Raw genomic sequence first — 72089 nt, 5'->3', positions numbered from 1 at the left:
CTTTAATTTGTTGATAATTATTTTGGCTATTATCTTGTATGCGGTAATACACAAACTGATGGGTCTGAATTCCTCAGCTTTCCCCGGGTTAAGTATCTTCAGGATCAATGTTATAAATATTTTCTTCCAATCTATGGGTAGCTTCATTATTTTAAAGCAAAATTAGATTACTTTGACAACATCCTTCTTAATAATATGCTAAAATTGTTGGTAGAACAATGTCAGAAACCATCAAGACTAGGGGCCTTATTTGGGTGTATACTATGAACGACCTCAATGATTTCACTTTCATCTACATCTTGAAGTAAAGCATCATTCTGCTCTAATGTGATTTGAGGATAAACCATAGAGGTATCAAATATCGGTAGTGCAGGAGCCGCCTCTCATCGTTACTGAAAATGATAAAGAAGAATTTAAGTAATTAAGATCGGATCATCCACTACCTGCCCTAGATTATCTTTTAGTTTTGTGATATGATTAATTCTTCTCCGAAAAATGGTAGATCTATGAAAATATCTAGTATTAGCATCTCCCTCCTTTAATCATGTGGTCCGAGACTTTTGTTTCCACAAAATCTCCTGCCTAAGGAGGTTTTGATGGAATTATCATAAAAGAGCTATAAGATGATTAAAAAAGTTATCCGGAAGTCCTTCAAGAGAGGTTTCTAAGATCTGTAATTGCTGGATTTTTTGATTAAGCTACTGCCCCATTTTGAACAAGTGCCTAATAGTCCTTTTCCATTGTTTAAGGGCAATTTTAGTATTTTGCAATAGTCTTGTGAGTCTGATAGCTAGAGAATGATGCTCCTGACACTACCAAGCTTGTTGAACTACTTATTGTATACCATGATAATGAAGCCTAAACTTTTTAAACCGAAATAGGAGAGGACCTCTGAACACCTAGGTGTCCATTGAGAGAAGAATAGGATAATGATCAGAGACATATCGGGCTTGGTGTTGGATAGTTGCTTCAGAAAATAGATCAAGCCAACTTTCAAAAGCAAAGACTCTATCAATTCTTTCCCATACCTTAGCAAGTCCACTCTGATTGTTACACCAAGTGAATTGGGACCCATGAAATCCCAAATCAATGAGTCCTCCTTAGGAATGTATGAAACTTACAAATCACACGATTTATGGTAAAAGGTCTACCACCTTTTTTATCCTTAGAGGAGAGAATACAATTAAAATCTTCTATTAGAAAAAAAGGTAACTTCAAATTGGATACTGTAGTAGCCGCATCCCAAAGTCTACGAGGATCTAATTCATTGGTACTTTCATATACAATACCCACTACCCATGAAGAGCCCATCAGTGGTGTTATGACACCAAAAATAATCTATCTATCTGTATGAAAGAAAGAGCATTTTATCATGTCCTTCCTCCAACATATAATTATTCCCCCTGAAAGTCCCACTGAAGGCACCATGTAGATGTCCCACCTGGAGCCCATGATTTTGATAATTCTAGATAAAGCAATTTTAGAAAGTCTAGTTTTCAAGAAACAGCAAATAGACGGATAATGTTTGTGAATAAGAGTCTTGGTTTAATTAATAAAGGAGGGTTTGGTTGCACCTCTACAATTCTAAAGTCAAAGTTTCATTGGTTTTGAGTTACAGAGATGTGTTCTTCCAAATCCCCTTTATTGAGTCCCTCAAACGGCCAAATTCCTTCCTGGTTGGATGATTTATTGGAAGACAATGGGTTGGAAGGAGACTTTTCCCACCCTGGGTGAGAAGCCTGATATAAAGCCGAATGCAACCTTTGAACACATACTTCATGGGTTAGAAAAATATTACCAGTATTTGGCAGTGCAGGTACAATCTCCAACCCTGCTAAAACTATTGATGACATCTTAATAGCATCTTCAACTGGTTGCTAGATAGCCTTTTGATTATGCAAAACTGATACCTTCTTTCTTTGAATGGAGGGAGATGGTACTATTGCTTTTGATACTGCCTCCTCCTGAGCCTGATCTTCCAAAATTAGCACCTTTGTTTGTGGGGGTGATTTTGAACTCGAAGAAGATGTTTGCTTAGTAGACTTAGTTGGAGACCTTTTTCTCTTTTCTTTGGGAGAAGGGTAAGCTCTATCTGGAGAAATAGCTTTTGTATCCATCTTCTATGTTTCACTATTAGCTTCCTCATCCAAGTTTAAGGGATTAAATCTAGAAGTAGAAGCACCTTGTGTGGGTACTTGGGTAGAGGCTAAGTTATTAGAGCTTTTCTTGAATATTTTCTTTGGCTGCTACCAATCACCTTGTGATTGCTATTTTGTTGGTTCTGATGATGATTTTAGATTAGCAATAGATATGATATTTGAAATTGAAACTTTGGTTGCCCTGATCTAGGATCCATATAAAGGTTTAGCTTCGCATCTTGCACCCTAGAACATGCCCCTTCAACCCCTCCACAACCAATTTTTCCACAAGTGTAGTATATTTCTGATAGTTCCTCATATATAAATTGTTGCCAGACTGTGTTGTCCTCAACACAAATGTTGGCCCTAGGGCAAATGGGTTTAGAAATATCTACCAAGATACACACTCTAGCAAAGCCTATCCTAACCAATGTCTCCGTCCACTCATCTAGATCCGGATGTAAATGGACTGGATTGGATTGGATTATATCCAAATCCAACTCGAATATGAAATATTTTGGACTTGAAATTTTGGCTCCAAAATCGAACTCAATACTCTACTAGTCAAATCCAATCCAGTCCGAAAAGTTCGAATTGAATATTCAACTAGTCCAATCTAATCCAGTCCGAAAAGTTCGAATTGGATTGGACTGGATTTTTGGACTTTTACATATATTAGACTGCAATTTGGATCGTAATTCAAAAACAAGTTATATGAATTCAAAACATATACGACTCATAGGTACTTTACAATATCACCCTATATCTAACAACTAATATTATAATAGCAATAGATAAAAAATAAAAAATATAAATTTCAATACCAAGGATCTCAACAAGTCATGCTATAATAGCATCATATCAAAAACATAAATTCTAGATTTTCAAGAAAAACTATATCGCCAAAATATAATAAATTCCATAACATTTAAAAGAAGCTTAACTTGAAACACACACATACATATATGTAAAATCCAAAAGTCCAAACTAGAAGAATGGATTGGATTTGGTTTGGACCCATAGTTTGAACTTTGGATTAGATTTGGATTTTATAACATTAAATCCAAATCCAAAGTCCAAAGTCCAAAATTTTTAAAAATTGACTCCAAATCCAAAATCAAAGTCCAAAAATCCAATCCAATCCTCTAGTTCCATTTAGATCGGTTTAGACTTTGAATTTTCTCCAATCCACTTACACCTCTACATCCAAGAATAAAGGAACTCCAACCCATGAAGCTATCTTCATAATTTTATCCTTTTCCCATAACTCTAGTGGTACATCTGGCAGCTAGATCCAAAATCTGGCTTTCGTTATAGAGTCTCTCCCCAGTCGGAAGTTGGGTCTCCAACTTTCCAGAGCCATCACTTGCCCTACAAGAGATCAAGGTTCCTTTGCAAGAACTGCCTGTTTAACCACCTCAGAGGGTAAATCAAACAAGACAAAATGGAAACCTTAGGATGGGCTTAAAACCCTTTTTTATCGTCACCAGTAATGGTAACCCAATCATGTTCTAGCAAAAACTAGTTCTAATATTTAAAGAATAATAACAAGTTACCGATATATGATTGAGATGGCATTGGAAGTTATGTTAGTCCCAAGAAAGAAATTTGTACTGATTGCTACAAAATTGAGAGGATGAGTTATTCTCTTAATGAAATCCAATCAATGTATCCGAAGTAGCAGGGACCTTTTAAGGGATTCAACCTATATGGATATACAAATCGTGCCACTTTTAACAAAAATTTAAGGATTTTAACTCTTTTAAATATTCATGAAACCAAAATAAGCACATGGCCATAATAGTGGTAAAGCAACTTAAAAATCTCTCATCAAAACTGGACATGATTGTGTGTGGGTTTTTCTGATTTTAACATCAAAGTTTTGTTTTAAGGGAATAGCCATCAAAACTGGACTTTGAAAGTTTTACACTAATTGGAAGTTTAAATCGAAAGATATCTTCATGTATGCATGATTGGGTTATTAGAAAGTAAAAAAAATTAATATTACAATCTAGTGGGGGAATGTTGGAGAGATTGTAATATTTAATTAAAGAAAGAAGAAAGAAAAGGAAAGGCTAACGGTGTCATATGGTCTTCTCTCAAAAATAAATAAATAAAAGTAGAGAAAAAAAAAAGAACTAATGGATGTTTATGATTATTTTTTGAAGAGTTTTATTGAAAAAAATATCTCTATCGGATAGACTTCTCTCAAAGAGGTTTCACCATAGTAAGATAATTTTTGGTATTAGACTCTAATTTAAACTGAAGAGTCACGTATTTACAACTGTTTCATCATTATAAAACAAGATGTGGCATTATAATTCAGTTTAAATTGAAGAAACACATTTCTATGATTGAAAGGTTATGTGTTTTTGGATTAAAAGTTGCATATTAAAAAAAAATAAATTATATATTCAGAAAAGATGTCTTTGCTTCTATTCGAACTCTATAAATTTAGAGCCCTATAACCAAAAACAGCAATCGATTAATCCTCTTCCTTCCATCTTAAAACCTTGATTCTTCCTTAGCTTCTAAATTAGATAGGTGTAGGAGATTCTTTATAATTGCTATCTGCAGAAGCCGAAAGATTTCTTTGTTTCCTGAGAGTATATTTGCTTTAAACCCGTTAATAAATTCTTTCAAGTGGGGATAAATAATAATTTAAAGATAGCGATTACGTGCCTAGGAGCCTTAGGATTTTCTCCAAAATTTTCTCTATACACCCACCTTTCCCAAGAAAAACTTAGAGAAAATAGTCTGTAGTATATTTGACATCAATTTCCCCATTTTTTGACATCAAGAAGCTGCACCCTAAAGTGTATTCGGTCAAATTATTCACAAGTTTCAATCAAGTTAAATTTTATCCGTAAACATCCTATTTAATTTTAATACATGGGTGAAATAATTTGCCTACATCTGATTCAAACAAGATATAAGGCAAGCGCTAGCATCCTCATGAGTACTAGGGTGATGATATCCAACATTTTGACTGGCGTGTCAACTGAACCATATTCGAGGGAAGATGGTTTGAAAGATAGCAACGAATATAACCTTCTACGCAAGTCATAACACTAACAATGAACTTCTTCTATGCTGAATATCAAACGTTATCAACAAGAGTCAAAACTACGACAATTTGGAGCAGTATGGTTTCCACAATTGCAATGGTTAACCCTGTTTTGATGTACAAGTTTTTGCAATTTCAGAATAAAAACATGACAAAGATCAATTAACAGCGGATTCACCTGTAGCTTGGTAGTACCAACGAATGTAAAATCAGACCAGACGTCGGAAATTCCAAAAATCAATATGTTGACATAAAACGAACTACGTTACCATGCAGCCTAAAGACACAACCTATAAACACTAAACAAGTATCACCTTGGAGAATGACCAGCTTGCTTTCTTCCTTTTTCTTTCAATGATGGCTATGCTTCATTAGATTCATCATGAAAATTAAAAAGGGAAAGAAAAAAATGTAATGGAGATCTGCACCTAGTTCTGATAATCAATATATCCCAATATCTACAGGATCCAAAATCCATATATATCTCAAAGAGAATGCTAAGTAGACTTAAATAAATTAATCCGGAGAGAAAAATACTTGAACTCAGGACATTCTTGAAGCAGACCACAAACGATAACAAGCAGGCGTGCTCATTGTGGAGGCGGCAGGTTCTAGGATAAAACACGAGATAAATCACTTTCAACTATTTACAATTTTAGATATGGGCTTGCTTTGCCTATACATTTTGTGACCTTTGAGAAAATCTTGAACTGGCTGCGTTTGTGTCTGAGCAAACTGGGACGTCAGATGGGAGACATGCTGCCATGCTGTCCCAGCTCTGGGATATTTTGTTTGCTGACTCTGTTGGATGCATCCATTCAAAAACAGTCTGATCCATCCGGAGAAACCGACAAAAAAAAAAAAAAAAGAGGAGGAGAAAATATGAAACCAAAGATTCGTTCAAATTTTCAAATCGCAACATTTGCAGAATAAACAAGCTTCAGAGTATGATGAATCTCTAGCACCAATATCCCAATAAAGCATACAGATATCGAGAATGCTACCCGAAAATTCGCCCTACTGGCGGAATTAGAAACTACTGACAAGTCAATGTCAAAAAATAGGTCTATGAAGTTTTCACAGGGCACCCAAGTTAACAATCCCTCACTTCATTACCAAAGTTATTGAAACAAAATACAGGAAAGTCCAGAAATGCAATAATATGTTAATTGGAGAAACAGCCACTGACATAAATGCTGACACAACATGTGAGTGCTATGGAGGCATACATGATTATATACCTTGAATCTTCAAAGATAAGCCTGATCCTTTAATTACAAGTTCTCCCATCAAAGACAGAGAACATAAATTAGTTATATAAATATATATTAATATATACCCATATAACATTCTCTATCATTCATATTATTCTTCAACCACAACATCAAATGAGAAGGGTCATTTTAATGCATGCATGTTCCTCCATTTTTCATGGAATCAACATAATCCCATCCAGAATATTCATGCATCGGTTCTATCAGAAAAATAATATCAACTATTCCTTAGACTAGTGGTTCATGTACCTAGCTTCTTATTCAAAATAAAACACAGTGGCACTGGAGATGGCATTTTGTAGACCTACATCCAAGATCTATCGTATTAACCCTTGTATTGGCCTTACGGTGACTTACTGGTAAAGTACCAAGATTTGGTTTGGTATATGATCCAAACTGGTCCGTACTGATCTGAATCGAGTAGCACCGCTCCATACTGCCAATTTCGAGCAGTAACATGGCAGTGAGTAAGAAAAAGTGTCGAGAGCCTGTATTGCTATGGATGCAAACAACCGATGTCGACCGTATCAACCAGACCTACCGAACCGGTAATGTACCGGTATAATTCTCGGTACTGGTTTTGCAGATCTCACCTACATCTCTTAAACCTACAAAAGGCAAATTATACCTTACTTTAGTTCAAATCAACCAAATAACTTCACTTGGAAGCAACTTAAAGTTACTGAAACCCGTGCACTATTTGGTCTGTCTTGCAAGATGAGTTAAAGACTTCCTCAACCCAATAATGGAGAATGAAGCAAGTTTTAAGGCCTATTTTCCTAATTACATGTAGATGATATATTTAACAGCACTAACATTTATACAACATAGAAGTTTTAGAGGCAAATCAACTACAGTAGAAAATGATACCCTTGGAGGGGGCAATGGACAAAACCTAATACTGAAAAAAGTGTTAGTAGGCTTTTCCACGCCAAACTCTAGAGGTCACCAATGCTCAAACATCAGGTGTTTCAAGTGATACCAGTCCAATTCGAACATTTAAAAGGGCTCAAGCTCAACTAAGCTGTTTAGATAAGATTGAACTCACATTGCATTTATATAGAGCAGATACATTCTGATTAAAGGTGCTCAGCCTTCAGAGTCATATATATGCTTGTAAATGTTATCAATTTAGTTTCTAGCAACAAGAATGCAACATTTAGGAACATATAATTGCCTCCCAAACTCTTCAGATTATACAACCAGTGGGACAAAGCTTCAGAACACCTTGAAAAACGCCTAGCTCACCCAATCTAATTCCTTTTCATGACAGAGCTTAAAATGAGCCTTGGCAGCTTTTGATCAACCACGGGCAAGGAAAGCAACTCATGGGACTATTTATGATGACATACAGGACTTAATGGAATGTCAACCTATTATCAAGCCTCCAACCATATTTTTACCCAGACTTGGGACAGAAAAAGTGTGGAACAATATCTAAAACAGAGAGTAAGATGTTCCTGATTCCATATTAGACTTAGAAAATGGAGGGAAACACATAAGCTCTCATGGATGGAAGTCGTGAGTATAGACTTAGAAAAGCTTGTAATGATACAGCTAGTAGCTCTTAGTAGGAATGGTGCCAAAAAAGGATTCTTAGAGCCACCCCCAACTAGTTAGGAGTTGGGACAAGGGTCGATGGTAATGGTTGTGTACAATGCTCAAACTTTAAATTTAGGGTTAATGGGGCAAATATTAGGATTTATAACCTAGGATTTGTACATATTAAGGTTTGTTGGAAGAATAAGGTTTTGTGGAAAACAAGGGATGGGTTTTAAACTGTGCAAACTTACTTGAGATTAGAGTTTCACTCCATGAGAAACAAGTTTGTTGGCCGAAACAGATCCATTTCAGCTGAAATGGATCTGTTTCATCTGAGACGGTCTACCAGACATTTTCAATTTTGTGTATGAAATTGTAATAATTAGAGAAAGTATAAGATAATTATAAAAATTAGAAAGTAATATAAGATATCTAATTCATCAAGTTTCAAAACAATTTAGTAACTTTAGTTTCAAGTTGAACTACCATAGTCACAAATAATAACCCTAAATAAATATATACAATCAATAAAGTGAAATAACCTTTCTTGATTTTATAATTGTTAATCTTTTAGGTTGACTATTTTGACCAAATGTAAAACTGCCAAAATTGTCGAAACCATAACTCTACCTAGGGGACCAAAACCAAAACCCTGTCTAGAGGACTGAAACTGAAACCAATCTGTAAATAATTGGTCACAAAAATGACTTCATTGATGTTTGTTACTGTTAACAAAAAAGTGAAAAAAAAAAAAAAAAGAATCTCTTGTGATCAAACAACTGCTTGACACCTCTCCCACAACCCCTCCCAATAAAAAAGAAAAGCCTAATTTCTAAATATTTATTTGTTTTATTAGCCAACAGCATGCCCACAATGTGAGCCTCCTTCACATTCCAAACAAGATCCAACAGAAGTCCTGATTTGAGCTTTACAACCCAATACTATCTGCTGCATCATCATGTCTTCTTGTCGAGAATGAACTAAGACACAGCATGTATGTCCAGATTGGTTTCGTTGAGGCCCATGATTATATCCATTCTCCACAGGTTCAAAACTACCAGATCATATTGGCAAATGCATACTATTTTATGAGTTCAAAGTTCTGTGATCAGGTCTTTTTTTAGTTTAGCAAAATTTCCTATGTTACGAAATAGACACATGAGTGACTTCTGTTGTATTATTAGCAGAGTCAGGTCAAGGCCTACAAGAAGGAGTCAATCCTTTCTGTTTTTTCACTTGTAGGGTATAGCCTTGGTCATGAGTTAGTGGAGATAGATAAGACAGGGCTAGATAAGGTCCTGACACACAGAATATTCACAACACATTCATGAAAAGGCTCTCATCAAAATCCTGCAACCATATTAGAGTGGAACATGTACATGCTTTTCTAGCAGCTGATGATTAACTTTCAAGATCTCTAACTAAGGAGTCATGTCATCTTCCAGATTTTAATGTCATATCCATGTTTTTGTACTGTATATTGGGATCAAAGGCCTGTCTTCTTATGTCCCAATTAACCATCCTTTTTGTTGTACCAAATATTAAGTTTCATCAATGAAATCATCTCTCTTTCCTCAAACAAATAAAAAGTCCACTTCTTTTGTGCTACAATTTTAATTTTCAATAATAAAGCCTAATGCCATTCATTAAAGAATAAAAATATAATAAATATTTTAATATTCTAATTTTCCAACTTTTTGCAAAGTGAAGGAAGGTAAAAACATTTATGATCCAGACCTTCCGCTGGAAACCTTCAACTCTTAGGAATATAGACCTCTAGAAGATTTGCACCAAAATAAACTGAATTGTCCAGACACACTCTCATGATTAAATTACTGATCACCTTAGCTTGTTGAATGTTACAGAATTCTTCACATAGTGCTTATTACTAGGAGAATCACTGAAAATTTCAAAGTGCTCTTGAATACACAGCACTAAGTCTTACTAATAAAATTACGAACATCAACTGAATAGTATGTTATATCTTCAATTAAATCTCAGGTGTTTTTTTTTTTTCCTTTTCCCTTTTCCCTCTGATTCCACATGATTTGGCCAAAATTTTTAATCTAACAGATTGTAAATTCTTGTGTGACTCACAAGGTGCATTGAACAAAGGCCATGAATAATAAAATTCATGAACAATATAACTCCAGAAAAATAGGAAATAATAAATTTTAGTTTATAAATTTTGTGTTATGCCATTCCGATTGGTTTTGTGCATTGAATGGATTTTTACGTGCATGCAGTGAGAGATCCATGATTATCCAAGAATCTCAACTTTGCTTGAGGAATTTCGAAGCATAGTTAAGCTTTTACCTTTTTCCGGGGTGCACAAGCATGCATTCATCATTACCCATAATAATTTAGCTTTTCATTGCCACCAGAATTTGACTACAAGATACACTAGGTTGGAAACCCATAAATATTCATAATCAATAACAAAGTATATGATTTAATGCAAGAAAATTACAGCCATATAGAAGCTTTGGCAAATAAGGACCCATTATGCAGGCATAATGAAAAAAAATACTTGACATGCATTAAAACATAGTGGAAATAAAATATGTATAACGACTTTTATAATCGACATTATGAAGAGAAACAACACCATTAAGAACAAAATACACACTGATAATAAGGTCATGGCATTTCCAAGTACCACTACCAACAAATGCACAGAGAAATGCAAAATGTCGCAAGATAGCTAAATTAGAACATCATATTATTTCTTCAGTATGTTACAAATCTAAGGGCAAGAGACCTTTTTTGAAAATGTTATCAGATTAGCAAGTCAAAGATATGACACTAGATGCATGTGGACAAGGCACAATATTTTTAAATGGAAAGATGAAATATTACAATTGGAGAGAAACTTTAACATGCCTAAGTGTGATGAATAAGAATAAGAGCATCCAGTCATTTAAGGACTGCAACAAAACCTCAACAACACATACAGGTTGTTGAATTGTGATAATTGTTCCCATACTTCGCTGATTCTCATAGATGCTTTGGCTTATGCACATTCTCCTTTATGATGCAAAATTGCATTGGTGGATGAACTCCATATCATAGTCCACATACTTTGTCCAGAGGTGTCGGAACTGGTTCATGGCAATATCTAGCCAGGGTTTCATATTGCCATTGAAATGGACGACAGCAGCATTCTTTATCTCTTCCATGCTTATGCTTGGATTATATCCAAGCCCAAGCACATGCCAAGATTTGTCCAAGGGTTTTGTTGTTGAGTAAAATGTGATCAAGCCTGGTGGCAGGGTTCCCAATTTCCACAAGGTTCGGTTCTCATTCTGCAATAATTTCAAAGCACCCCCAGATTATCCACATAGGAAATGCAATACAACAGTAAGGGACCACATGAAGAATAACATGATCAAGAAGATTTTTCATGAACAACATTATGGTTCAATCTCAATTGGCAGTGGAATACATAAAATGGAGCATGTCTTGATATGCATCAATTAAGAAAACACAATGTCTCACCTGGAAGAGAACCGATGTCTCAGGAAAATATAAGTTCCATACATCTGTGTCTTGGTGGACTAACTCAAACATTAATTTATGTGCTCTTTTTAATAAACATTGACTTTTTCTTGGTCTTATAATAAATCATTAATCAAGAATTATATCCAAATTCTTTAAGCTAGAAAATTTCTGTGGGCAATTTTTTTTATGTATAATCCCTGTTATATAAAAACATAAAGCATGTCGAAATTAACATAATCATATTCTTGCAACTCACTAAACTGTTGATTAAATCCCAAACAGGAGTCACTTATCAGTCTAACCCAATTTACCATCACACTGCAAGTAAGCTAGCAAAAATAACACATTCCAGATAGAAAAATACAAGCTTTGACATCAAGCTCATGCTTTAGTTTTTACCATCTCGGAAGAAAAATAAGCAAGATCTATAATAGAAAGCACATATATAGCCACAACTCAATCCTAAAATAAGAAAATTCACCAAAAGGCAACCAAAAAAGAAGATAGCAACTCACCAAATTCTGCCAGTAATGGTACTGCTCAGTACACTTCTCCCTCCTCCATGCATCAAGATCGAAGAAGTTCATCCCATACGCCCAACCGCAAGCCTTTGGATTGAACCTCGCCTTGATCAATGGGTGCGAGAAGTTCATGTACTGCGCATACCGGTGGAACGACCCAAAGCACGTCTCCACCGCCCCATTCACCTTCCCATCCATATCGATCTTCCACAGCCCTGTGAGGTCCCGCTGCACCACCACATCGTCGTCCAAGAACAGAATCCGGTGGAGCTTCGGGTACATCTCTGGCAAGTAGAACCTCAGATGATTGAGCATAGACAAGTATTTGGGGTTCCTGAACTTCATGTTGGTGGTGTCCTTGGTGGCGTTCTCGAGCTTGTTCTCAAAGTAGAACCTTTGAAGGTTGGCAGACTCGAGCTGGCGGAGGACAGGCACGTAGGAGGAGTTGAGGAACTTATAGTCCTCGACGGCCTTGACCTCGATGTGGGCGCCATTGTAGTCCTTGAGGCGGAACATGACCTGCATGGCACCAAGGTTCATGCGGTCGGTGACGACATGGAAGACATGCTTCCAGGGCTCCTTGGCATTGCGGACGGCAGAGTTGACAACGACGGAGGCGGCGAGGACGTTGTCGGAGAAGATAGCGTAGTGATAGAGGCGGGGGTCGTCGAGCTCGGGGGGAGGGGAGGGGGGATCGGCGTAGCGGTCAGGGTGGGCGATGCGCTCCTCCATGAGGCGCATTGCGAGGCAGTGGAGGCTCTTGGGGATGGATTTGGCGGCGATAAGGCTGGAGAAGGCGCCCTGCTTCTTGGCCTTGGAGAGCTGCTCGTTGACGGCAAAGATGGTGTCTTTGAGCTTCTGGATCTTGAGCTGGTTGTCGAAGGCGTCCTTGGCGTCGGTGATAAGTTGCCGGGCGGCGCGGATGCGGTCCTTAACCTCGTGCTCGAAGTGGCGGAGGGAGGAGTCATCGAGCGGGGTGGCGGGGTCGAGGAGGGGCCGGGCGGAGGCAAGGAGGGCGGAGAAGTTCCGGCTGACCTCCGCGAAGAGACGCACCTGCTTCGAGTTCTCCAGCTTGAGCTTGCGAGCATACGAGGCGTACGCCGCCGCGAGGGCCGCGTGGTCGCCGGCTTGCTTGCGGATCAGGTTCGCGCGCTCCCGGAGGGGGTCCGATCGGACAGCAAGGACCGATCGCCGGATGCGAGGAAGCCTGGCCAAGTACGGATCTGAGGAGGTAACCATGGTTCCCTCCGTCGCCCCCGCGGCGGAGGAGGTTCTGGTGGAGAGGAGGAAGAGGACGGCGGCGGCGGCAGGGAGGAGGAGGAGGCAGCGCCGAATCTGGCGATTGGGGTTTCTCTGCGGAATCAATAGAGGGTTTCGATCGGAGACCGACATTTTTCTTAGGGTTTTGAGGGCTTCGAATCGAAATGGGGGTTGCGAAGTAGTGAGAGGACGAGCGAGCGCCGCTCGATCTCGCTGGAGCTTCTCTCAGCTCCGCACTAAAAGCTTATAATTAAATTAATGAATTATTAAAGAATAACATGCAATTAGTACGCAGATTAGTGTTAATGGATGGTTAATTAATAGATCTACTAGGGAAAGTGCTTGTTATGGTAGAGTGGCGGATTAGTTCAGGTTAAGGTGAGCCGTGAGAATAAAGTGGGAATTTGCCGGCTTTCCGGCGTGCTGCCATTTGGGAAACGGAGCGTATGATTGGGTAGATGGAAATGAATGAGATGTCGCGCGGAGAAGTAGAACGGTGCGCCGCGAGATGCGGAAATGGAAGACAGCTGTCTCTTAAAAAGCCGAATTCCGGATATGCTTACGCGGCTATTGGCGGTTGTGATTAATATTTTAATTGGTAGTGTCGGTGGACCGTAGATCGGTTCGGAACCGGTCCAGCCTAGCGTGGATCCGGCTTCCGGACACCCCCATTATTAGAGGCGGCGGTTAACAGGCCTCTGGGCTCATGGTCGTCTGAAAGCCGAAAGGGTCACGGATAGAAATTATTGGTGAGAACAACCCTACCGTAGCCCGTACCATTTAGTAACAAATCAATACATCATTTATTATTAAAAAAATATATCATAATCTAAATTTGGTTGAAAATTTTAAATACAAAAATATTATTAACTATGGTTGGATAATTAATAGCTTTATTGTTTTAAATGAAAAAAAATTGTGCTGACTTACTATTGGGCCATGCAATATACACTGATAATATACTTCTTACTCATAATTTTTCGATAGGGAAGGATCAGATATAAATAACTATATCCATCCTATATTTATTTTGAGGTGGAGTGGGATGAAACAGGATATGTTAGTTAGGATGAGTGGGATAGATTGTATTAATAATTTTTTTATAAAAATTATTTTTATTTTTAAAAATTATAAAAAATTATATATTTTCGAAATGAGTATGAAACAGATTGTTTAATTACTCAGATAATATATATATATATATATATATATATATATATATATATATATAGGTAACTGCAAAGTGGGATAATTCATTGCAATTGAATGAAGGGGATGCCCCTGCATCCGCTCTAATATAATAAGGTAGGTTAGGAAGAAAATTTTTAAACTAAATTCTTCCGGCTTGTCCTAAGCTTGCAATGTTGGCCAGGCAATTTGCTATTTGATTAGCTTCCTAAATTATGTAAGTGTAGAAGAAGTTAGGCAAAATGGAACGGATATGCTTGGTACTTCCCAATGTCGAAGTTGCGAGGTTATCTTATAATTAATCATCCATAACACCACTATCATGGGATCTCCTTCCAATGTGATTTTATTATTCTTTAATATAGATGTAGTTATTTTAATCCATACCAAGTAGCCACTAATTCAATCATAGGAATAGACGCAGCATATAATATTTAGCCCATTTGATTTTGGGTAATAAAATCAACACCACCAGATTTAGGCCGAATAGAACCATCAAAAGTTACAAGAGGCTTCCGGCAAACAATAGTTTATAAAGAAGGATCAGCAAATTCCAAGTAAGCAATACTTGCCGCTCTTAAATTCGCCCAAGAAACCCGAATATTTCCGAGGTTAGGAGCCTGTTTGGTGCCATTACTCTTTTTGTATTTTTGTTTTTTATAAATTAGAAAGATATTATATGAAAATTAATGTTGGATATAGTATTAGCTATTCCTTACTTTTATTTTAATTATTTTTAAAAATAATAAAATTTTGCTGAAAAAGTCTAAAGAGAGTAAAAGAAAAGGATTGTTCGTATGCATCCTTCAGCCTAGTTTATTTAATGAAAATAGAAAATAAAAGTAATACTAAACAAGCCAATCGGATCAGTTTGAAATTTTTTTTTGCAAAATTTTTTGTGCACCATGGGCGGTGTTAAAAATCCGACATAGAGTGCACCATCTCATCCGATTGATCCATGTAGTCATCACTTTTCAATACGCATTTAATGTCTGCAGGTCGAATTTTTATTTAAAAAATTTATATGATGAAAATATTTTTATTTTTTGAAAAAATTATAACATTCTATGTCCATATTATGACATCCTACATTCATAATATGTATAGGATATCATAATTTTTTCTAAATAATAGGGATATTTTTATTATTCAAAATTTACAAATGAAAAAGTCGATCTGCATGCATTAAATGCGCGTTGGAAAGTGATTAGACAAAAATATCCCTCTTATGATATCCAAGGTCATATTATGACATTCTGGGATATATTACATCACAGGATGTCATAATTTTTTTCAAAAGATAGGAGTTTTTTCGTTATACAAAATTTTTAAACGAAAAAACTGACCTATAGGCATTAAATGCGTATTGGAAAGCAGTGACTATGTGGACCAATTAGATGAGACGGTGCACTTCACGTCAGATTTTCTATAACACTCGCAGTGCACAACAAATTTCTCATTCCCTTTTGACGATGATTCCCTTTTGGCTATGATCTATATTTGGGCCTAGGCCCGACCCAACAAATCCCACTCTTCGATGCCCCTTCTTTGAGGATAAATTCTTTGTGCACCATATGCGATGCAATAAAAATGACGTGCAATGCACCATCCAATCACATTAGAGCACGTGATCGTCACTTTTCAATACGCATTTAATAACACATTTAATGTCTGCAGTTTATTTTTTCATTTAAAATTTTGAATGACAAAAATGCTTATCTTCTTTTGTTATGATATTCTGTGTGGATATTATGACATCTTGCGTTGAAATCATGACTTCCTGTACAGGATATCATAATTTTTTTATAGAATGTCATATTTTTGGTAGAAATATTTTCATCACATAAAAATGTTATAAATTTTTCAATCATAAAAATGTCTTTCCCTCTTTATGACATCCTGTAAAAAAATTATGATAGTCTGTATTAGAGGTCATAATTTCAATACAGGATGTCATAATATCAACTCAGGATATCATAATATTTTCAGAAAAAAAATGATATTTTTGTTATTCAAAATTTCAAACAAAAAAAATGAAACTGCTTAGAAAGCGATCGCTAGGTGACCCAATCGAACAAAATGGTGCACTCTACGTTAGATTTTTTACACTGTGGGTAGTGTACAAAGAATTTTTCCTTTTTTGAGATAGCTGTTTTGGAATAGTCCAAGCTTGACCCATATTGGAATCTTATTCGAACTAAGCCGAACGCTAACCTGCTTCAACTTGATTCATGAAGTTTTGTGTTAAACTGTGCAAAATACCGAAAGAAATAGAAAGCATTAAAAAAAATGTGTCATTTTTGTTAACTTATAATGCGATAAATAGCTACTAAGCTAGTATATAGGTTTGGATGGCATGAAGTTAATCTTCATGAAGAAATAGGGACCATCACAATCTGAGCAGGTGCATCAGGTTGGGAGTGTATCTGTTGCATGAAATAAAGATTCGTTGGATCATGCAATTGTCACATCTAGATCGATGCAGATGGATAAACGGAGAGTTTGGAGTGCTTGGAGATTTATGCGGGGCACGATTCGATAGTCCATGTCGTGAAAGAAAATCAATCATTCTTTCGTGTGAAAGGTACAATCCAAACCGGGATGCATCATGATGGACAATGCTGAGTTTGCGATTAATTATGAATCTTTTTTAGGAGATAAAGATACTTGTAGCTAAAAGTGCCTTTGCAAAGTTGGTAGTCAATCTAATGGACAGAGAGCATGCTCTTAGGGCCTTTTGCAGTAGCCAGTAGGTGATCCTTCTGGAAGCGAAGTCATGGGAGAACCATCAGCATGATGAGGACAAGTGAGAGAAAAAGAAGGGACCCTTGATGGGCATCTTTTGGGTACCGTCATGCCAGTTTCAGTGACCTATCAGTCCAATGTAAAGGATATCAGTGTAGAGGCTAGAAAGCAACAATATCGAGGCCATTATGATCACAAAATACCAGAGTTTGTCCATATTCCTTAGGGATCAACAAATGCGGACCAAAAATTCACCTTTCTTCGCATCTGAGCTCCTATCATATGCAACAAAGTCCACAACCAGGCAAAAAGAAGCTAAAGGAGTCGCTTGGAATGTGATTAAATCAATAGTATGTAATTAAATGATATTCTTACCTTAATATGGTCCACTCAGTCAAGGAAAAAGATAATGCTCCAAGTACACTGTCTCACTATTAAATCAACATGCAGGCTTATTGTTTATAACCTTCTTGCTATGATCAAGACCTCTGTATCAACTCAAGCATGAGAAATGGACACTCACAGGGTAAATATATTAACAAAGAAAACTATAAAGATTGTCATTTATGAGATGACCACCTGGTCTGATGAGCTGAATCAATACAAACTTTATTATGGTGTACTCTTCTGAAGGGAAAAAAAAAACTCTGGCACGAGGACATGGAAATATATAATGACACAAAACCATAGTTATAGTTCCACTCAGAGTCACGGGATCAAAATGAGCCAATTGTTCTTTGCAAAAACGTATTTACAAAAAAAATGATCAGAGAGAAGCCAGTAGGCCATTTCAAAGATCAAAGTGAAAAAAGAGAAGAATTAGAAGCGAATAGTAGGAAATATATCCATCTAGATAACAAATTCTAGGATGCTATAAGCTATGGACATGGTCCCTTAATAACATTAAAAAAAAAAAATGGAGGTGCATCTAAAGATATGGCGATCATATATCAAGCTTATTATTTTCCTAATACCTGATCATGTAAGCTTCTGCACTCTAGGAAGCTCAACTTCATCCCTTGCTGCTACTATGCCTGCCAACGTGATGAAAAATTGATATCCTTTTCAAGACCTTGGATATCTTCACTAAATTAGGCCTCCCAACTCCCAAATTCATCTTTCCTGCTGATAGTCTCAATGCTCGTAAGCAACATAATTTCCCAACCGTCCCTTCATCTTCCTCTTCTTCATCTTCTTGCTCATCTTTCTTTCCTTCTTTTCCATTTCTCAACTTATCATCCTTGGTAGCATTAACCTCATAAGCCTCCCAAAGCAAATCCATCTCTTCACCTCCTTCAACGATCGTTCGCTCCTCGCATAGCTTATATGTCATACGCTCCTCGTAAAGCTTGCAAGCTAATGTCCTCTTCCACTCCTTTTCCTTTCTCATAGAATTATCTCTTTGAAGGCCATCTGAACCTCTATGTGTACTCTGATTTCTTCTTCTTGAAGTAGATCTCGTAAGTTCTCCTCCTACACTGTCAGCAGCCGGTTCAGGTATCCTGCATGAGTTTCCGAGCACAAAAGCCGTCGACGAATCTTCTGCAACTTTGTTAGTTAATTGTGCCCCATCAAAATGGGGTACCAAAAGGTCATTTTCTTTAGGATCCTCCAAAGCATCCATAAGATGGCTCTCTCCTAATTCACTATCAAAGGTGTCATCTCCAATTCCATAATTGGAAGCCAAAGGTTCACTCTTTTGAGAATTCTCTAGTCCAGGCTTACTTTGGCTCTCTTCTACCACACAGCTTACACTAGAATGATTGTAGAAGTCACCCATGGTTCCAAATTCCAGCTCAAACACCTCTTTACCAACCAATGCCGGCATGACAGGCTCTTGGAAGTATGGCCTTGCATCGTCAATTGGTGTGAGAACCATCGAGGCCAGTTGCTCCAGTAGCCCAACAGAGTCATAGCCTCCAAGCTTAGCCTTGAAAAGGTTGAGGACAACGGAGCACGTGTCTCCGAGTGATCCGGGCTGTGCGCGAGGAGGATCATCTAGCTGAGGGGATATGGTGAGGAAGACAAGGAGGAGGAGGGAGGTGGAAAGGAGGAGAGGAGAGAAGAATGAGAGAAGTTGAACAAGGTAAGGGAAGAAGAAGAGGAAGTAGGCCAAGTGGAGGGGGTGGGAGGCTAAGAAGGAGCACAAGGATAGCAAGTCATAGAAGAGGAGGCCCAGGAGGAGATGGGTGTCAGAGATGCACAGCTGGGTCATGTCTTCTTCCCCTCAGCTTTCTTTGTTGCAGGGTGGGGAAGGAGAAAGGATGGGAAAGAGGTGGAAGAAGAGAAGGTAATTGTGGAGCAGCTTTTCGAAGAGGAAAAGATAATCAAGCGTGAATTGGGCTGGCAAAGGTGGCGTGAATAAAGTGGGGATGGGAAAGACTACCAAGAGCACCTTTCAGACGGACATTGCTTTCCAATGTAGCATTCTTTTGATATGGTCAATAGGAGGAAGTCTGGATGGTAGAGAGACATTGAAGAAGCCAAACATGATGATTCCTTCCCACTGATCTATTGACTTGTTGTGGTAAGAGTCCACAAGAAAAAGAAAGAAGTTAAAATAAAGTTTGAGAGGGATGAAAAAATCCTATGGGAATAAGAGATGAGAAGGAAAAGGAAAGGTGAGATGGGAGGGGAGGAGTGTAGAAGGGAGGGCATGGAAGAGTTGTTAGTACATGCACATGGATATCATTGATGATGCCTCTCTCCCTATCTCTCTAATCAAGTGGGAATGCCCCTGAGCCCAAGCACAAGTTATCCAACCTCTAGTCCTTGGTTGTTGCTTTGGCTCTTCCTAGTGCCCCACATGTTCCCTTCTGATTAATTTGGACACCTGGGATCCTCCCCCCACCACTGCAACCACCACCAATTTCTCCTCACTCCCCCCTTCTATTTCTAATGAAATATACTCTGCCTGTATGGACATAGAATGGTTTTGTAGCACCTATTGTTTCATCTTGTGATTAGTGGTAGACTGGAAGGTAATCCCATTGCCATGGAAGCAAGTAGGATACCATTCCTGTCCTCTTCTTGTACATCCTTCTACATTTAAAAAGCTTTCCATTCCTTAGATGTGTCCCTCATAAAAGGCCTAGAGAAACCACAAGAACTTGAGTTGGTTTACCCGAGCAGTACCCATGATGCAGAGCACTATTGGGCTGCCATTTGTTCTCAAAGACAGCAGCATAAAATTCACCAAAAGAGTAAATGGTAACATAAATGGCGTTGGTAGTTAAATGGATAAGCGAATGTTTTTTTTTTTTTGATTTGGTACAAATGGGTGATCACACCATTTTAATATAAATACAATCTAAAAAGTCAGAAAATAAAATATTTTGTAAGACTCGTGGAAAACGTTGTCCAAGTTCAAGCTTCGCTGTGCTCAGCAACAAAGGATGCAATTCAATCAACCATTAAAGTATTCAACGGAAAATCATGTGAATGGAACTAGAGATCTGACTGGATCACACCTGTTAAGCTGATGAGACCTTGGATTCCACGCAACACGTTAAAGAACCCCAAAGGTAGGAGCCCTTTCATATCCTTTCGCTGTGACTCAACAAGAGAGTGGTCATCAGCAGTAAAGCCCATGTATCCCAGCTACCAATGAAAAGAAACAAGCAGGTAATAAGCCACCAGCAGTTTTTGCTATTATATGCCACTGACTTCACATTAATCTTTACCTTAAAGCATGAAAAGTCAAGATCAACCGCTTAATATACTACAATGAAAGTGTAACAGCTCTTGAAGTATCATAACTCTCTGATTACATACTCAATTACTATACGAAAATGATCAATCAACAACAAAATAGTCTATTATGAATCACAATTTGCCACTAATAAGCATCAGAAAGCAACAAAATAAGAGATTCATCATGAAATATTATTTAAGTAATATTTTTGACAATGAGATTATATTTCATTGCTAATTTTTGTCAACAAAATTGTGGTGGCAAATACTCCCATTTCGACCTTTTGGTGGGAATCCTTTTGAAACAAGTTATGATGTTTTTGCAACGAAAGATTATGGTCACGAATATTATGAATTTTAGTGACAATATATTTTTTTTATAAATTAATTATTAATTTTGACTATAAAGTTGGAATTGTCCCCAAATATTTATATATGAATATATGAAATTTAAAAAATAGTGGAAACTTTCTGTAATAATTTTTTTTCATAACTAATATTTTTTATATTTGACAACAAAATTATATTTCATTATAGATAGATCTTTATTTTTTGGCGTTCATCGCCGAATATTTATTTATTAGTGATGTATACTGTTTTGTCACATAATGCAAGTTATTTAATAATGAAAAGTATTTCATGATGTATTTTTAATATATAAATTTATAACATAAATTATTTTTATTGCATTTTATTCCAATCATCTAACTAACTTTTAGCAATGACAATATTTCATAGTTAGACATATCTTTATTTGCAATATTTATAGTTTTATCATAAAATATTAATTTTTTAATGTCGAAATAGATTTTATCATCTATATATCATTGTATAGCTTTTATGATGCAATAGTTTTTATCATAAATTATTTATATGATTTAACAATGATAATATTTCAACATTTAATATATATTTATTGACAACATATATAGTTTTGTTATAGAATATTAATTATTTAACGACAAAATAGATGTTGTCATTTATAAATTATTTTTATAACTAATATTTTTTTATGCTAATTATTTATGACTTATTTTTATCACTATAGATTAGAAACAAAATCAACTATCAAAACTATAGACAATATCTGGAAACCAAGTAATAGTCTAAGACATAATTATGAAACTTGTATGGAGACTGATTTAACCAAATATTTGTATTATTGATCCAACCTAATTTATATGAAAAATATATTAAAAACTAAAATTATTTGTATAAAATATGTAATATAAAGTATTAAATTTTTTATATATTAAATGCTATTATTTTTTAATTATAGCATTAATAAAAAGAATCGTGATTATCTATTTCTAAAGGATTTTAGATCAAGTATATATGATTATAGAAATATGTTGAAACTATTTTCAACCAAAGATTTTCAAAATATAATAAAGAATAAAATGAATTTATTTATGTTTTTATTTTTATTAAAAAGAAGAGAATTGAATTTTCTATAAAGATAATTAATTATTAAAATATAAAATATCATAATATATTTGAAATAAGTATATTTAATAATATAAATAAGTTTTAAATAAGCATAATAAACTATAACTTTATATTACAAACTAACGTCGCATAGTGGTTGAGCAATAGGTAATAAATTAAGAGGTTTTAAATTTGAACATTTGCATAGATGTATATATGAATAAAAAAATTTCTTCCCTATATTTAAAATTATAAGCATATGTCTAGAATTATATATGAATTTGATTGGACTTAGCAAAGGATTTCCATCTAAATTCAATAGCATACTGAATACGGAAATAAATTCGATCGTATAATATTTTATTTATTTTCACTCTTAATTTGCAATGAAAATATTTTATCTCCAATACTTGATTTTGAGTGACAAAATAATATTGCTACTAATAGCCATCACTTTATAATAAAAAAAAATTCATCATCAAAATATTTTATAATAAAAATATTTTCATCATGAAAAAATTATTTTCGTAACAAAAATTAATGCACGTAATCTTTCGAGCCGACTTTTTGCGACAAAATAAATGTTTAGATAATGTTTACTCACTTTTAGTGATAAATTATTCTACCATAAATTATGCATGTATTTGGGACAAAATTTATTTCATCACAAAATATTGAATATTTTGTGATGAATTACTATTTTCGTCGTTGATGACTTTTGGTGATAAGGCATTGGCTACGAACCTAGCGAGGATATTTTTTTCATCGCCATCTACTTTGGATGACAACATTTATTTTTGAGTAATAATTTTTTTATGGCTAAACATATAAATTCTTATAGTATAAAGTTTAAGCTAGAAAGAGATGGTTACACCTATCACAATCCCAACCTAGAATATAGAATAATTAAGAGGTCCACCATCAGCAAAGAGAAGTATATCCGTTGTCATTGGTTGGTCAGGCATACGCGCTCGCAACATTTTCATTCTGTCATCACAGGCTTGTTCTCGCTAGCCTTTGGCTTCTGCTCCTTCGGCTTTTGTTCTTCAGATCACCTGATTCCAGAAAAAATGACAAAAGAAACTATAAGCTAAGAAAATAACTATGATGTTAAGAATTTAGCACAGTTAGTAATTCTCCAAGAAAAATGGCAATATATCAACTCAGACAACTAGACAAGATCCAGTATCTCTACACTTCAGTCAACAATGTGTCCACTCCCCATTTCTAGTACACAATTTTTAGTCAGCACGCTTGTAAAGAGCTGGCTCATTCTATCAAATAGCGAGTCTACCAAATTTATTTGGTATGATCGACTAAACCAAAAGCAGCTCCGGCTGTCCCTTTTTACCAAAAAAGAATATCAGAAACCTAAAATAAACCTTGTTTTGAAAAGGTGACTGGCCAATGGCCATCAAACCTGAAATATGTCTTACAAGAACAGGTTTTCCACATATCAGAACAAAGTCACATATCATCAGTGTTAACTAAGTGATATGACCAAAAGTGCATAATACACTATAGCCAGAAAAGTTACACAGAAGTACCACATTGACCATGTTAATCGCCCGTTCCACACCCTCTCCCCACCACCCCACAACAAAAAAAAAAAAAAAAAAGGGAAAAGAAAGACACCACATTGACGAATGAAAATATGACAAGTAATGACCATAAAAATGGCAAAGATTACATCTAAACTTCTTGATTTTCTTTTAAGGTTCAAAGCACCAACTGGTTTGCTTTATTTTAGACAAAAATGCTTTTGTTCATTCAAAAGCAACCGGTTATATTCAAAAATACAGTTGTTTCATTTGGAAAATGCTTCATGAAACTGCAGCATCCACACTAGTTCCATCACTGAAACCTACCAGTTTTTGGTCAAGAAAAAAGCATGATTTGGTGGGATTATCACATTGCTCTTAGATTTAGATTCACTATGTTTTGCCTCAGTTTGCAAACTTCTTTGTTCACAGTAACTCTAGTAAGATCTTCAGATTTAGGAAAGAAAAGGCATGACAAACAAGAAGATATATCTTGCGCATACATAAGGGATCCACATATTTAAATCCACTTATCAAAGTCAATAGACGGATTATTATCTTCTAAAACTTGTCATGAAAATGTTTGCTAGCACACTTTTGACAACACCAACATTTACACCATTGATGTCTTGGGAGCACCAACCACATAAGGCTCAATCTTAATGAACAGGTGCAATCTTGGGTGCTGTGGAAGTGGATGTCGGGTATTTTTTTCCTGTTATTGGTATTATATTTTTCATACTCTCTATTTGTATAGTCCATTCACTATCAACATGTTTATTTAAGATTGAGAAAACTAAACATCCGAAATAAAGAACTCCAAGGTTTGCTATACCATACCGAACTAGATGGTATAGGGCGTATTGTACGATACTAGCTCGACATCAATATGCAGTACAAGAAGTGTACTACCACTCAGTATGCTAAACCGGCCCCATACCAATATAGTAATAGAGTGGGCGAATCTTGAAAAATTTAAACTAAACCTCCTGGACATTGCATATTAACTTCATTCAACTATTTTCCGAGGAAAGCCCTCAAGTAAGCATCCTATAATCGCTCACTACTCGATGGAAATTTTACTACATCTTAGTGCAAATTCCTACTTCTAGCCAATCAGAGCACAAAATCAAACATACATTTAGTTCATGGTACAAAGATAATATTGTTGCAGCCAGGGACGAGTAAAGTAAAAGGCTCAAGTTGCCTCCAATGCCATATGCAAAAGGGTACCATCATTGAGTTGTGCACCTTTCCCATGGAAGATTGTTTCTAAAGTATCACAGGCTAAATCTTTATTAAAACCACAGACTCTAATCCAGGACAGGGATGAAAAATGATCACAGATTTTCAAAATAGATGCCAGCCCTGCATGACTGGAGAACAATTGTACCTGCTTAGGTAAATAAAATATGTTTCTATATGCAGCCCAAGCGCAAGGGTTTCAAGATTGGAGCAAACAAGATTAGGTATTACTATCATAAATCTGTTCCAACTCAACAAGAAAAGCCAAAATTTAGAGGCAAGCAGGACTAAATTCCAAAGTTTAATGCTAGAACCAATGTTTCAAAAGCAGAGGGATAGGCCAAAATATGAGCTTTCATCAAGGAGAGGCATAAGGCTCAATGTTATTCCTTGATGTGTTAAAGAACAGCAAAAAAAATAATGCTAAAGAAGGCCAGGTGATGGATGCACATGTTGCAATAGGACTTGCCTGCAAACACAGTGAGCAGTTTAAATTGGAGAACACCAGAGGTACACAAACCATAGATATTTAGCATACAATGACACCTTACCATAAGTAGGTCTACAGTTGTAAATGTATGATGGCATCATGCAAAGCTTTTGGGAAAATGGTCAAGTATATGCCTCTACATGATGTATATGCCTAAAGATGTGTGCTCACTTGAGCCTCTACATGATGTATATGCCTCCTTTTATACAGCCGCACCTCTAAGCCTCCCAACAATTTTGAAAGATTCATCTAGAAGGATGAGGTGAGGCGAGCCTCAAATAAGCCAATTCAAACAAAGGCTCCGATTATAAGCTTCATGGGATACCAAGAAAGGCAAAAGAGGCAAAACAAATGGTACAATAGCAAGAAAGACAAATGGTAGCAAAAATTGAACCTCTTTTCACCTCAATCAACTTGACTAAGTTGCCTAAAACATCCCATTCTTATTTCTTACAGTGCTACTAAATTCCAAACAAAACAAACAATTAAACGCATATCTTCCAAGTCATAGCTTGTCAATGTGCCAGGTATGAGAATATAAGTTAGAAGCAAAAGAAGGAATGAAATAATGAGCCTTTAAAGCATGCTAATAATCATAGAGCTGATAATTTTGAATAATATGATCAAAATATTATTAGTACTGATAATATAAACTCATGCATAAACTTCCACATCCTATATCTTGTTTTTTAAAGATAAATTCCATAACAATTGTTGAACTCATATCTATTCCATGAGTATTGCTTCCTTACCACAAGAGGGTTTGACCATTGGATTTTTCCAGTTCAGCATAAATTTAGGATGTTTATATCTCAAGAAGGCAAAGAAAAGGGCAACTTAACTTTTGGTCCTTGCTTTTGCCCGCTGTTTAATCATCAGGGTCTCTCACCAAAAATTATTTAATACTCTCAGTTTTTGATTTGATAACCATTTAAATTTTAGTCCAAGGACCTTCCATAAAACACGCGCAAGTGTGTATAAAACAAGCACAGGAGTGTATAAAAACAAGGCACAAGTGCGTGTAGAATGCATACCTGAGACTAAAGTTAAATATGGACAGGCTGTAGTTGCCAAGTGGCAGTGAGACCACTGCCCAGGGATTAATTCCCCAAAAAAACCACTAATATTTGAAAGTTCATCCTTAGATTTCTAATACCAATTACTCTGTTGCACTCTTTAAGAAGTAAAGAAAGAGGAAAAATTTTATTTTCAGGGGTTTGGAGGGGGAGGGAGTGGTGTGGTGGATGCGAGGGCCTCATAGTGTGAAAGATAATCCAAGATTAAGAAATTACTTACAACAGTTAGTGTTTCCTGAACCGAACGGTTTAGGACATTTCAAGCCATATCGGTGACAAATCGAAACACTAGAGGAAGGAGAGGGAAAGAGAGAGAGAGAGAGAGAAGAGCAGAGGAAAAGAGAGAACGATGCTATCGAAGGCCAGCGGTGGCCCGCTAAAGCCATCAGAGAGCCACGAAAGCCTCCGTAGCTTGATATTGCCTGATAGGACATTTAATTGAGAGAGAAAGAGGGGAAGCGATGGTACCGGAGAGAGGCATAGTCAGTGGAGAGGTTGTTGGAGGGCATCAAGTAGCCGCCGTGGCCACCTAGCACTAGAAATACTTGGACGGACCCTTGCCGCGGAACAAGAGCAACCACCCCTGTTCGGTAATCATGCTTTTGCTTTTGTAAAAACGACGATGAATAGTAAAGCTGACAATAGGTTTGCCGGTTTCATTGTTTGAGAATTTTTTTTAAAAAAATCTTAAAACAATAAAATCGACAATAAGTGTACTGGCTTCACTCAAACCCATTACTAGTTTCACGATGGTCGATATTTTTTTAAAAAAATCTCATAAAACAAGGACAATCATCCCTATTTTACGCTCGTGGCACCGCAAGCCGCAATTGTGCCGTTTAATGACCACAATGGCCAGTTGGAGGCCCTCCGATGGTCTCTCTGACGGCTTCCCCTCCCTTCTTTTCTTTCCCTCCCCCCTTCTATCTATCTCTCTCTCTCTGTTGGCCGAGAATTGGAGGAAGCTAGCCAAGGGCTTGGCGGCCCTTCGAGTGTGCTTGCGGCATGCCTGTAGCCACCACTGGTGTCTCCTCTGGCCAACCTCTCCCTCCCTCCCCCTCTCCTCTTTCTCTCTTTTCCTCCTGCCCAGATCCCTTCTCTTCTGTGTCGATCAGTACCGATAAGACTTGGTACGTACTCATACCGACTCATACCGCCTGCTGGTCAGCATGGGTCTCAGTTCCGATTCCTCCTTCCTTGCTCACAAGTTTCTAGAGATAGATATAGTATATTACACCCCCATGCAACAACTTTTTAAACCTCAAACACAATAAAGATGAAGTTGACTTAGTTATTAGATCCATTATATCTATATTTTCCATTCCTTTGTCATTCAAGTCAAATGGTCTAGACATTTGGTAACCAAGAGCCTTATAAAATGGAGAAGCTGAACCTACAGGTGTTAGGTGATAGTTCACCTTTGTAACACAAACTTTTCTTGACATCTGCCTTTAAAGCCTCAAGCTTCACTCTTCTAAATAAAGAAGGATCTCTAATTTTGAAATCCATATTTGCATTAGGAAATTACTTCTTGCATACCAACATGATGAGAACTATTAGTTTATCCTTTTGACGGATATGGCTGCATTTGGATGCAGACAACTAGCCTTAGGGTATTTATTTCATCCTTTGGATAACTCTTATTTATTCATTTTTTCCTGGGCTAGTTACATCTCTTGTTTGGTTGAAGTTTGCGGGATGGTGGGATAGGGTATAGACAAAAGTGAAAACATATGAGAGAGAAGAGAGAGCTTTCTAGGTTTAACTTATTTCACCTGGAGAGGTGAAATAACTTTGCCCCATTTAAGCACCTTTCCAGGTACTGAAAGTGAGAAACTTTTGGAGATAGATGGAGAGGTTAAATTACGGGATATGGGTGCACTTAATACTGACAGCAGACATAATTATTTTCAGCATTTAATCAATTTTACAGCCAGTAGTAGGAAGGAAAAGAGGAGGACAATAATCCAATTGTAGAAGAAAAGTAATGTAGAAAAAATGTAACACTTGCAGCTTGTCTCTGGTTACCATCGAATCTCAAATTTGATTACAATTTTTGTGCCACAGGTCCTGCATAGACTGAGCAAAACCAGCCTCAGCCCACCCCTCCCCTCCTCCCTCCCCCCGCCAAAAAAAAAAAAAAAATCCCTAGCATTGGAACTTGGAACTACCACTCTCACTCTCTTTCCCATCAGTCCGATCCCTTCCTCTCCCTCACTATAGCCCCCTCCCGACGCTGAGGCCTCTCTCTCTCTCCCCCCCCCCAACCCAACCAATCCCTTCCTCTCCCACTCCTTCACATCCCTTCCCCTTGGCCATCGAAGCTGCTCGGTAGATCCCTTCTCACTGATCTCTTCTGATCTATCTTCTTTCTCCCCCCAATCTAGTTGTTGGAGCTACTAGGCTCACGTCAAACTTGGCTCATATTAAGCTAAGTTAGGTTTGTTTGTGCCGAGTTAGGTCAAGTCCGAGCACTCTCTTATCTCATGAGGATAGGCCCAAGCTATAGAACCCCAAGATAGGCTAGGCTAGGCTCTTTCTAGCCATTCTCTGTTGATTTAGAGCATCAGTCTAGCCCAGACCATCTTGGCCTCAGAAATGCGCAGATCTGGTCTTGGATGAATTAGACCCTACCATTCTATAAATAAGTAATACCCTCTAAAAATCTTTTAATAAATTACCTCGAAATCCAAGATGAAATGACAACCAGCTCAACATTGAAAAGTTAACATCTATTAAAATATTTCCCATCCTCCTTATAGAAAGCAAATGTCAACAAACCTGACATGATAACCATTTCCAGCTACTGTCCTATATTTACAGAAGGGTAGAGCATGCTCTGAGTCCCACTTCTTCAATTCTCCAAGATAAGGGGAAAATAATAGTCCTTATTCAATCAAGACATACATAACAAGCAGAGAAGGTAAAAGCAGCATTGATTATGGAAAAGTATGATATACAAGCTTCTGTACTTACATGCTGATCCCACATGATTATTTTCCTAGTTTCAGTATTCCTCTTTTCCATTATTTTTCCTGTTAGTGTGCATCTTTTTTTGAGTCAAGAAACCAAGGAAACTTAACCATAAAGATAATAGCAGTATTCATAGCTTATGCTGATTTAAGATGTGCCAGAATTGAGTTGACATCATAAGTAAACACATGGATTTGCAAGAAAAAATTGATTCTCTCTTCTCATGCTACATTAACATCCAGTAAGGTTTGTCAAAAACAAATATTACAGAGCAGATTGTCTCCATCCAAGTGAAACCATATCTGCAATACCTTGAGCATTAGGATGTGTAAAGGGTTCTCTGCCTCCTCCCTAACACACCTAGAAGTGAGAAATTTCATCCTTCTTTCCCAATTTGATATTACCCTGCCATAATCACCACTAAATACCTAGAATTGTTGATTTCTCATGATGGTGATCCAACCTTCTAATGCTACATGAGAAATATTCACTGAAGAATTTGGTACAACTCCCTTGATTTGTATCTTTTGATACTCTTTGTCTCTCTTTCTCTGCTTCATAAATCACAGGAGACATCTTGTGAATAGAATTTTTGCTCCAATAAGATAATGCATGATATCATTCGCTGGTGGCAACCCATCTCAAGTTGGTCATCTCTCCAAAGACAAAACCAATGCATACGAGTAGTAAAGTCTCAGCCATATACCAACACATCATATGTACAAATCCAACAAAACACAAAACCAATGCATACGTAATGCCCCCATCCCTACAAACTGTAAGCAAAAGTAAAGGGATATGTAAATGCTTTAACGTGCACTCTCCCAAGTGCTTTGGTTGTTCACTTTGTATCTCTAACATATTCAATATTTTAAATCTCATCATGTGATTTTCCATGGATCAACCTAAGCAATAACCATTTCTATTAGTAGCCTACAACTCTAGTTTTATTTGTGAATACTAAATATTTTGTCAGAGCATGATATAAAGACACACATCCCCCCATTGCCAGTTATAGAGATACTATTAGCACAAACATTATCAGTCAAATAATGTTTCGAAGTAGAAAGGTTAATCCAAAGAAAAAACACCTTTTGACCTAATAGATCACCACCCACCCTATACTTCCCTACAATTGTTTGATTCAATATATCGAATCTATCCTGACATATTTCTTTAACACCAAAACAGACACCAAAATCCTTAATTTATCATCAACTAAAGAAAATTTTCAGCTTCCAATCTGTCAGAAACGATCAGCCATCAGAAACTCAAGCGCTAAGCGTAGAAAACAATATCTTAGGTAATGAAATTCATATAAAAATAGCAAGAAATGGAATCCCACGAGCCCGTGGCACTGATTAAAGCCACAAAATTCCATGCATTACAAGCAATCATAGAGATAGATATTGAAAGGCCTGACCTTCAGATGGGAGCTCAAATCTACGCGATTTTAGAGCGTTACCAAACAACAATCAACAGAGAACAAACCACATACGAAATCTCATGATGAGAGGTGGAGGAGAATACCTCTTGTCAGAGACGCCGCCCTTCTGGCGGAGAAAGGAGCGGAAGAGAGGAGAGTTGACGTCATAGATCATGGTGGTTTTAGCTTGGCGCCAAGGGGCCTTCAGACAAGAGCCTATGGACTGAGAAATCCTTCAGTCCGACCCCGGAGTAGTTAATTTAGGGCTTTATCCATCGGGTCAGTTGGTTGTCGAACTGTTAGCCCCATCTGTTATCGATGGACTTACTAATTTATAAATTATTAGATATAATAATTTTAAAAAAATAATATTTGAGTATAAAATTAATTTAATTATAAATAATTTGACATAAAATAAAATATATATCTGAAATGGAGGGATACATTTTTTTTTTCATAAAAAAATACTTATTAAGAAATGCATTCTTACAAAAAAATATTCAATTTCATAAAAAAACACATCTCTAATTTAAAAGCTACAATCTTATAAAAAGATGTATCTCTAATCTAAAAGACATAAAGAGATATAACCTTTCAACAAAAAAAAATAAAAAAATAATAATAAATAAGCTTATAGTCTAATATTCCCTCTTAAGCTTGTTTATGCATAACTACCTTCATCTTTTCCAATTGGGTCTTCATAATCTTGGAGCTTCTCTTGTAAATTTATCTTTTTCATAATTAGAGTTTTAATCTTGCACACCTGCTCGTTGATTGCATTCTCCAAGAATTTGTTTGCTATATTTAGCACCATGTTTTCCTTTTCTAAAGAAATATTTATTTTTTTTCAGATTCTTCACCAAAGTATGTAAATAATTGATATTATTCTCAGGCCAATAAGGACCTATAATATACTTAAAAGTAAATTCTGTAGCACCTTGTTTGGCATTCTTCTTTGTCGACCTTATATTCCCCATATAACAATTTTCACATACTGAAATTTCAGAATGAAATTTTGGCATATGATCTAGTTCTTTCTTGAAAGTTAAATATTGCGGTAATAGTTTGCGATATTTTTGACAAAATTTTTGTTGTAAATTCTTATAGAAGATTTTTACTTCATCCAAAACTTTAGTCATACTTTTCACTTTGTAGACACTCTCTGTTAAGTGAAATGGATCTTTCTAATACTTTATATAGGCATGAAAAGATATCTATTAATAACTATCTTTGATCCAAAGATAACTATCCTTTACCGAGGGACACACAGATTAACTATTTTTTATCCAAGAGATACATGTAGTAACCTTTACAACTAACAAACATAATGCACTGATCTACTTTTCAAAAGTTGCATTTGCAACAGTCACCATGCCCTTTTTTTTAATCAGTAGCCAAACCTTTCTTCAAGAGTTGCACTAGTCAATTTGGTTCAAATGTTTCTTCTTTTTTTCTTTTAAATATCACATAGAGCATACTCCAAGTCCTTTTCTAAATTTCATGAAGACTTTAAATTGTAAGGGTTTGGTAAAAATATCTGCTATTTGTATCTCTGTGTTGTAATAAATTAATTTAATCTAATTTTTCTTGACTTGTTCATGAAGAAAATAGTACTTGGTATCTATGTATTTGCTTCTCCCATGATACATAGTATTTTTAGCTAATTCGATTGCTAATTTGTTATCGATAAATATCAGGATCGGAGAACTTTGAGTATGATTCAATTCTTCTAATACACATCTTAACCAAATTGCTTCGCATGTACCAGATGCCACTGCCACATATTCAACTTCACACGTCGATAAAGTTATAATTTTCTGTTTCTTTGAACTCCATGTAAATGCTGTAGATCCCAAAAAAAAAACATACCCTATAGTGCATTTTCTTTCATCTTGATCTCCGGCCCTATCGCTATTCGTATATCCAACTAATTTTAAATCTTTTGAATTTGTATAGTGTAACCTATGATCAATGGTACCATTTATATATCTCAAAATTTTTTTTGCAACTTGCCAATGAGATTCTTTTGGATCTTTCATATATCGACTAATTAATCTAACTCCATAAACTATATCCGATCTACTCATTGTCAAATAGTGGAGACTTCCAACAAGACTTTTAAAAAGAGTTGAATCAATTTTTTTTCTTTCATCATTTTTGTTAAGTTTTGTTCCATGAGCAACAGGGGTGCTAATTTCTTTACAATTTTTTATTTTAAATTTCTTTAGTATACTTTTAGCATACCTTTTTTGAGTGATAAAAGCTCCATTTTCATCTTGTTTAACTTCAATATCGAGAAAAAAAGATATAGGACCAGCATCTTTTATTTCAAATTCTCTTATCATGATAATCTTGAAGTCATCTATCATATCTTTGCTAGTTTTGGTGATCAGTAAGTCATCCATATACACACAAATAATTAAAATTCCTTCCTTTTTATTTCTATTGATGTACATTGCATATTCATAAGGGTATTTCTTGAAATCAATATTTTGAAGATAATTATCAAGATGAGTATTCCATGCTCGAAGAGCCTACTTGAAACTGTATAAAGCTTTATATAATTTATAAACTTTATCATCTGTATCTTTTATTTTATATCCTTTGGGTTGCTCAATATAAACATCTTCTTCTAGGTAACCATTTAGAAATGCTGACTTTACATCCATTTGGTATACTTTTCAGCGATGTTATGCTGCAAGAGATAGAATTAGTCGAATAGTATCGAATTAGTCTACAAGTGCAAATACTTCTTCATAATCAATTTTTTTTTATTGTTTGTATCCTTTTGTGATGAGTTGCATCTTATATCTTTTGATGTTTCCATCAGCAGTATGTTTAATTTTATATATCCATTTTACACCGATAGCTTTATATCCTTTAGGCAATGAAGTTAATTTCCAAGTCTTATTTTTTTCTATTACTCTTATTTCTTCATTCATAGCTGCTCACCAAACAGCCTTTTCTATGGCTTCTTCAACAGTTAATAGTTCTTGATTAAGATGTAGATAAAATAGATTATTACCATCTATTATTTCTGTCTCATTATATATCTCTTCAAGTCTTCTCATTATTTTAGATCTTTCACTTGAACTTTTTCTAGAGACACTTAAGGATGAAGAAATAGGAGTTGATAATATTTTGTGATGGAGTAGTTGACAATGGAGGATCATAAATATTTGATACTTTTTCAATTTCTTCAATTTTTTGATCCATTATTTTTTTTTTTTAGATTTTTTCTTCTATATTCCAATTCCATATAGTATCTTCATCAAAAATAACATCTCTACTTATTATCACTTTATTGATAATTGGGTTGTAGAGTTTATAGGCTTTTGAATGCTCACTATACCTAATAAAATTACATTTCTCACCTCGATCATCTAACTTCTTTCTTTTCTCCTTAGAAATTTGTGCATATGCAATGCATCCGAATATCTTGAGATGTTTAATACTTAGCTTATGTCCACTCTATGCTTCCTTTAGTGTTACGTTCTTCACACTCTTTGTTGGATTTTTATTAAATAGATATATTGCACATGCAACTGCTTCCGTCCAGAATGACTTTGGTAAATCTTTTTTTTTTTATCATGCTTCTTGTCATATCCAGAATGATTCTATTCTTTCACTCAGCTATGTTATTTTGTTGTGGATTGTATGCCATCATGAATTACTGTTAAATACCTTCTTCGCTACAGTAATTTTTAAATTCATTTGAAGTGTATTCTCCTCCTCTGTCAAACCTTAATATCTTTATTTTATTTTCACTTTCCTTTTCTATCATAGCTTTATATCTTTTAAATGTAGAGAATGCTGTAGATTTTTTTTTACTAAAATAAATCTATACTTTTCTAGTATAGTCATCAATAAAAGTAATGAAATATTTGTTACCTCCATGAGACTCAGGGAAAGAAAATATATATCCGTGTGCACTAAATTTAGAAGTACTGATGCATGCTTTACCTTGCTACTAAGAAAAAAAAAAATAGTTTGTTTTCCAACTACACAGCCTTCACATACTTCTTTTAAGTGTTTGATAATAGGAAGTCCATTCATCATTCTTTTAAAAGATAATAACTTTAAACTTTCATAATTTAAATATCCATACCTTAAATGCCATAATCTTGATTCTTTTTTCAAATAGACTTGATAGCACCTTTCAATCTCAATTTTAATATTCATGAAAAATATTTAGTTCTTTGACATGTGTACTTTTGTAATTACCCTTTTGTTCTTATCTTTCAAAGTTAGGATAGAGTCCTCCACATGAACAGTATAACTTTTCTCCAATAGTTGTCTAATATTTAGTATGTTATTTTTTAACTTGAGTGCATAGTACATATTTGAGATGTATTCTTCTTCACCACTCTTCGATTTAAATATGATTTTTTTTCTTTTCCTTTCATTGGTACTTTTGATGAATCATCAAATTTTATATTACCATGTGTATCCTCATCTATTTCAATAAATAGTTCACCTTTACCACATATATAATTTGAAGCCTCGGAATCAAGAAACTATATGTTTTGTAGATCTTCAACCTTTTCTTGGCATGTGAGTAGAAGCGTAGTTTCTCCTTCTTTCTTCTATTGTACCATCGACGTAGTTATTCATTCCTTCAATATTCTTATGCTAATAATTTTTGCTATAGTGTCCATACATTTTACAATTATAATATTGGATATTAAATTTTGTACCACCATACAAACCTGGGCATCCATAACTGTGTCTGCTTCTTTTGGGGGCAATCCTGCTTCGTGGATTGTGACCATTTTTGTTGCTATTTTTTCGATCATGATCATATCTCTTTTAATTCTAGTTTCTATTATTACTTTCTCCATGATTTTTGCCTTTTTGATGGTCAAGTTTTAATTTTGATTTGAGAGCTTATTCTGTTGACTCAGCTTCAGATTTCTTTTGCAATCTTTGCCTATGTACTTGGAGGAATCCAGTCAATTGGTCGATGGAGAGGGTAGTGATATCTTTTGACTCTTCTATGGCAATAATAATGTGCTTAAATTTTGGTGATAGGGAGTGAAGGATCTTTTCTATAATTTATACATCATTGAGTTATTCTCCATTTCGTTTCATTTAGTTTACAATAATCTAAATGCGAGAAATATAATTGATAATATTTTTGGACTCTTTCATACAGATAGCTTTGAATTCCACTCAAAGCTTTTATAGACGAATCTGCTTTACTCTTTTATTTCTTTTAAAGATAGTAGCAAGGACATCCCATGCCGCTTTGCTCGAAGTTGCTTCGGTAATTTTTTTGAATGTTGACTCCTCTACTGCTTGGTAAAGATAAAAGAGCTTTTTTGTCCTTCTTTCTTATATTCTTCAACTTATTTCATTGGTTTGCAGTTAATGCATCTTCTTCTTATTTTGTGTATTCTTGATACCCATTGTTAACTACTTCCTAAAGATCTTGAAAGCCAAATAGTACTTTCATTTAAATGCATCAATTCTCATAATTATCTTTTAATGGTTTTGAGATTTGGATTTGGTGGTTTGGAGAAATGGATTGGCCATTTCTTAACAGAATCTTTCCTTCTTAACAGCCGTAGGCTCTGATACCAAATGTTGGTAGGCCTACTAATTTATGAACTATTAAATGTAATGGTTGAGAAAAATGAGATTTATTTAAATAAATAATTAACTCAATTACAAATGACTTAATACAAAATAAAATACATGCTCTCTATTTATAGAAATGGAGGGATTTAATTTTTCCCAAAAAATTACTTATTAAGAGACACATGCTTATAAAGATGTGTCTTACTTCATAAAAAAATACATCATCTAAAAGACACAACCTTATAAAGAGACACATCCCTAATCCAAAAGATACAACTTTACGAAAAGTCATAACCTTTCAACAAAAGAAAATAACAATAAACAAACTTATAGTCTAACAGTTACGTGGGTTGTTGTGCCCATAATTTGTTTGATATAATTTTCATTTAGGGATGGCTAATAATTTGTTTGATATAATTTTCATGTAGGGAAGGCCATTTTATCTGACCTAGTAGGTATTTGATCCAATTTGACTTGAATGATATGGATTTTATCCGATTCAATTAAAACCCAAAGTGGATATGGATTTTAGAAAAATAATTCAGATCGAATATGGATAATGATATACATCTCAATCTAAATCTGATTCAATATAACCTTAATATATATATATATATTTTAAAATTATAATTAATTTATAACATTTACATGATAAGTTCCTTAACCGTTCGGATCCGATTTAACCCGACCTCTCTTATCTATTGGACCTGATTTGACTGCATCTCTATTCAATGCAATCCAACCTAACTCAAGATAGATACGAGATGGGAATAGATATGGCATTCTTAATTATAGGGTGAGTATGGGTATTGATCAATTTGATCCATATTCAATCTATTGCCATCCCTAGCTATATTCATTAGAGCCTTTTTTTTCCATGTCAAGCCTTGTGCTCGTCTTGCCATAATTTCACCATATTGCAAGGCATTCAGAGTTCATGTTGGGCTTATTTGTGATGTATTATTGTTTCCAAGTTAGGTGTAAAGGTCACTTTGCTCACGTGCGCTAGGCTCAAGTTGTGGTAGGCATGACCATAAATTTAGGCTCCATCTTTTTAACAAGTAGGTGTACAATATATCATCTTTTTTATGATTTTTTCTATTTATTTAATTTTATTGTGTTTTATCTCTCTTTCATGGAACAAAAATCATATGGAATGGGCATCGAAGAAAAAAAAGTGGGATATACTTTCGATTTGCCATGTTTCTCCTAATATCCATCTTTAAGAGGAATGTAAAAGTCAAAGACTTCTTTTTTACTAATAGAACTGTTAATCTCATAATTAAAAAAAAAACATAACATCCTTTTTCTTCTTTGTTTTCAAAATGTACTTTTTATCGATATATACTACATGACCAAGTAACATATATCAAACAAATCAATTATCTAACGAGTCATACATCTCTGGTTAAAATGATTCACAGTTTTCAGAGCATAATAATTACTAGTATGTAGTACACAACCAAGTGATATATACTAAATAAATTAATCATCAAGCAAGTCAATATATATTTTTACATAAATTGATGCATAGTTTTCAGAACATGAAATTCTTCATGTGATACAAATTTAGCATGAGTCATCTAGCAACCTAATACACATCTTTAAAAAAATGATACATAAATTTTGAAATAGTATATACACACTACAAGATTGGGTGATACACATTTGTTTACTTCCTCATACGTATTGCGAGCTTCATCAATACACATCTAACAATGATTTGATACATATAGTTAGGTAACAAGTATATTTTAAAAATTATGTATTGATTTACCTAAAAATATCTGTTAGATATGTATCACAGAAGCTTGCAGTATATATCAGCAAATCAATGAGTGTGTATCACCAAACCATATAGTATGTATCGGTGAACATAATGTTCTAGAACTATATATCAATTTACTTAAAAATATTTATTGGATTACTAAATGACTAATTTACTAAATGTATATCATGTAGTTGTACATTGTATATTAGTAAACTCCATATTTCAGATAGTATGTAAAGATTTATCTAGAACTTTGTATTGATTTACTTAATGATTAATTTACTTTATGTGTATCACTTAACTATGTAGTATGTATTGATAAAAAATATATTTTAAAAATGAGGATAAAAAAATTATATTTTTTTATTTTTAATCATGAGACTAACAGCTCCTTTAGAAGGAGCCTTTGACCTTTTTTTTTTGTAAGATTAGAGAAATATGGCAAAATAAAAAATTTACTCTATATTTTTTTTCTCTAGTGCTCGCCTCATATGATTTTTATTCCTCTTTCATTTCTTTTAAGTAATAAAGTAGTTTATGTCCGTGAGATGTCATTAATTTTGGTTGGTCTTTTCTACCTCATAAAATAAGTTCATATTTTTTTTTAGGAATCAATTAGAGGTTGTATGGCAATTATATTTGGACATAACTTGATGGTATGCTATGACATGGTTTAGGTTAGAAGGAATTGATGGACTCTTCACTTTCATGCATGCAGGAGACCTCAATCCACTTGCCATTGATGTAGTGCAAGGATGCTTGTTATGTATCAATTATTAAATTAACTTACTAAATAGTGAAATTACAATATATAGAATGCTACTATAAAACTTCGATCACTATCCACAAAGGTAATATTCCTTTGGTAGTATATAAAAATGTTCAAATGAGAAGGTATTGTTTTTGCAGCTACCAAAAGTGCTATCACCAACTCTATTTAAGGATGGAGAAAAATCTAAAGAAAATGGCCTAAAGGTTAAGATTCTTAACTCATTCCATCTTCATCACCATTGATTTTATTTCTAAGAGGTGAGAAATCAATGGCAAGAATCTATATTATTTATTTCTAATTTCAAAATTTCAGGAATTTATTGTAATTAATTTGGATATTGATTTGAAAAATTTGTTGTTTGATTGGTTTCAAAGTTTTTCTTTAAAATATTTTATTATATTTTTCGAAACATTGGCTACCTCTCCTATAAAAAGAATTGTTAATTTTTTTGACATAACTTTTATTGTGATCACATATGATTAGGTACTTTGTTTAGTTTTGGGTTTGTTATATTGTGCTTATGGATTTGTAAAATAGGCCATTTTTGTATTTTAGATTGGTGATCAGAAAAGAATTCAGAAGCTTATAGTAGGTTTATTTAGGAATTGGATGGTCATTTACTTTTGGACCGAAATGTGTGTAGAAATTATCATTTTATTGTTAGGAACCAATATTGTCATGCTTTGGTAGCTAAAAATTTTGGATCATTTGGATTGGATTTATGTATTATGTATGCTCCTAGATTATAACTTTAGTATTTGGTAAGCCTCTTATTGTTATTGGATAATAAAAGATAAAATGATTAGCTACAAAAATCATATATTTTTCTTGTAGCAATCCAATGATTAGGCTAACAATAATATATGTATTATTTTAATTACTATAAACATTAAGTTAATTCATTGATGCATGCTATAGATTTTATTTTTTGCTTTTTTTATTTGTAATATTACTAATTATTAACTATCTATTTATTTCTTTTAAGAGTCCAACCTCCAATTAGATATAATTTTGTATCATATAATAATATTAGTGCATTTATCCCATGTTTGCTAATTTTGCATCTCCAATATTGGTAGTTGGCCTAATCTTTTTTTTTTCTTTTTTCTTATTATAGCTGCTATTTCTATCATCACTTAATATCAACAAACTAGAGCATTTTATTCTAGATAGAAAGCTCATACTTCCGCCATGAAAAAATCAATTCTAAGTAAATATGCCCTGTTGTTTGTGTATGATTTAAACAAATTTAGTTCGACAAGCATAAATTAAAAGAAAATCAAAAATTATTTATTAGCAATCAATTGAGATCTTGAAGCAAATGAGTGCAAAGGTAAACAAATGATATCTAACAAATTTTTATTAATCTAACACTTACAATAAAATATTAATTGTTTGTGGCACTCACTACAAAAATTTTATATGTCTAGCTATAAAAGAAAATTTGTTACTAAAAAATAAATTTCATTGCTTGGTTCATAGCCAATGTCTCATCACTAAAAGTCATTAAGGATGAAATAGTAATTCATCATAAAATATTAAATATTTTATGATGAAATAAATTTTGTTTCGAATACATACATAATTTCTAACAAAATTATTCAACATTGAAAGTGAGCAAACAACGTTGCTTAAATATCTATTTTATTGCAGAAACTCAGTTCTAAAGATCACATACATTATTTTTTGCTATGAAAATATTTTTTATAATAAAAATATTTTTATCACAAAATATTTTGGTGATAAAATTTTTTATTATAAAATAATGGTTGTTAGCAATAATAGTATTTTGTCACTCAAAATCAGGTGTTGGAGATAAAAATATCTTCGTTGTTAATTAGACACTAAAAGTGAGAAAATAATGTTACCTAAATATCTATTTTATTGTAAAAACTCAGTTCTAAAGGTCACATACATTATTTTTTACTATAAAAATATTTTTTTCATGATGAAAGCATTTTCATCATAAAATATTTTGATGATAAATTTTTTTTATTATAAAATGATGGCTATTAACAACAGTAGTATTTTATCACTTAAAATCAGGTGTTAGAGATAAGAATATTTTTATTATAAATTAGGACTATAAATGAGTAAAATATTTAATTAAATTCAAATAAAAATTATTTTTTAATTTAATTAGATTCGTATATATCACGTATATATCACATATATGTGATAGACATGTATTTATAATTTTAAATTTAGAGATTATATATATACACACACATAACACACACCCACTCATACAAAGATTCGAACCTATGACCTCTTGATTTATAACTTACTACTTAACCATTATGACAATATTTGATTATGGTATAAAATAATATTTTATTATACTTATTTAAAATATGTTTACAATAAAATATACTTATTTCAAATATATTAAGATATTTTATATTTTAATAATTAATTATTTTTATAAATTATTCTCTGTGCAAGTTTCATAATTATATCTTAGAATATTACTTGGTTACATAGTTGATTCATTTCTAATCTATAGTGATGAAATAAATCATAAATAATGAGCATAAAAAGTTATTAGTTATAAAATAACATATGGATGACAACATCTATTTTATTATTAAATAGTTAATATTCTATAATAAAATATATATTATCAATAAATTTATATTTAATGATGAAAAACTATTATTGCTAAGTTATATAAGTAATTTATAATAAAAACTATTCCATCACAAAAGCTATATAATGATATATAAGTGATATAATTTATTTCATCATTAAATAGTTAGTATTTTACGACAAAACTATATATATTGTCAATAAAAATATATTTAACTATAAAATATTGTTATTAATAAAAGTTAATTAGATAATTAGTAGCAAAAAAAATTATGTTATAAATTTGTATATTAAAAAATGTATGAGAAATACTACTTCTTTACTAAATAATCTATATTATGTGATAAAATTGTATATGTCACTAATAAATAAATATTCAGTGATAAAATATCATCCTCGTCAAAAAATAATGATCTATTTATGACAAAATATAATTGTGATGTCAAATATAAGAAATATTAGTGATGAATTAAATTTATTAGAAAAAATTACTACTAATTAATATTATATATCCACAAGTATATATTTGGAAATGATTCTAACATTGTCGTCAAAATTAATAATTAATTCATAACAAAAATATATCATCACTTAAATTTATGATATTTGTGACCATAATTTTTCATTACGAAAATATCATAAATGGTTGCCAAAAGTTTTCCACCAAAAGTCTGAGTAGGAGGATTTGGCACCACAAATTTATTACAAAAATTAGCAATGAAATATAATTTTGTTGCCAAAATATTATTTAAATAATATTTCATGATGAATCTTTTATTTTATTGTCTTACGATGGTTATTAGCAACAAATTATGATTCTTAGCAAATTATTTTTCACTGATTAACTATTTTCTTATATATATTAGATCTTAAGGCTTGCATCACTATATATATACCTGCTTCTAGAAATGTTTGGCTGATAAAGAAGCAAAATCTTAGGTTCTGGGTATAATAGATGTATTGCTGGTGTAGTCATGAATATTTGAGATTGTGGCTTTGACATAAGATGGGAGGTCTAGTGCAAGCTTCAAAGCAACATAATAGGAGCTTAAACTACTCTAAGCAAAAATTAAGCAAATATTTTTTAGCATTAAAAAACTATAAATATAAAGATAACTAGGTAACTAAGGTTGCGTTTGGTAGCTGGCAATCTATCCAGATTGCTGGCAATTTAAAAGGACCCCATCGGATTACTGCATTTGGTATGTTCTTTGGATGGTAATTTGGATTATCTTGGCAATCCAGATTACCTCTCAGAAGATAATCTGGATTATCTAAAGGAAGAATGGTTATTCAGATTATCAAATAATAATAATAATAATAAGGATAAATTGCAAAAACTCCTTGAGATTTATCTTTATTACAGTTATACCTACTATTTTTTAAAATATACACTTATACCCCTAAAATTTAACGTCGTTAGTCAAACCGTTTTAGAAATCTAAAATAACTAAATCACCCTCCACTATAACTCAGTAAATGAAATTTATCAGAATCTTTTTCACCATCTTCTTCCCCTTCTCTCCACTCATCTTCTTCTTTTTTTCGAAGAATAGGGTTTCTTCTTAACAAATCCATCCATCCCGTGCGATTAATCTTGTAGAATCATCTTGCTGAAATGGGTTTGGATGGTGAAGATGTTGTCGTTCTTTTCAAAATTGGACACCCAAGCCACTTGGGCATAAGCAAGGGACCCCTGACGGTGACCTCCGTCACCTCGAAGTCGAGCACAATGTACTTGATGAGCTGGTGGCTGGAGAGCAAGGCCTTGAAGGGGGCCCACCAATACTGCCTGGCATCGAGAGAGGCAGATTGGAGGGTGAAGGGATCGAGGAGAGAAATAGAGTTGGAGATCTTGGTGCAGATGATGAGGTAGCTGAGGCTGGGGGCGACGTCGGGAGGGAGACAGATGAGGTCCTCATGGCAGATGGGGCAGATCTCGACGAATACGGTGTGCTTGTAGTTGTAGATATTGATCTTGGAATCTTGAGAGATGAGCTACTTGTCATAGCGGGAGCAGATGGAGACGATGTTGGAGATGAAATTGATGAACCTGACGGCGTGGGAGCGGTTGCCAAAGAAGAAGTCGAGGTCACAGTCATTCTCGGTGATATAGAGGGCACAGGCGGCGGCGCCATGGTGGATTATGAACTGCTGGAGGAAGAAAAAGGTATGATAGTGGGTGACATGCTGGCGGAGCTGGACGGTAGCAGGCCACTAGTCGGGGTCGGGGTGGGCGTGGGAGCAGGGGGGCAGAGCTGGTGGTGGGCGGTGATGTCGACGAGGTGAGACTGCTTGAGGATGGCACCGTAGAAGACCTTACGGCGGATGCAGAGCTTGACGTGGAGGTGCTTGGAGTGGGGGTCGGTCTAGATGAACTCGACGTGAATGAGATGGACGAGGCGGGTGAGGAGCTTGCTGCGGCGATGGAGGCAGAAGGCGAGGAGCTCTTTGGACTCGAGGTCGGTGGAGACCTAGATGTGGGGGGGTGGAGGTATTTGGAAATAATGCATCCACTTATCTTCCTCACTCAATACCACTAGAGCACGACAATAATGGAGCACCCAATGGCATCGAAGCAAGGGAACTATGGAGGTAGTGAAGACTAGAGGGGAGAAAGAAAGAAGGAAAGAAAGATTTTTATCCCACTAGATAGTCTAGACCTTTGGTGAAGGGCATTTCTGTCATTTCTAAAAATTTTAATTACATGACACTTTGGTCCTATTTTCGATTAACGGACTGCCTAACGGTCAGGACTAAACTGTAGGGTTAAAGTAAACGTCAAGGGCGTAAGTATAGGTTTTTCAAACTATTGAGCTTAACTGTAATTTCGACATAACCTTAGAAGAATTTTTATAATTTATCTTAATAATAATAATAATAATAATAATAATAATAATAATAATAATAATAATAGCCATCGAATCTTCTATTTTGATAATAAATAATAGAGGCAGTTGCGGAGGACGTGGGGTGCGGGTTCGTCGGGGGGGCCAGGGGACTGTGTAGGGGGTGGCACAGACGATAGGGGGCCAGGGGCGGTGTCAGAGATGCGACTCTCGGAGGGTCGGGGGCGGACGGCTGGGGGTGGAGCAGCTGGGGGTTGGGGGGGTTGGGGCATGCGGGGGAAGGAGAAGGAAGAAAAAAAAATAAAAAAATAATATATATTATATATAATATAATATATATTATATATTATAATATATAATATATTTTTATTCTTTTATTTTAAAAAGTTAATTTTTTTTACATGAGGTGTGATTTTTAATAAATTTGATTTAAGGATATTTTAAAAATTTGATGTTACATTATCAGTAATCTGATTGTCATACTAAACATGTCAATCAAAATTTTCAGTAATTTTACTACAACATTATCAGCATGTACTAAATACAGTAATCAACATTATTGGCAATATATCTAAATTACAGATAATCCAGATTACCACTATCTGACAATACACCAAATACAACCTAAAGGCTAATTAAGGATAACTAATGGGTCACCTTACTATTGAGAGCCCTTGCCATAACTTGTTTCTTGAAGACTTTGAAGTAGACCATAACTTGTTGAAGCCTACAAACACACTCCCACCAATTCTGACAATCCACCATGTTTATTCTGACATACACAAGATCCATGCAAAATCCACTGTGCAAAAAAATTATAAGCAGAATTATGAGCTAGTGTGTACTGAAAGGAAACAAACTTTCATAAATATATATAAATATATATAAAAAAAAGTAAATAGGGAGGTATTTATTGGCTTTAGGGCCCCTTCCCTTGACAAGATGAGTAGGTACCCTCAAAGCTCGACTAAAACTTGAGAACAAATCCTAAAATCCACTAGAACAATATATCTTTGCCTTAAGGTCCTTATCGCAGCAAATAGAGATCCAATGGCAAGGTTTATGCCATCCAAAGTGGATTAACAATGTGGCACTCACCAGTAGTGTTTTCCTTTTTAACTTGGACGCAAATTGATATGATCTAATGTACATCATGGTTCTTGGCATCAAAAATTGGCTGCATGGTTGTTCTTGTTCAATATCTAACTGCACAAACATTACTGTAGACTTTTGATCCTGGACTGCACTAACATAGTCGTAGTATTTCTATCATATCTTTTTTATCCGAGCTGATTTATGACAACAAATAATCATGGTTGCTATTTAGTGGCATATAAAATATATAAGATGGTTTGGAAATGCTTCCTCAGAATTAGATCCTTGTATTTGTCGAGCTTAAAGAGAAAAGACTTGGTCAATTACTTTCCTCAGCTCGACATCTACCCAGTCTCTGCTTATAATTGCAATAGGAGTTCTATGGGACCAGCGAACCTCCTCTTGTATCCTTATTCTCTAGCATGATAACCATCCACCTTGAAAAATTCTTTGCAACTTTTCCTGTTAAAAATTAAAGTCCTTTAACTAAGAGAAGTCAAACCTAAATCTTTTGATCAACCTAATTCAACTGATCGACTTGATCAATCTACCATATCAGCAAGCCAATCAATCATTACATTAGCTTCTCAGGAGACAGATCTAAACCTAATTCCGTGAAAGAAGGGGAGGAAAAGGAATTTATATGTAAAGAATGAATCGTTTATAGAGCACCTATATATTAAAAAGCCACTAAGAGGTTTTTGCATAATTATAATAGATATTTATCTTTCAAGCGTTCACCAAATCATTTTTGTCATTATTACGTAAGCAGGATCAACAATGGCAACAAGGACAACATACCCTTTAATTATGACAAGTAATCACATTCAGTATACATTGCTTGATAAGCATGGTGGAACTTTAATGCTCCCAAATAACCGACTCAAGGTATGCAACTAGGATGCATGTTGCAGTATTTGAAAATTCTTTTACACAATTGCATGATAACACCATAATACACATAGCAGGCAAGAAAAGTGATCTAAACCAAGAACTATTCTATGATCCAAATCTTTTGTCAAATTGACGTAAGGATAGAATAGTGGTTCTTAAATATTAGTAGCTAGTAATGTCGTCATAAAAAATAAAAATAAGAAAGCTGTAACGTTATGTTGTTATCCATGACTGGAACCACAAGAAAGTACTTGATCAGAAAGCCATTATACATGATATATCCTGGTACTAGAAAGTTTTCTTCTTTCATTGGCTGAGTTCTTTGCCTACAAGGGTAGTGACTTAGTTGTTTGGGTAGGTAAGCCGGAATGATCCACAACTAAAAGAAACCAATCCTTCTAAAAGTTAATCAGTAAGAAGGGATGAGGCGCTCCTCTCGCATCCGATCTACCCAATAGAGCAGGGATTCCAGGGCGGCGTAGCTGGTGGTGAAGCCGAGGCGGTGGGCCTTGCCGGAGCTGACCAGTATCTTCGCCGGGAAGCGGAACACCATGTCGAGGAAGGCCCAATTGGCGAGGTCGTCCATCTGGCTGGGGCGCAGACTATCTTTGGCCACGATCTCCTCCCACGCTGCTCCCTTGTCCTCCATCAGCCTACTGTAGCTCGTCTCCTCCGACACCAACTCATCGTCGTCGTCAGCCTGCAAGGAGAGCCCGAATTTGGCCGCTAGCGCCGGCCAGACCTCCTTCCATGTGAAGGCGGTGCCGTTCACAGCATTGAAAGCCTGACAGTATAACGATGATGATGGTGTTGACGGTAGTGACGAGGATGTCGAAGAAGATACCACCGATGCCCACCAAAGATTCTGGTTAGCGACGACTCGGGCATCGGAGGCATCCATGTAGGGCTCCACCCAGCAACGCCTGAGGCCATGAAAGCGGAAGGGCAGGCCAAGATGTTTGCAGATGCTGGCGTACACGCATAGACTCCCCATCAGGTTGAAGTGAGATCGCCGGGAGGAGCCCAGCAGCAGCCCCGGGCGATGGACCGACCAGCTGGCGATTCTCCTCCCGCCACCTCCCAATCGCTCCTTGACGAGATCCTCCAGCGCGTAGTAGAAGTTGTGGTCCTCCTCCCCCACCCGCGGGCTCTCCTCCTCATAATAAACATGGCAGCCGGCGGCGGCGGCCTGCTTGATGGACACGTAGTGCATGGTGCCAGTTTGCAGGGCGAGGTGGGCGAGGGCAGGGCTGGGGACAGGGAGGAGGAGGGCGTCGAGGGCGTTGGAGAGCATGGCACGGTTCTGGTCGCAGCACTCCCGGGTGTCCAGTGGGAACTGGCTCGCCCATGTCACCCAGAACACGTCCGTCACCTTCTCCGCCAGCGGCGACAGCTTCTCCATCGTCTCCCCACGGTCCAGCAGGTCGCACGTGAGGAACCGGTACCGTTCATGATCGTCGTCGTCGTCGGGGGGCCTTCGAGCAACGCCGTACACCAGCTTCCATGCAGAGCTTGGGAGGAGCAGAGCTCTCACTAGCTCCCGGCCCACCAGCCCCGTCGCGCCTGCAACCAGCGCCACCTTGCCTTCCACACTCCTCGCCACCGCCGCCGTCGTGGCCATGCTTGCCACTCGGGCTTCGGCTGTGGGGATGCTCGCACTGTCTAGCTTGCCCACGTCCATAACTACATAGATGTTAGAGATACAACCTCACGCATGCACCTGCCGGCTGACCTGCAAACACGAACACATATACTTGCAGATGAAAGATTAGAAAATGCGGATGAAGACACGCAACCATCTTCGAATGCTTCATTAGCTAAGTTTCGTAGCAAAACTCAACCTGTTAGAAGATGCTGGTAATCATGCATAGATAAAGAAGTAATTAAGTCAGAAGAATCCTTGAGATACAGAATGGCCTATCATTAAAATCATATGGAAGCTTGTTGAAGCCATCATTAATCTTGATAAATATAATCCCATAGGGAGATATTATTAAATAGCAGGATCAGGATGCTGGCCGCTTAACAGTTCACGTGCTTCTTGATGACAATAACGACGAAGAATATCAGACTGAGAGAGGCAATGGGGACAAAAAAAAAGCCAGCTTCAAATCACCCAAGGAATCAGGGAAATCGAATATCAAAAGCGAATCAGACAAATTAATCATCAAAACCAGGACCAAAGTTCCTCTTTTTTTTTTCTTTCATAATTTCTTCAGACTTTCCGAGAAACCAAAAAAATTAAGCCCCCAAACGCCATTAATTGTTTAAAACCCAGTGAAAAAAACAAAAAACAAGAATTGGCGAAGCCACAGGGGATTCCGAGAGAGAGAGAGAGGAGGAAGGAGAGAGTACCTCGAGGCTCTAGGAGAGAAAGCCGGTGTCGTCTCCAGCCGCGTCCGCCACCGCCGTTGACGCCGTCGCCGGAGAGAGGGAGGAGAGCCGGAGAGGATCAGAGAAGGTTCGAGTAGCAATGGGGGTCGGGACTCGGGAGAGAGGGAGGGGATGTTTTGGGATTGGATTTTTAAATTTTTATTTGTTCCATATGACTGAAATGCCCCTGATTTTACGATGACACTGACCACCTTCCGAAGCCAGGGGTAAAATGGAGTTTTTGTGAAAAAAAAAACGGCCACTTCCCGTAGGAACCGGATCGGCTACAAGCGGGTCAACGATGTTACAGTCCAACCATAAGTCAAATCTCGAGTGTTGCGTGGTCTAGCTCGCATCAGTTTGCCCCTTTATCTACCGCTTGAACCTAACATCAAAATTTACATCCCTATATATGGTTGGACTGTAACATCGTTGACCGGCCTCTAGCCGACAGTCCAACACATTATATAGGTAAATCTCGATTATACGCTCCAACACATTATATGCCGCTTGAATTTTCTCAGGTTGTGTATGGACCTGCTAAAAATTTACTTGACCTAGATCTAATCCAACCTAATCATATATTAGGTTCAGGTGCGGGTTTGATTTCATGATCCTGACTTCAATTTGGATTTGATTTGAACTTGATGGTTTACCTATATATAATGTGTTGACTTTAGAAGAAGTATGTAAGGTATTTGGTATATTTACATCTCTTATATTTCTCATGGTGCTTTGCAATTATATCATGGACTAAGTAATTGATCATTAATTTCAAAAGCACCAAAAAGTTGAGCTTCTTAAATAATATTTCTGCTTTGGATCTAAAGGTATTTATACTTGAGCTATATCATACATAATCCTTAATTACATCTTCATCCCTTTAGTTTCAGATGGGATGTATTTCTGGGATGTATAGAATTGGATTATATTATAGACTCGAACATTCCAACAAGCCGGATCTGAGTTAAAAAGTGTTTGGACTATATTCAAATTGATAACACTCTTAGGCATGGCACATGTATGGGCGAGATTGAGGGAACATAGGAAAAATCTTCAAAATTCCATGTAGGCTAGCTTTAGACCCTGATCTTTATTACAATCATGTAAAAGCTGTATCAATAAGATAGGCTAGCACCATATTTTTACTTAAAATATATTTATACCATACGTTAAAGGGGGCTTCAGAGCTCTGTTAGCTCGCCATAAATTTTTGTTTTAGCATGAAGTTAGGGAGAGGGATGGGGGTGGAGGTCGACATCTCTACCATAGCTCATATTCCTCCATTATTTCTTTATTTCCAGGCCTCTTTTTTCTTTTATGTGGTTTGCATGCATGATGGAATGCATTAGAAGGAAGTTCAAAGCTCTCTTAGCATGCGACATGTCAAGGATCATCAGATGTGCCATACTTTTTTTTTTAAGGATTTGTAGCATAGAAAGGGGAGAGGGGCAAGGCGGAGGTCAACACCTCCACCATAGGTTCTCCTGGCGTTCTTCTTTGATTCTCTAAAATTCCTCCCACCTAGACAGAAGAAGTTTCTAATTATGACATTAATAGGAATCAACTATATGCTGCAAGACCTAAAATGTGAAAATAGTGTTGAAGTTTTTTACATCATAAGAACAACGATTTAATAAAAGGAGGTTACTCTTACCAAAAAAAAAAAAAAAAAAGGAGGCTACAATGATAAGATCCTCCAGTGATTAGACTAATGCTGCAATCATAAGAAACACACCTACTATTTGGCAGACTTTTTTCAATGCACCGGGAATTAAACCCCTAAGCTAATAAAATCATCACGTTTTGCATGCATACCTGCATTTATTTTATAAAGTCATCATAAGGTATTATTCTTGGTGAAACGTGGCAATTTAATTAAAAGGTTATGCCATTAGGGAGATAACTTCCTAGTAGTTCTTTATGCTTGTTAGCTTCTTAGTAGTTAGTAGTATGAACATGTGCCATGCAGCAAATAAATAAGTACATAAAATGGTATGAAAGGTATAGCTCATCATGGACTTCAAGGTGATATTGACATTACATGCCCTATTTTAAGCTTCAAAATCCAGGAATTCCCACTTACCTTGAACTATGGATAAAGCAATTCACATATCTTATTCCCTGGCTTTTGTGTTTGTGTTGAGCCAATTTTTTAAATCATTCTCCGCTTTGCACACACTGCAATTTCATACATCATTTTCCTTCCAAGCTCTTACCAACCCTGTAACCACTACAAGGAAAAGGAGGCTGGCGGGCTCTTTCTTGCCAATGCTAGGAAAGCATCGGCAATTAGCCAATTGCACCAAAAGATCATGATGCTTTTTAGAAGCATCCATGATTGACAATACCTATAACCGTCTTTAGGTATAAACAGGCAATTGTCAATGTTAACCAACAACATGTTAGCTTAATTTATTAAAATATGAGCGGCCATTGGATTAACAAATCAAATTAATTAACTATAGAATAATTTCAAATAACACATCTTACCTGGAAAAGCATTGGAGGATAATATTGTAGAGTGAACTTTTGCTTTGCATGCAATTGCCTTCTCCTGATGCCTAGAGGATAGCACACGTGTGTAATAAGTATTGTTAACAATAGATCAGTTGCCATAGATTCTTTAGTCTCCTTTGATACTTCTCTTTAAGAAGAATAATCACCGAGAGCGATGGAAATTGGAAAGGTTGTTCTTATGGTTTCATTAGGACCCTCCTCATAGGGGAAGGTGGTGCCGGAAGAGATCCAAAATGGATGTCGTTCCGGTTGGTTCTCATGGGGCTTCATTGGAGAACCCTTTACATGCAACAAATCAGCCAAGAAAAGAGGCTACTCCCATTCAACCATAGAGTTCGTCCAAGCGTCAAGGTCCAGAGATGGCGGATTGAGCTCGTTCCTAGTCTCAGGCGATTCGAAAGTTTGGTGGGATGTTTCGAATGTGACCCAGAAAACTATTACTCTGCTAGAGGAGCAGTTTTCTCAAGTGGTATCTTTCACGATCGGAGTTCTAATTGACGGAAATCAACCATTATGGATAAGTTTCGGGTCAAAGGGTTTCCCATAGAATTCATTCAAAAAGAATTGAGGATATTGTGGAACATGGAAGGTGATTTTCGTGTCAAGCCACTCTCGGAAGGCCCCTGGTCTTTGGCTAGTCAACTATTAGCCATGGAAGGATGGAAACCCACCTTCCAACTTGGTAAGGCTCAATGCATCTATCCAAATCCAATTCTCTGATCCACCATTGGAATTATGGGACAAAGAGATGATCTTAAAAATTATCTCGATTACTGGTAAACCTTTGCTCTTAGATAAGTGGACAGAGGATAATACAAGGTTGGGGTTTGCTTAGGCTTATGTTTAGCCTAATCTGAATAAGAATAATGTATGTATGGATATCAGCCTTCGGATCAATAGTACCACTATCTCTTAGGAGTTTGCATACGAAGCTCTTTCAGATATCTGCTATGTCTGTGAGACGATAGGGGTTACAATGGATGACCACAGGTGCTCTATGGAAGGATGTCATGTTCATGACAATCTAGTGTTTGGTCTATGAATTCGGATGGCTTGGATCTGATCAACACCTAGAGTTGCTTCTTAAGGAATGGCAAAAAGGAGGGACCATGCAGCATCAACCCCTACTACTGTGCCATCTTCATCGGTATGAGTTCAACCACAGCAAACTTTAGAAAGGTCACCTTTAAAGTCTCCAACATCAGTGGAGACTTGGCCTCATTTGTGTTGGGTTCTTGGTTTGGGCCCTCAATAAAATCTAAAGGCCAGAACAAGTACCCTCTCAACCAATGGAAATCTCAATAGCATTTCAGAGGGTGTGTAGAAAGAAAAAAGAAAGCATTCTTCGACAAAAATGCAAGGGGCTGCTAAGTCACTGGGGTTAGAATCTCCTCAACATAAGGTAGTGGTTTTGGAGGAAGATGATAGTGCTGCTTTGGTGTAGCAGTAAGGATTCATATATCCTAAATGCAGAATAACAGCCAGTCCACCTAAAAAGGAGGTCTAGAGGATGGTATCAACCAACTCCAGTGGCTCTTTGGTCTGCCAGCCGAAGAGTCAGGGCCATCGATATTGCAAACGACCAAGACAGCCATCACTGGGCATCAATCTATACGTAATGTAATTGTGGATCACAAAACTCAAGTTCAGATCTGGAAGCAATAGTTGTAGGCTTCCAAAGATAACTCTTAGTCTTTTGTCACCCAACCTGATCTACATTTAGCTCAAGAGAACTCTAGGCATGTGTCATTTCTGGGGTGCTCCTCATGAATGTCATAGTTTGTTGGGTTTGGGGTGGTGGTGTGGTTGTCCCTACCTCGACCTGATAGGATCTAATGAAAATATTAATATGGAACTATAAGGGTGTAGCTAAGCCCCCTTTTATCAAATATATTAGGTCTTTGATAGGTTAGTTTTGCCCTAGGTGTGAACCTTTCTTGAGACAAGACTCTCCGAGGAGTCTATGCATCAAATTTAACAAATGATGGGCCCTATTTGTTACCCATATATGGTGTCAACTGTTGGTTTATTTGAAGGTATGATTATTGCTTGGCTAAAGAATATGGGAAAGATTACTTTCATGCATGTGGACTGGCAAGTGTATTTTGGTATTTTCACACCTGAATGGGGGCAGTCCTAGGTGCTTGGAATGGTGTATGATAGTTCACAGGGGATTGGTTTTCTCATAGTGAAGCTTGCACGTCCCATAGAGATAGGTTTGAGACTGATCCATATTTTTATTATGTTTATTTATGGTTCTTTCTTTTTCTTTTTCTTGTGTGGTATCAACATTCACTTTTCGAACGTTGTTGTGATCTTGGGTGGATGATCCATGTTCTGCAATTGAGAAATCTACCCCAACAATTAATATCAGAGCCTGATTACTGTGGACAAGTGGTATCAGGCGGTCCAGACAGAGGTGGTGTTGATCAAGATAGAAGGTGGAGAAGATAAGTACAATCAATGGGGAGATCAACCGGTTCGATAGGAAGAGCAATTTCTTCTTGTGACAAGCAAGGATAAAAGATGTGCTCATCCAATAGAGGTTAATTGACGCTCTCTTGAACGAGAAAAAGCCGATCATTATAGAGGAGAAGACGTGGGAGTGGTTACAGATGCAGACGGTGAGTACCATCTGCATGTACTTGACGGATGAGGTGATGATCTATGTACTTGGTGAGACTTTTTGGATGGTACTGTGGTCGAAGCTCGAGGAGTTGTACATGGCAAAGTTCCTCACCAATTCTCTTTTCTTATAGAGGCAGTTCTATCAACTGCGGATGGACGAGAGACAGAGCATACAGGAGCATCTCAGCCACTTTCAAAAGATTTTCACTGATCTTCTCAGTGCAGGTGAGAAGATTAAGGAGAAGACCTGGACGTTGGTCTTGCTAGCATTGCTTCTCCCTTCGTATGAGTTTTTGGTAACTGCTCTTCTAGTGGAGAAGAGCACCATCAAAATGGATGAGATCACCGGGATGATCCTCTAGAATGAAGTTCTCAGGAGGGAGAAACCAGCTTCGAGCTTAGACGGCGGCAGCTCAGCTTTGATGGTTTCTGAAGGAGCAGGTGACAGTAGATGGAGCGGTAGAGGATCGCGAGAAGGATGATCTAGATTCAAAATAAGAAACCCCAGCAAGATTAGGTGCTACCGATGTGATGAGTTGGGGTATCGTATTAGAGATTGCCCACAACTTAGGGATTGGACGAGGGCTACTATAGCGATGGCTAGTAGCGAGTCAGAGGATGATGTCCTGTTGATATCTGACGAGATATCTACTTCTTTCCAGCAGTAAATTTTAGATTCTGTATGCACCCATCATGTTTGTTGTAGAGAGGAGCTGTTTAACTATCGAAAGAGCAGTGAGAGTACTATTCATCTGTCGGATGGATCGAGCTGTGTGATCAAGAGCACCAGGATGGTCAGCTAGAGGAACATGATGGTGCAGTGGAAAGATTGGAGAAGATCCGATACATATCCAATTTTAGATGGAATCTTATCTCACTGAGCAAACTGGATTCAAATGGCTATAGGTGGGTTGCTAGTGATAGAATCTTGAAGGTTATGTGCAGCGATAGGATGATATTGAAAGGAAAGAAGATCAGAGGAGAACATTACTACCTGACAGGGAGCCCAATGCGAGTTGGAGCTTCAAGAGCTAGGGGGAGCTCAGAGCGAGATAGAGCTCCAGATGCAGGTGGATCAGACACGAGATAGAAAACTCAGGAGGATGAGAGGCGATGTCATAGAATGAAGTTTCTATTATCGAAGGAGATTTTTTCAAGCAGATCTTTGGTCAGAATAGACACAACCTATGATGGAGATGGGATCGAGCGGTCTGGTTCAACTCTTATATTTGCCCATCCATGAAACAGCGAGAGTGCCCAAGGCGTAGGGGTGAGATAGATCACAGGCTCTAAGAGACAGGTGAAGGCCGAACATCGAGTTGAGATAGAGATTGTTGAGAAAAATATCTCGAGATTCAATCCACAATAAGCTAAGAATGAGGTTCAAGATAAAAAATAAAATCCAACGAGATCAAGATCAGCCTAAATGGAGTCTGGATGAAGAAGATACGCCTGAAGGAGCAGATCAAAAGCAGCTGGTATGGTGCATGGGCTGTCGGAGGGGCCCACAGGTTGGCTCAAGTTGGAGGCGGTGCGGGCCAGGCTCGACAGCTCGCTGGTACTGGGCCGGCCCAAGCACGCATGCGGCCCACGAGTGCGGGCGCCCAGGCCCACCTAAGTATCGTGGTCTACAATGGACCATGCTCTATCATGGCTCATAGGTGATGATACGGACTGGAGCACGATCTGATGGCTCTGGAGTGAGCCGGTCATGATCAGACAGTTGAGGGACTTTTCGAGTTTGATCAGGAGCCTGGGGATGCCTGATTGCATGATCGGATGGTCACAATGCGATCCGATCACGATCGGACTGCCAAAATTAATTTTGGACTTTGATTTGAACTAGGTCTCCTAGTGAAATACTGTTTTAGAATTTTTAGAGGCTATAAAACTCTAATTGATGATCTGTTTATTTGGTTGGATAGCTGGTGACGTCTTGATCGTGCAGAGAAACTTTTTGAGAGATTTCAGAGAGCTTTTATGAGGATTTTGAGATTTTTTATTGAGAGAATCTTGTACAAGAGTTGAGTGATGAGTTTCTCTTGTATTCTTTGATTTTATTTCTCTCATAGTGAAGCTTGCATACCCCGTGAAGATAGACTTTAGGTCGATCTACATATTTTATTGTATTTGTTTGTTGTTCTTTCTTTTTCTTTTTCTCGTGTGGTATCAATATCTGCTTCCTAGACGTTGTTGTGATATTGAACGGATGATCCGTGTTCCACAAATAAGGAATCTATCCCAACACATAAGGTCTTTTTTCTCATATCTTTTATGCTGATGACTGCTTATTGGTCATTAGAGCTATAGTAAGGGATGCTTTAACCTTAAAATTATTACTTGAGGCTTATTGTTCAGTGTCTGGGAAGGCTATCAATGTTGCCAAGTTCCATATCATTTCTGACCCTTTAGTATACTTCTCCATCAAGGCACAAATTTAGTACATATTTCACATGCCACTTAAAAGGGGAACTTGGAACTATCTTGGAGTTCTGTTATTAGGTACCAAACTATTGCCTATTGATTTCAATTTCTAATGGATAAACTCGGGTCTAAGAATACAGGGTGTAAGTGGAGGGCCCTAGCCTTTGCAGTAAGGGCAACCCTTCTACAATCTGTTTTCTTATCTATTCCATTATATGAAATATCCTCTATAAATCTCTCTCTCTCTTAGTGTTTAAGATAATAGAAAAAGAATTCAAGGTGTTCCTATAAGGGCATTCTATCAATCAAAGGGGAGTACATCTCTTTGGCCGACCATATATGAGCCAAAGTGCTAAGGAGGCCTTGGACTTTATGTTCAGTGGTCTAAGTAGGAGGCTCTACCTCGGAGCACTGGAATCAATTTAATCTTGCATCCTGTCTCTTTATGGGCTTAGTTGGTAAAATCTAAATATCATTTTTTTGGTGGTCGTCTTAGGTATTGGAAGCCAAGAAATTATTCTTCAAGTAGGTGAAAATATATTCTTTAGGCATCAAATTATAGCATTATTTTGTCTAGTTGATAAGAACTAAGAATTCTGTAAATGTTTATAATGACCCTAGGATTTTAGAACTTGGGTTACATAGCTGGCCTACTTTTGTAAATGTGGAGGAGGATGTTGATGAACATAATCATGTAGCTAATTTCATTACAAAAGACTATATGTGGGATACTAATCAGCTAGCTGCCTATTTTAATTTTGAGATAATGACGGGCAATTTCAAAATGCCTATGATATGATCAGCTATGTTGGATTCATTCTTGTGATACCCCACCCATCAAAGCAGCCCAAAAGAACTTATACATAGATCATAAAGTAGCAAAAATAAAAGAGAGAGGGAAATAAGATGGGAAGAAGGCTGCCATTGGGAGTCTTCTCCCTCTCCATATGGTTGGAGGAAATCCGATGCTGAGAAGGGTTCTTGGTGCTTCATAACTTCTATTTAAGGCCCAACCAAACTCTCCTCCGATTCCATATCGAGGATGCAATATTGGACAGAAATCTTGCCGGAGTTTACTGAGCCTTTGTCTGATGATCTTCACCACTACCATGGCCTGATTTCCATCCAAAAGCCAAGAAAGAGCTGAAATTCTTTGGGTTATTCTCATCTCCTTTTTCCTCATTTTTAAACCATGATTTTGGTCAGTTTATCACCAGATTTTTTCTGGAAGAATCAAGCCATGCTTTTCCTTATTTTTCTTTGCTCTTTTTCTTGATTTGTCAGTGCCGTTTGTCGCCATTGATCACCATACCCAGGACACTGACTGCATTGCCGTGGGCCACATCCTCAGCCACCATCTCCCGATAAGGTGAGAATTGGTTGGTTTCGGAAAGAAAAGGGGAGGAAGTCCCTTGCTCTGCCTCAAACCATGAGGAGGAAGAAGGAAAGAAAAAAAAAAGAAAAAGAAAGAAAAGAAAAGAAAAGAAAGCAAAAAAGAGAAGAGTTTCTCTCTCCTCTCCTTTTTACCCCTCTATCTAGTTTCTCTCTCTCCTTTCTAATTTTTCTCTCTACTTTCTCTTTATAGCTTCTTTCTCTAAAATTTTCTCTCTCTAGAATTATGTCTCTCTCTATAAAGTTTATATCTCTAAGATTGATCTAATAAAAAGCTTTCTTTTTAATGATTCTGATATGATCATAGTGAAGATATCCTAATCTATAATCATTGGATGGACAGCATATGTCGGCATCCATCCTAGCCAGATCATATACTATTAGATTTAATTATCCATGATTTTTATTGAATCACTTTTATACTAATTCAAATCATAATTTGATAAAATATCTTGATTAGACTGATTGGAACATTAGTCGTCACCACTTGATCCTTATCAAATTCTACTAGATTTGATCATCTTTCATTTTTATGGAGCCAATTGTATCTTAATTTGATCTTGATTAAATAAATTTATTTGATCTAACTAATCTTTGATTGTCAGATGGTGTACCAATCTTTATCTTGACTCTTGTTGAACACTACTAATTTGATCATCCTCGATCTCTATTGAGATATTTATGTCTTAGTTTGATCTTGATCGGATGAAGTTAAATAATTGAATTGATCCAAACTATCAGATGCGACTATCTGTATATCACGTCTTTCTTAATTATCTGTATACTCTCTAATTAGTGGACTTAGTTTTGTATAGGGGTATGGCTGTCTCGACAGGAAGATGACCAGTAGTGGGGTATGGCAATATTATCTATCAATTATAGATTTTAATTTTTTTTAAAATTATATAAATTTGTTGGAGTATATGTGAGATAAGTAATTTGAGACCCGACCCACACCTTTCGGTCGGGATTCTCTGCTATCGAGATGGGAACAAGCTGTTCGGCCGATTCATCCTGCTCTTCCTCTTCCCGTTGGTCCAGCTTGTCGACCGTCAGGGGGCCCTTCGATTCGTCGCTTTGAGCAGAGATCTGAAAGCATCATCGGGCGAGTTGTTGGTCTCCGCGCATCTCCCCGACTCCATTTTTGGTCGGAAACCAAACCAGGAGATGATACGTCGAAACTACCGTCTTGAGGGCGTTTAGTCCGGGTCTTCCAAGTATGGCGTTGTGGGCCGAGGGCACTTGGACAACCGAAAAAGTCAAGTGGACTGTGCTCTATCGTGGTTCGGTTTCGGTCGTCACGGACAAAGTAACTTCTCCTTCCACCACGATAGCGTCTCCAGCGAAGCCTATCAGGGGTGTAGAGACTCTCTTGAGTCGGTCGGTCGACAGTCGCATCCGGGAGAAGGTCGAGTAAAACAAAACGTTCGTTGAACTTTCATTATCTACAAAGATTCTTTTTACACCATAATTCGTTATTGTTGCCGAGACAACAACAGCGTCGTCATGGGGAGTTTGGATGCCCCGAACATCTTCGTCTGTAAAAGTAATTACATCGTTCGGACGCGGCTTCTTCGTCGGCTCCCCTTCAGCAGACGTCCCCGGGCCCAGTCATTTGGAAATCATATTGATGACCCCGACCGTAGGCTAATTAGTCGTTGCTTCTTCAGTCGGCTGGGGTCGCCGGTCGGCAATGGGGTGAGTCGGCGGGTTCCTCCGAAATTTGTCGAGATATCCCTGGCGTACGAGGGCTTCGATCTCATCCTTAAGTTGGATGCATTGCTCGGTATTGTGGCCGTGGCCCCGATGGAAATGGCAGTACTTCCGTCGGTCGAGGCCCTTTGCCTTCAGAGGCGGAGGCCGTCGCAGATATTCCTCTCCTTCGATCTTCATTAAAATCTGCGCACGAGGAGCAGAGAGAGGAGTGTAGGAGTCATACCTGGGTTGTGTCGGCCTTGGACTCCGCCGTCGGGGCGACCTCTGGTTCCACCGTGGGGGTGAAACCCGACCGTTGGTCGGGGGCCTGCTAGGCTCGGCAGGATCCCGACCCTTCCTCCGCTTCTCCTTCGGGCCCCTGAATTCCATCAGGTGCCGGTCAGAAGCTCCTTCGTCTGCGCACATGTACTTGTACGCGCACTCCAGCAGTTCGGCATACGTCCGGAGGAGGGTCTTGTCCAAGGAGTAAGTAAATCGGGATGCCCTCAGGCCCCGCTTCATGGCCGAAATGGCCATGTCTTCGTTGAGGTCCCGGACCTCCAGCGTGGCCGCGTTGAATCGCGTCACGAAGTGTCGGAGCATCTCATTTTTTCCCTGTTTGAGGGAAAAAAGGCTGTCCGAGGTTCGTGGCGGCTTCCGGCTGGTGCTGAAATGGGCCACGAAAGAGTACTCGAGTTGTCCAAAGGAGTGGATACTCCCTGATCGAAGGCCGGAGTACCAGGCCCTGACAGCTTTGCGGAGTGTGGCGGGGAAGCCGATGCAAAGGAGAGCGTCGGTTGCTCCTTGAATCGTCATGAGAGCTTTGTAGCTCTTCAAATAATCGATCAGATCGGTGGAGCCATCGTAAGGCTCCACGTGCGGTATCTTGAACCGATTGGGGATCGGTTCGTCGAGGATGAGTCGGGAGAGAGGTTGGGCGGTCTGGAAGTCAACATCGTTCGAGGACTTCTGTCCGTCCTCCTGCAACTGGGCAAGCCGATGGTCGATTTTGTCGAACCTGCGTTCGTAGTTGTCGATCCGTCGGTGCTGAGAGACCCCGGGGATGGAGTCTCCGGAGGAGTCCGAGAGAGAGACGGATGGTGTTCGCGGTCGCTTCTCCTTCCTCGCTCGCTCCAGCTGGGAGGGAGATGGCCGTCGAGACCGATGGGTGTCGCACCGCGGCCACCCCTCCTCCTCTTGGTGGGAGTGCTGTGGCGGGTGTTCCCGAGGAGGTGACGGAGACCGATGCGGGTTTCGACGGCTGCTCCTGGAGGGCACCGGTCGTGCTGCCGGTTGCTCCGCGGGCGAGGGCGACAATCGGATCGATCGTTGCTGAAGGCTCTTGACCGTGTCTGTCAACACGGTCATCTGCCGCACGATCGCTGCGATCTGTGCCTCTGTGGTCACCGCGGGATGCGGAGAGCTAGGTTCCGCTATGGAGGGTGGAGGAGAGGCCTCTTCCCGGCGGAAAGAGCGCCTCGCCGATCCGGTGACTCTCGACCGTTGAGCTCTTGTTCTTGTCATCTTAGGAGATGTTTCGAGTCCCCCTACCTGGCGCTCCAAATCTGTTGCGGCCAATCCCCTCGTCGCCTGGTCGCCGGGAACGAGCGCCTGCAAAAGAAGTCCGCACTGACCGGAGGTGGCTCCGGTGGGGACCCTCCGACGGTCAAGTCAGGGAGGAGACTAGGCAACAGTAGACAAGAATTAAGAAACTCAACGAGAGAGTGCGAGAGAGAGAGAGAGGAGGGATTCAAGGGGTTCGAAAGGACCTCCTGGCACTGTTGCCTTCCCCGATATATATAGCGGAGCGCGGTATGGCGCCGTCATTAATGGTGCTGACAATCGAAGGATTGTCAACCCACTGAGGACTATCAGAGTCGTCGTGAGGCTGTCAAATCATCGTGGGGCTGTCAAATCGCTAGGGTCGACCCATGCCTTAGGTGGGATAATGCCCCTAGGCAGCAGTGCCGCATGCCGTTGTCAGGACTGACAGTTTCCAGCAGTCGTACGGTATTTGCAGGAGCCGACCGACTGTAGGTCGGCGGCTAGTTGAGGGGCATCGGGTGGAAACTCGGGGCCCCTCCGACAGTCAGTCGGGTGCATTGCGAGAGTCGGGCATCGGACTCCATAGTTCAGCGACCAAGAGAGAGAAGAAGGTCTGTCTGACTGATGTATCCTCGGTCGGTCGGTAACGACAGTCGTCGGTCGGCAGAGTCGGGCGTCGGTCAAGTAGGCTCGACGGTGAGTCGGCGTGAGAGGGTACGGTCGGTATATCCCAACAGGGTCCTTGTTTTTTTGATACTCTGGGGATTTAATCCTTCTATGGGGCTTTTCTAAGCCTTCTTCCGAGTGAAGGAGCATCCTCGAAATAGAAGTTAATGGTACATCTCTTATAGGAGAGGCTATCACTTTCTTTCACATGGCCCGCTCTTAATTCATGACTTGAAGAACCAATTTTTTTTATGACCTTGGCATAACTATGGTGCTTTCCAACATACTGTGCATGCCAAGGAAGAAATCAATTAATCTCTTCTTTTTTTTTTTTTTTTCTTTGACAAGGAGCAAGTGATGACCAATGCCCTTCTTCGGAAGAAGACTCCACCTCTGATCAAGTTGTTAGCTGAAGTGACCTTGGTAAATACCAATCTTAGCCTGATCACCATTGAGGGTGACCTTCCAACTTTACTTATTTTTTTTCTAAGTGTAACTATTTGGTTTTCTGACCCATCTTCTTCCATTTTTGCAACCACGAAGTTTGAGCCTCCTTCATGGTTGCAAAATATATTGATCAGTCAAGCCTCCAAAAGTGGGCTCAAAGATCTGATCCTACCTTAAGCACTGCGCCAATGAGTTTGTTATGGTCGGCAAGGTTGGCCTAAGACTTGCTGTTGGTCTTCAAGCTGAGTAAATCAGGCACGCATGCTTAAGGTAGGATCAGATGAAATAGGGAAAGAAAGTTCACTTTCTAGAATATGTACCACTTTCTAAAGTATATATCGGTTGGAGGACTCATTGATGCCTAAATCAGAAGATGATCTCAGGAAAACAAAAAAAGTTTGGAGTGGAAAAGTGTCAGCATAACAATAGAGTTAAGAGAATGAATTGAAAGTTGTGCTTTATATAGGCAAGAGTCGGCACCCATCGCTGAGTAAATCAGGCACGCATGCTAATGATTGTGTAATGACCTGTTCATCTCATCTGAGCATCACATATGTGCGTTGTGCTCATGATCCTCGTCCATGCTAATTAACCATGCATGATTGCGGGGTGAGTTGTAATGGATGCCATTTAGAGAGAATTCAAATTTAAATACCTCTGTGGGCTTTTATTTTGGCCGCATGGTGAGCTCTTATGAGTTGGGTTGCCTTGTTAGCTACGGTCAATTCCAAGACATATCTCCAAGCATAATGGTTGTTATCAGAGATATAATTCTACATCTAGGTTCAACGGCAAGCCTTAGCTGCAGGATACCCAACGGATATGTTACCTACTGAAAAGCATAAAATGGAAGTTCTAGATTATAGCATGTAATCTGTAATGTTACACATGTAAACACATTCAATTGAAAAAGAGGCAAAACAATCTCAGCAAGTCCAATACATGCAATCATCCACCAGCAGCCCACCAATCCAGTCACATTTCAAAGTGCATATTCTAAAAACAATACACAGAGAAGCTAAATTTAAGAGTAAATGAGTTGCTGCATGAGACATTTGGAGATCATTTGGTTCACGGGAAGTGGAGGTGGGAACAGGTAATTCTTGAAAAATGGAGAAGAGACCTTTTATTTGGTTAAAATTTTAAGAAAAAAAAGAATGAAAAAATCTTTTCTCATAAGAAGATATTTTTTATATTTTATGAGAAATGAAAACTCATGGGAGAGGTGGCTTTGAAAATTTCTCATGAGGTGAAAATTAATGATATTTTTTTATTTTCAAAAATATCCTTTAAGATACATAGCTAAGATTTTGTAAAATATCAATGAATAGTTGGAATGAAATATTGAATAGTGATATATGTCAAAGTCTCCATATTAATATTATTCTAATATTTATATAAATATAATACTAATATTAATATAGTATATAAATTAATATTATATTATATTTAATATTATCATTATATCTATATTTTTAAGTTTATTATATTAAAATATTAAAATTATATTAATATTATATTAATATAATAAATTATTATGATTTAATATTATATTTATATTAATATAAATATAATATTATTATTTATAAAAATTTCAGAGTAAAAAGATATGATCTTATATCTATTAAATGTATAATAGATGTTCTATAAATTTTTTTTATAAAAATGAATGCTTAATTAAAAATAAATTACTATATAATAAATTATTTTTATATGATTAATCAAATATATTAAAATTTTATTTTTAAAAAATAATTTTTTAAAAAATTAAAAAAAATTGTTTTCATGAACTAAATGAGCCCTTAGGTTTTTCATTTTTAAAAAGACGAAAAGGTGCAAACATGATGCCATTATCTGAACAAAATAATGGACACAACAACCAAGATGCCAGAAGTGAAGATATAAGAATGGAAGCTTATACAAGAAAAGACCATAAAAGTATATCTCCTTGAAGTACTGAAAGGTAGAAGAAATATTCCTTATCTCAAGTGGGAGGTAATTATTGCGTAAACTATATTCCTTGTCTCAAGTGGAAGGTAATTATTGCGTAAAATATAGGCAATTTGATTTAGGTGGTTGCCTTGACGGTGATAGTGAAGTTTCCAAGAGACCAACAAACCCAAGCTGTTTTGGTTGGGCAATATATATATGCCTATAGACATGCATACACACACATGTTAAGGGAATATGCTAGGCATATTTGTGACAAATGATTCCAAGTCTTCAACCAGTGGACTTCTTGGAGTGTAGTTTTGGATGCTGTGATAATAAACCGGGAACACAAACTTCCATCTTTTCCTTATCAAAGCTTCACATGTTGAATCCTGCACTAGTTGATCGGAGGCATTAGTTGTTAAGATTTGATCGAGATTCAGGCACCCGACGTGGGTGCGGCTCAGGCCTACACGCGTGGGCCAGCCTAGGCCCAGGTGCTGCGCTTGGGCCTATCTCCCGGTCCATGATAGATCGGGCGGTCCATGACGGACCACGTGGACCACACGGGCATTTCTCAATCGTTTCGCACGATCCACGATACTATTTCATAGACCGATCATGATCGGACGGTCCAGAAACGTCCCGATCTTGATCCAATGGCCTGGGGCTTGATCTGGGGTTTATTTGGGCCTGATTAGGATTCCTAATCCTAATCTAACATGTTTAAGGCCTTTAAAAGGCCTGTGCGTGAACAGTAGGGAGTGTGTGGCTGGTTTTTCGTAGACGCGGGAAAGCTTCGTGTGGAAAACGAATCAGAACCCGAGAAGAAGAGAAAGAGCCATACGTTGGGAGAGAAGGAGCAAGGCTCTTAGACAGCGGACGTCGGTCGCTTCAAGGGTTCAAAGGAGTCTTCCAAGAGACAGAGCTTTTACGAAGGGAACTTCTAGTGAGAAACAAATTAGGTGTACGAGAGTTGAGGGTGAGATCTCCTTTTGTAAATTTTTTTTTTCATAGTGAAGTTTGCATGTCCCGTGGAGACGAGCCCTTTTATGGCTGATCCACGTATTTTGATTGTTTTTGTTTTATTTCTTTTTTCTTCCTGCTGCATCGCGTGATACTGAAAAGATTTTGAGAGGTGGTGTCCTGATCAGACATCCACCCAACAAGTGGTATCAGAGCGATGTGGTACAAAGACGCAAATTACAGCGGTGGTGAGCAAGACTGAAGATGAAGAAGACATGATCAATCAAGATGGAGATCAACAAATTTGATGGTAAGAGCAATTTCTCCTTGTGGTAGGCAAGAATGAAGGACGTGCTCATCCAACAAGAGTTGATTGATGCTCTCTTGTACGATGAAAAATCGACCACCATGGAGGTGGAGGATTGGAAACGGCTATAGATGCAGACGGTGAGTACCATCCGCATGTACCTAGCAGATGAGGTGGTGATCCATATGCTGAGCGAGACTTTTCGATGGTGCTATGATCGAAACTCGAGGAGTTTTACATGGTGAAGTCTCTCACCAACACTCTTTTCCTCTGGAGATAGTTTTACCAGCTGTCGATGGCCGAGGGACAGAGCGTGCAGGAGCATCTAAACCACTTTCAGAAGATCCTCACTGACCTCCTCAGCCTTGTGAAAATATTGAGGAGAAGACCAGGGCGCTGGTTTTGCTAGCATCGCTTCCACCTTCGTATGAGTCCTTGATGACTGCTCTTCTAGTGGAGAAGAGCACTATCAAGATGGATGAGGTTACCGCGGCGATACTCCAGAACGAGATTCTCAGAAGGGAGAACCCAGCTTCGAGCTCAGGTGGCGGTAGCTCAACTTTGATGGCTTCTAGAGGAGTAGGAGGTGGTGGACGGAGCGACAGGAGATCACGACGAGGACGGTCCAAGTACAGGAGGAACTTGAGCAAAATCAGGTGTTACCAATGTGAGGAGTTGGGGCATCTAGCCTGAGATTGTCCTCAACTCAAAAATCAGACGGTGGCTGCTGTGGCGACGGCCGAGAGCGATTCAGATGGAGATATCCTAGAGATATCTGACAAGGTATCTACTTCTTTCCAGTAGTGGATATTAGATTCTGCATGTCTCTATCATGTATGTTGCAGAGAGGAGCAATTTGACTCCCTAGAGAACAGTGAGGGCACCGTATATCTACCGGATGGATCGAGCTGTGCGATCAGAGGCATTGGGACGGTCAGCTGGAGGACACATGATAGTGCAGTGAGGAGATTGGGGGAGGTCTGATATATATCCGATTTTAGACAAAATCTTATCTCACTTAGCAGATTGGATTCGAGAGGCTATAGGATGATAGCTGGTGGAGGAATCCTGAGGGTGCTACGCGGTGATAAAATATGCTGGAGGAAAAGAAGAGGAGCAGAAGATATTATTATCTGGCAGGGAGTCCAGTGTGAGGTGGAGCTCCAGGAGGTGAATCGAGCATGAGATAGGAGACTCGAGAGGACGAGCGGCGACATCGCAAGGTGAGATTTCTATTGCCGCAGGACGATGCCCCGAGTAGGTCTCAGGTTAGGAGGAGCACAGCATCGATGGAGATGGGATCGAGTGGCCTAGCTTGACTCCCATGTTTGTCCATCCATGATCAGTAGGTGATTGCCCCAGGACATGGGAGTGAGGAGATCCAGAAGCTTTTGGAGTTAGGAGAAAGCCGAATATCGAGTTGAGGTGGAGATTGTTAAAATTTGACGTCTCGAGATTCAATCCATATTGAGTCCACAGTGAGGTCCGTAATAAAAAACAAAGTCTAACGAGACTAAAATCATCCCAAACGGAGCTCAGATGGAGGAGATACGAGCTTTTGAAGTCAGCACGAGATCCGAGGTGGTGGAGGACCATCGACGGCAGCATGGCCCAGGCGGGGCCAACGCATGGGGAGTGCGGCCCAGATGGGCGCACAGGCCGTGGCTCGGGCCCAAGCGCCCGGCGCGGGCGCGGCCCATGCCCACGTGTGCGGGCCAGCCCAGGCACTACGCCTAGGCCTGTACCCTGATCCACGGTGGACCAGGTGGTCCATGGCGGACCACGTGAACCGTGCAGGCATTTTTCAGCCGTTTCGCATGGTCCACGGTACTATTCCATGAACCGATCACGATCGGACGGCTCAAGGACGTCCCGATCTTGATCCAATGGCCTAGGACTTGATCTGAGGTTTATTTAGGCCTGATTAGGATTCCTAATCCTAATCTAACATGTTTAAGGCCTTTAAAAGGCTTGTGCATGAACAGTAGAGAGTGTGTGGCTGGTTTCTCGTAGACACGGGAAGGCTTCGTGCGAAAAATGAATTAGAACCCGAGAAGAAGAGAGAGAGCCATATGTTGGGAGAGAAGAAGCAAGGCTGTGCATGAATAGTAGGGAGTGTGTGGCTAGTTTCAACGTGGATGCGGGAAGGCTTCGCGCAGAAAACGAATCAGAATCCAAGAAGAAGAGAGAGAGCCATACATTGGGAGAGAAGGAACAGGGCTCTTGGACAGCGGATGCCAGTTGCTTCAGGAGTTCAAGGGGGTCTTCCAAGAGAAAGAGCTTTTGTGAGGAGAACTTCTAGTGAGAGAGAAATTGGATGTACGAAGATTGAGGGTGAGATCTCCTCTTATATATTTTTTTTTTCATAGTAAAGTTTGCATGCTCTGTGGAGGCGAGCCCTTTTGTGGCTGATCCACGTATTTTGATTATTTTTATTTTATTTCTTCTTTCTTTCTGCTGTATCACGTGGTACTGAAAAGGTCTTAAGAGGTGGTATATCAACTAGACATCCATCCAACATTAGTAACAGAAGGATATGAACGGTGATGTAGCCCAAAGCTGATTTACTAATCATGAGATGAAATGTGGTACTAAAGGGGAAGAATTTGTTTTAGTTGGGCAAAGTCTTCCAGGGCTGAATTGGAGAAGGATGACCTAGAGGTTGTTTTCCACTTGACTTGGGACTCAAAAGCCCAATACTGGTTGGACTAGGACTCTGTCTATAGAGAGAAGCTTGGAATACCAAGTATGCAGACTCTTCTTTTTGATTCATTATTTAAATCTTATTCTTCTATATTCTCCAAGTCCACTTTTGCTAACTTCAGCATCAAAGTCCCGGTGCCAAGCACAACTATAGTGATGATCTTTGTGCTGTTTTTCCTTATCTATGCAAATCGGTATTCTTCAAACCTTTGGATCGTATTTGGATAGCAACTGATTGGCACCTCTAAAGAAAGTAAGGAAAGACCTAGAAACACAAATTTCCAAAAAAAAAAAAAAAAGAGAAGTCCAAAGAGTGGCAGACAAGCTCAGTAGGATTGGCACTGTCTATAGGAAGTGAGGAAAGACCTAGAAACATAAAGTCTAAAAAAAAAAAAAGGTCCAAAGAGTGGTAGACAGGCTCAGTAGGATACTTAGCCTAAGTTACATGATTCTCAGCAGAGCTTCAATCCTCAGCCTTCTGAAACCATGGTGGCAGCTGTATCTATTGAATAGTTCAATTTACTTGTGTAACAGGTACAGATCTTGACAATAATGGTGCCAAATTTGCTCTCACAAGGTGCCAATTCCCAACAACATGTAGAACACGCCCGACCATCTAGTGCCGAGCAGCAACAAATCTCGCCCGATAAACTCTAAAGAAACTCATCAGGACAATTGAGCTTTGACCCGTTACAACCACTTTTGAATTCAATTTTGAAAGGTCAAACATATAAAGTCAGCCTATGAGGTATGGGAACTGGGAGGCATAAATCCAAGACCACCGACCTGAATAATAACATGGGAACCATGGGATTAATCCTAGGACAACTACTCAAGAACACCGAGGCGGCAACCACAGGACCGATCCTAGGATTGTTGAGGTAAAAAGTCCTAGCTTAATTTAGGCTTGGATGAGGAATAGCAATGCCTGCAGATTTGATCAGTTAGTTACCAAATATTGGATAATTTAGACGAACTCAACTTGAGAGCTAGATCGAGCCTGGCTGGTCATTTTTGTGTTTATCCCTTGAGTAATAGAAAGGCCATCCATGGCAAAGGCAAAAATAAGCCAACCTCATATGGTACTGACTCCTAGAAGCCAACCCAAAGTAGATAGGACCTAAAAAGCTGACCTCCAACATTACAACCTAACAAGGCCAGACCAGATGCCAAGGGCCTAGAAGCTAATTTCGAGCAATAATGGCTTTCAGAAGCTGATTTCAAGAGGATTGCAACCTATATGAGTTGACCTCAGAAGTCCCTGATACACAAACACCTGAAAAAGTTCTCCAAACCTGCCTACAAGTACTAAACAAAAATATATTTTTTATTAATAAAATTCTAGGTACAAAAGGTGGGCCAAAGGGCTAGTAAAATTCAAGAAAAAAGAGGCAAGAAAAGCGTAAAGCTATAAGTCGGCTAGCTCAAAGGGCAATAGCTTAGCATCCTTTTGCAATATGCTCTTGCTTTCTCACTCTAGCCTCTCTATCTTACTCAATATAAGGGTCCAAGCTACTCAGGTTGGCCCTGGAAAATAGCTGCCAAACCTGCTCCCTGCAGACCATGAAGCCCTTCTCGTATGACTCGATGCCATATATGTTCAACTCTTTCTCAAAGTTTGCAGAAGCTTTGTACTCCTCTACAGCCTAAGCAACTTTCCTTTTGGCCTCAGTAACTCCCCACTCAACCATCTGTAGCTTATTTTAGATCATCCTTAGCTCCGCATAGAGGGCGGTCAAGCTCTCCTCCTCCTCTGCCAATTTGGCCGCAAGGACATTGGTCTTCTGCTCAACCTCGTCCTTCTCACCTTGCAGCCTCTCTCCCTCCTCTTGTAACCTCTCAAGCTTGATGCTAAGCACATTGAATTGGTCTACCATAAGCATCTAGAGGTTAAGGTTCTACAAACAAGATAAATAAGAGTAATATAATGTGAAAAATTGGATCTATGATGAAGTATAAGAGCTTAGATGCTTGCATAAGGACTTTCCTGAAGGCGGAGTCCAGCAAAGCTATGAAGGTATAATTAGAGTTTAGCTAAACTTAATCCATTGGAAGCAACATGCCTCTAGCAAGTGCTCGAGATATATATGCAGGAACTCCTAGAGCTGAAATAATGATCCTGACTTATCATGCAGGATTTATGTCTCAAATTTTAGAGAATCGGATTGAGTGGAGGAAGACTTAAAAACTTGCATTTCCTCCCTCTCCTGCACCTTAGGTTGTGGCTTAACTTGAGGTGTTTCTTCCTCAACTTGAGCCTCTAAGTCGATTGCCTCCCTTGCTTAGTAGGTTGTCTCCTCTTCATAAGGGAAGGAGCTATCCTGTTGTTCCCATCAATAGCTCACCTCTTGCCCACCCTCTTCAGAGCCTCCCCATCAACCATTATGTCTACAAAAGAGTACAAGTCAGTCAGCTTGGACTGGCCTTAGCTCATGTAATAACAAACATTTGCTAATTATCATCACATGTGGTTTGACTTGGCTCAAACCAATGTTGACTAGAGTCTGCTCGACCAAGAGTTCATATACATTGGGAACCTCAGCTTGGCACAAATTGTCTAGGATTTTCTACTTGTCTCCACTTAGATTGGATGGTGATTTAAATATTTCTTGGGCAATCCCCAAACCATGCTAAAGCTCCATGGTTTCTTGGATAGAACAAAGGATTGACCATTATAGCTATGTCTAGATAAAGGACCGCTCTTAATAAGCATACACCCTTTTCGAGTTGAGAAGTAGCACCATCCTTGCTCATTGAGGTGTTCCTTCAATATGTACAAGGCTCTAGAGCTTACACTAGCTTGAACAATATGCCTAGAGGTGTTGACATGGAACCCATAATGATCCTTCAAGAGTTGGGGATTAACCTGTACTGATATAAAAGTTGATAGATGAAAGGGTGAGGAGGGAATCTTAGTCTTGCCTTGAGGATGCCCTCATAAAGGTAGAGCTGACCCAAGAGGATGCTCAAAGCCCTTTCATTGGGCTAATTAAGGTAACCTAAATGATATGCCAATGGGATAAAGTATGACCTCCTAATTTTGTCTAGGTCAATTTGACTCAAGGTACAAACCTTGACATTAGGTCTAATTGGTTAAACCGAGAGAGGTGGCTCTTCCATAGATCTATTGGAAGAGGACTAGTTAGCAAAATTTGTGCCCAAGGAGAGAGACCAACTAACGAGAGAACTAGACATCTATGACCTACTTCTACGAGTTGAATGGAATATAAATAAGTTTGGAGGGAGGTATACCTACTTGATGAGCTAGGGGATCGAGCTGAAGAAGTCAAAACCTAGACTAGATGACCTAAAAGAAACTTAGAAACTTTTTATAAATGATGTGATGAAGGTGTCGAGGTTTGTCTCCCTTATATAGAGCCTTCAGCAGCTTAGATCAATCGAAGGTCTATGCTCTAGATCACATTCACAACCCAATAGATGCCACATGTCTTGCCATTATTAGTTGTTGTGCACCACCTGGGAGATACGAACCATCAACTATTCAAATTTGAAAAAATAATCTACCCAAACGGTCCAAAGATTTAAGATTTCTATTCAAAATTTTCATAAACAAGGTGAGTGACTTACAGCTTGAAGGAAGCATTGAGATGAGGTAGGTCTTAGCTAATCTATTATTAGTCAGTCTATCTACTTCCTTAGCCCAATCTAGAGGAGTAGGTTGAACATGGAAGCAGGAGGTATGTAATGTGACATAAATATAACCTGCCAATCACAAGCTAACACATGATATTGACAAGGAAAGAACTTGTTTTAGTTGCGCAAGTCTTCCTGAGCTAAATTGGAAAAAGATGATCAAGAGGTTGTTCTCCACC

At 37.8% G+C, this 72089-nt stretch overlaps 3 protein-coding genes and 1 pseudogene across 7 annotated transcripts; all 4 read right to left on the bottom strand.

Moving 5' to 3' along the window:
* Positions 1-10722: 10722 nt before the first annotated feature.
* Positions 10723-13571, bottom strand: LOC105038864 (galacturonosyltransferase 8). Its single transcript, XM_010914782.4, has 2 exons — positions 12038-13571; positions 10723-11326 (listed from the first exon to the last, which is right to left on the bottom strand). Exons 1-2 carry the CDS (start codon positions 13433-13435, stop codon positions 11051-11053), a joined length of 1674 nt encoding a protein of 557 aa, XP_010913084.1. The 5' UTR covers positions 13436-13571; the 3' UTR covers positions 10723-11050.
* A 4378-nt stretch (positions 13572-17949) lies between these two features.
* Positions 17950-31399, bottom strand: LOC105038862 (uncharacterized). 5 transcript variants are annotated; one of them, XM_073261558.1, is made up of 4 exons: positions 31213-31399; positions 23248-23412; positions 20707-20836; positions 17950-20612 (listed from the first exon to the last, which is right to left on the bottom strand). In XM_073261558.1, the coding sequence occupies exon 4, from the start codon at positions 19449-19451 to the stop codon at positions 18249-18251; it is 1203 nt and encodes a 400-aa protein (XP_073117659.1). In that variant the 5' UTR covers positions 19452-20612; positions 20707-20836; positions 23248-23412; positions 31213-31399; the 3' UTR covers positions 17950-18248. The 5 variants fall into 5 exon arrangements, with proteins under 5 accessions (XP_073117659.1, XP_073117676.1, XP_073117677.1 ...); XM_073261575.1 differs by having other exon boundaries at positions 20707-20785; XM_073261576.1 differs by having other exon boundaries at positions 20707-20785; positions 23277-23412.
* Positions 31400-43411: 12012 nt separating this feature from the next.
* On the bottom strand, positions 43412-45434 carry LOC105038899 (uncharacterized; annotated as a pseudogene).
* A 1346-nt stretch (positions 45435-46780) lies between these two features.
* On the bottom strand, positions 46781-49149 carry LOC105038861 ((S)-8-oxocitronellyl enol synthase CYC2). Its single transcript, XM_010914780.3, has 2 exons — positions 49014-49149; positions 46781-48390 (listed from the first exon to the last, which is right to left on the bottom strand). The coding sequence occupies exon 2, from the start codon at positions 48337-48339 to the stop codon at positions 47068-47070; it is 1272 nt and encodes a 423-aa protein (XP_010913082.1). The 5' UTR covers positions 48340-48390; positions 49014-49149; the 3' UTR covers positions 46781-47067.
* Positions 49150-72089: the final 22940 nt, after the last annotated feature.

This window comes from Elaeis guineensis, chromosome 1 (genome assembly GCF_000442705.2).
Source record: "Elaeis guineensis isolate ETL-2024a chromosome 1, EG11, whole genome shotgun sequence".
In the NCBI taxonomy this organism is placed as follows: Eukaryota; Viridiplantae; Streptophyta; class Magnoliopsida; order Arecales; family Arecaceae; genus Elaeis; species Elaeis guineensis.
The sequence above is the reverse complement of the archived record's forward strand: the minus strand, read 5'-3'. Positions and strand labels throughout refer to the sequence as shown.

Coding starts and splice junctions, on each gene's coding strand:
- LOC105038864 (XM_010914782.4), bottom strand. CDS start 13,435: ATGTCGGTCTCCGATCGAAACCCTCTATTGATTCCGCAGAGAAACCCC. Junction 11,327..12,037: donor ACCATTACTGGCAGAATTTG/GTGAGTTGCTAT, acceptor AAATTATTGCAG/AATGAGAACCGAACCTTGTG.
- LOC105038862 (XM_073261572.1), bottom strand. CDS start 19,451: ATGACCCAGCTGTGCATCTCTGACACCCATCTCCTCCTGGGCCTCCTC.
- LOC105038861 (XM_010914780.3), bottom strand. CDS start 48,339: ATGGACGTGGGCAAGCTAGACAGTGCGAGCATCCCCACAGCCGAAGCC.